This window comes from Eriocheir sinensis, unplaced genomic scaffold, assembly GCF_024679095.1.
Source record: "Eriocheir sinensis breed Jianghai 21 unplaced genomic scaffold, ASM2467909v1 Scaffold473, whole genome shotgun sequence".
Lineage (NCBI taxonomy): Eukaryota > Metazoa > Arthropoda > Malacostraca > Decapoda > Varunidae > Eriocheir > Eriocheir sinensis.
In genome coordinates, this window is record NW_026111802.1 from 154,333 (window position 1) to 226,421 (window position 72,089).

Below are 72,089 nucleotides of genomic sequence, written 5' to 3' on the forward strand. Positions count from 1 at the left end.
AAATAAACAAAATATCATGAAAAGAATGTGTATTTGTATGAAAATAAATAATAGATAATAAATTTGCATGAAATATATTATGCAAGATACACATTAAATAATGTAAATATGTATAAAAAAATATATATATACAAAAAACAAATAGAATAATGTAAAATCGTATCAAAATAAATACACCGAATATTAATAAAATAATGTAAATTTGTATGAAAATAAAGATGCAAAATTCCCATCAAATAGCGCATTTCTTATAAAAATATATATACCAAAATACACATAAAATATTAAAATTTGTATTGAAATAAATATACAAAATGCACATACAATAAGTTAAACTTCTATTGAAAGAGATATGCAAAAATACATATAAAACAATGTAAATTTGTTTCAAAATATATATACGAATACACATAAAATAACGTAGATTTCTATAAAAATATATATACAAAATAAACATAAAATTAGGTAAATACGTATAAAAAAATGTAAACAACATACACATAAAATAATATAAATTCGAAACAAAATAAATAAACAAAATACCAATAAAAGAATGTGTATTTGTTCTGTGTATTTTTGTATATAGTTTTATACAAATTTACGATATTTTATGTGTATTTTGAATATTTATATTTATACAAATACACATTCTTTTACTGGTATTTTGTTTATTTATTTTGATACGATTTTTATGTGTATTTTGTATTCATTTTTTTATACGTATTTACTTCATTTTATGTGTATTTTGTATATATTTTTATAGAAATCAACGTTATTTTATGTGTATTCGTATATATATTTTGAAACAAATTTACATTGTTTTATATGTATTTTGCATATCTATTTCAATTCAAATTTACCTTACAGTATGTTCATTTTTTATATTTATTTTAATTCAAATTTTAATATTTTATGTGTATTTTGGTATATATATTTTTATAAAAAATGCGTTATTTTATGGCTATTTCGCATCTTTATTTTCATACAAATTTACATTATTTAATTAATATTCTGTGTATTTATTTTCATACGATTTTACATTATTCTATTTGTGTTTTGTATATATATTTTTATACATATTTACATTATTTAATTAGTATTTTGTATATATATTTGATACAAATTTACGTTATTTTAAGTGTATATGTTTACATATTTTCATTCAAATTTCCGATATTTTATGCGTATTTTGTATATGTATTTCAATACAAATTTACCTAATTTTATGTGTATTTTGTATATTTATTTTCATACAAATTTAAATTATTTTTGTGTATTTTTTATATAGTTTTATACAAACTTAGGTTATTTTATGAGTATTTTGTATATCTTTTTCATACAAATACGCATTCTTTTATTGATATTTTGTTTATTTATTTTGACGAGAATTTAAATTATTTAATGTGTATTTTGTATATATATTTTTATACGTATTTACATCATTTCATGTGTATTTTGTATATATATTTCTATAGAAATCTACGTTATATTATGTGTATTCGTATATAGATTTTTAAACAAATTAACACTTTTATGTGTATTTTGCATATTTTTTCAATACAAATTTACCTTATTGTATATGCATTTTGTATATTAATTTTAATACAAATTTAATTATTCTATGTGTATTTTTGTATATGTATTTTTATAAAAATATGCTTTATTTTATGGGTATTTTGCATCTTTATTTTCATACAAATTTACGTTATTTTATTGATATTCTGCTCATTCATTTTGATACGATTTGACATTATTCTGTGTGTATTTTGTATATATTTTTCATACAAATTTACGTAATTTTATGTGTATTTGTTTATATATTTTGACACAAATTTACAATATTTTATGGGTATTTTGTATATATATTTCAAAAGAAATTTACCTAGTGTTATGTGTATTTTGAATATCTATTTTCATACAAAGTCAAATTATTTATATGTATTTTTGTATATATTTCAATACAAATTTTAGTTAGGTTATGTGTATTTTGTAAATCTATTTTCATTCAAATATATATTATTTTATTGGTATTTTGTTGATTTATATTGATACGAATTTACATTATTTTATATGTACTTTTTATATATATTTTTATTCGCATTTACATTATTTAATATTTATTTTGAATATATAATTTTATACAAATTCATGGTATTTTATGTGTATTTGTATATATATTTTCATATAAATTTACATTATTTTATGTGTATTTTGTACATATATTTCATTACAAATTTACCTTATTTTATGTTTATTTTGTACGTGTATTTTGTACATTTATATTTATACACGTTTACTCATACTAATTTATATTATTTTATTGGTATTTTGTTTATTTATTTTGATACGAATTACATGATTATATGTGTATTTTGTACACATTTTTTTATACGTATTTACATTATTTAATGTGTATTTTGTTTATATATTTTCATACAAATTTACGTTATTATATGTGTATTTGTATAAATATTTTGATACAAATTTACTTTACTTCATGTATTTTGTATATATATTTCAATTCAAATTTAGCTTATTTTGTGTGTATTTTGTATATATTTTCATACAAATTTAATTACTTCTGTGTATTTTTGTATATAGTTTTATATAAATTTACGTTATTTTATGTGTATTTTGTATATTTATATTCATACAAATACACATTCTTTTATTGGTATTTTGTTTATTTATTTTGATACGAGTTTTGTTTCGAATTTACATTATTTTATGTGTATTTTGTATACATTTTTTTATACGTATTTACTTCATTTTATGTGTATTTTGTATATATATTTTTATAGAAATCTACGTTATTTTATGTGTATTCGTATACATATTTTGAAACAAATTTACATTGCTTTATATGTATTTTGCGTATCTATTTCAATACAAATTTACCTTATTGTACATATAAAACAATGTAAATTTGTTTCAAAATATATGTACGAATACACATAAAATAACGTAGATTTCTATAAAAATATATATACAAAATACACATAAAATTAAGTAAATACGTATAAAAAAATGTAAACAAAATACACATAAAATAATGTAAATTCGAAACAAAATAAATAAACAAAATACCAATAAAAGAATGTGTATTTGTATAAATATAAATGTACAAAATACACATACAAAATAAACATAAAATAAGGTAAATTTGTAATGAAATATATGTACAAAATACACATAAAATAATGTAAATTTATATGAAAATATATATACAAATACACATAAAATACCATAAATTTGTTTAAAATTATATATTCAAAATAAGTATTAAATAATGTAAATATAAAAAATATATATATATATATATATATATATATATATATATATATATATATATATATATATATATATATATATATATATATATATATATAATAATGTAAATTGTATCAATATAAATCAACAAAATACCATAAAAAAATATATATTTGAATGAAAATATATTTAAATAATACACATAAAATAACTAAAATTTGTATTGAAATATATACATAAATACATAAAAATAATTTGAGTTTGCATGAAAATAGATATACAAAATACACATAAAATAATAACGTAAATTTTTATGAAAATGTATATATAAAATACACAAAATAATTTAAATACGTAGAAAAATATATATACAAAATACACATAAAATAATGTAAATTCGTAAAAAATTAAATACACAAAATTCCAATAAAAGAATGTATATTTGTAGGAAAATATATATACAAAAAACAAATAAAATAACTAAAATTTGTATAAAAATATATACAAAAATACACAAAAATAATTTTTTTTTTTTGAAAATATATATGCAAAATACACATAAAGTTAGGCAAATTTGTATTGAAATACATATACAATACTCACATAAAATAATGTAAATTTGTATGAAAATATATAAACAAATACATATAAAATAACGTAAATTTGGATAAAATATATATACAAAATATACATTAAATATTTTAAATATGTATAAAAATATATTATATAATATATATTTTTATTGATATTTGCGTTATTTATGTGTATTTTGTATATATTTTCTCATAGAAATTTACATTATTTTATTGATATTTTGTCTATTTATTTTGTTACGAATTACATGATTATTTGTGTATTTTGTACATTTTTTTATACATATTTACATTATTTAATGTGTATTTTGTTTATATATTTTTATACAAATTTACGTTATTATATGTGTATTTGTATAAGTATTTTGATACAAATTTACATTATTTTATGTATTTTGTATATATATTTCAATTCAAATTTAGCTTATTTTATGTGCATTTTGTATATCTATTTATTTTAATACAAAATCAAATATTTTATGTTTTTTCGTATATATATTTTTATAAAAAATGCGTTATTTTATGGGTATTTTGCATCTTAATTTTCATACAAATTTACATTATTTTATTAATATTTTCTGTATTTATTTTGATACGATTTTACATTATTTTATTTGTGTTTTGTATATATTTTTTTATACATATTTACATTATTTAATGTGTTTTTTGTATATAAATTTGATACAAATTTACGTTATTTTAAGCCTATATGTTTATATATTTTCATTCAAATTTACATTATCTTATGTGTATTTTGTATATGTATTTCAATACAAATTTACCTAATTTTATATGTTTTTTGTATATTTATTTTCATACAAGTTTAAATTATTTTTGTGTATTTTTGTTTATGGTTTTATACAAATTTAGGTTATTTTATGTGTATTTTGTATATCTATTTTCATACAAACACACATTCTTTTCATGATATTTTGTTTATTTATTTTGACACGAATTAACATTATTTAATGTGTATTTTGTATATATATTTTTATACGTATTTACATTATTTCAAGTGTATTTTGTATATATATTTCTATAGAAATCTGCGTTATTTTATGTGTATTCGTATATATATTTTGAAACAAATTTACATAGTATTATGTGTATTTTGCATATTTTTTCAATACAAATTTACCTTATTGTATGTGCATTTTGTATATTAATTTTAATACAAATTTGATTAATCTATGTGTATTTTTGTATATGTATTTTTATAAAAATATGCTTTATTTTATGGGTATTTTGCATCTTTATTTTCATACAAATTTACATTATTTTATTGATATTCTGTGTATTTATTTTGATATGATTTTTATTTTTATTTTTTATTTTGTATATATATTTGATATAAAATGTATTTGTTTTCATTTCATACAAATCTACATTATTTTAAGTGTTTTTTGTACATGTATTTAAATACAAATTTAACTAGTTATATGTGTATTTTGTATATCTATTTTGTATGTATATTTTCATAGAAATTTACTCTATTTTATGAGTATTCGTATATATATTTTGATACAAATTTACATTATTAATGTGTATTTTGCATATCTATTTCAATACAAATTTACTTTATTGTACGTGCATTTTGTATATTTATTTTAATACAAATTTAATTATTTTATATGTATTTTTTTATATATATTTTTATGCAAATATGCGTTATTATATGGATATTTTGCATCTTTATTTTCATACAAATTTACATTATTTTATTGATATTCTATTTATTTATTTTGATACGATTTAACATTATTCTATGTGTTTTTTGTATATATTTTTTTTATACATATTTACTTTATTTAATAATCATTTTATATATATATTTTATCCAAATTTATATTATTTTATGTATATTTGTTTATATATTTTCATACATATTTACATTATTTTATGTGTTTTTTATATATATATATATATATATATATATATATATATATATATATATATATATATATATATATATATATATATATATATATATATATATATATATATTTTTCTACGTATTTAAATTATTTTATGTGTATTTTGTATATACATTTTCAAAAAAAAATTACGTTATTTTATTGTGTGTATAAGTATATATTTTGATACAAATTTTATACAAATTCATGTTATTTAATGTGTATTTGTATATATATTTTCATACAAATTTATATTATTTTATGTGTATTTTTTCTTATATTTCATTACAAATTTACCTTATTTTATGTTTATTTTGTATATTTATTTCATTCAATTTTAAATTATTTTATGTGTATATTTGTATTTGTATTTAGGTTATTTTATGTGTATTTTGTATAAATATTTTCATCCAAAATTTCATTATTTGATTGGTATTTCTTAATGTAATTCGATACGACTTTAAATTATTTCATAGGTATTTTGTATACATATTTTTATCCTCATTTACATTATCTAATGTGTGTTTTGTATATATATTTTTATGCAAATTTATTTAATGTTCATTTTTGTACATATATTTTTAAAGAAATTTGCGTTATTTTATGTATATAGTTTTATATAAATTTACGTTATTTTATGTGCATTTTGTATATTTATATTTATACAAATACACATTCTATTATTGGTATATTGTTTATTTACATTTATACGGATTTACATTATTTTATGTGTATTTTGTATACATTTTTTTATACGTATTTACTTAATTTTATGTGTATTTTGTATATGTATTTTTATAGAAATCTACGTTATTTTATGTGTATTCGTATTTATATTTTGAAACAAATTTACATTATTTTATATGTATTTTGCATATCTATTTCAATACAAATTTACCTTATTGTATGTGCATTTTGTATATTTATTTTAATACAAGATCAAATATTTTATGTGTATTATGGTATCAATAATTTTATAAAAAATGCGTTATTTTATAGGTATTTTGCATCTTAATTTTCATTTTATATGTACTTTGTATATATATTTTTATACGCTTTTACATTATTAATATTTATTTTGAATATATATTTTTATACAAATTCATGGTATTTTATGTGTATTTGTATATATATTTTCATATAAATTTACATTATTTTATGTGTATTTTGTACATATATTTTATTACAAATCTACCTTATTTTATGTTTATTTTGTATGTGTATTTAGTATATTTATATTTATATTTATATTCGGTGTATTTATTTTGATACAATTTTACATTATTCTATTTTTTTTTGTATATACTTTTTTATACATATTTACATTATTTAATGTGTATCTTGCATATATATTTTATACAAATTTATTATCTATTATCTATTTTCATACAAATACACATTCTTTTCATGATATTTTGTTTATTTATTTTGACACGAATTTACATTATTTGATATGTATTTTGTATATATGTTTTTATACGTATTTACATAATTCCATATGTATTATGTATATATATTTCTAATGAAATCTTCTTTATTTTATGTGTATTCGTATATATATTTTGAAACAAATTTACATTGTTTTATATGTATTTTTGAATATCTCTTTCAATACAAATTTACCTTGCTGTATATGTATTTTGTATATTTATTTCAATACATATTTAAATATTTTATGTGTATTTTGGTATATATATTTTTATAAAAAATGCGATAATTTTTGGGAATTTTGCATCTTTATTTTCATACAAATTTACATTATTTTATTGATATTCTGTGTATTTATTTTGATACGATTTTACATTATTCTATTTTTTTTTTGTATATATTTTTTATCCCCATTTACATTATTTAATGTGTATCTTGCATATATATTTTATACAAATTTACGTTATTTTAAGTGTATTTGTTTATATATTTTCATTCAAATTTACATTATTTGATGTGTATTTTGTATATGTATTTCAATACAAATTTACCTAATTTTATGTGTATTTTGTATATTTCTTTTCAAACAAATTTAAATTATTTTTGTGTATTTTTGTATATAGTTTTATACAAATTAAAGTTATTTTATGTACGCATTTACATTATTTAGTGTGTGTTTTGTATATATATTTTTATGCAAATTTACTTCATTTTATGTGCATTTTTGTACATATATTTTTATAGAAATTTGCGTTATTTGTATATGTTTTCTCATACAAATTTACATTATTTTATTGCTATTTTGTTTATTTATTTTGATACGAATTACATTATATGAGTATTTTGTACATATTTTTTATACGTATTTACATTACTTAATGTGTATTTTGTTTATATATTTTTAAACAAATCTACGTTATTATATGTATTTGTATAAATATTTTGATACAGATTTATATTATTTTATGTATTTTCTATATACATTTCAATTAAAATTTAGCTTATTTTAGCTGTATTTTGTATATATATTTTCATACAAATTTAATAACTTCTGTGTATTTTTGTATATAGTTTTATACAAATTTACGATATTTTATGTGTATTTTGTATATTTATATTTATACAAATACACTTTCTTTTACTGGTATTTTGTTTATTTATTTTGATACGATTTTTATGTGTATTTTGTATTCATTTTTTTATACGTATTTACTTCATTTTATGTGTATTTTTTTATATATTTTTATAGAAATCAACGTTATTTTATGTGTATTCGTATATATATTTTGAGACAAATTTACGTTGTTTTATATGTATTTTGCATATCTATTTCAATACAAATTTACCTTACAGTATGTGCAATTTTTATATTTATTTTAATACAAATTTTAATATTTTATGTGTATTTTGGTATATATATTTTTATAAAAAATGCGTTATTTTATGGCTATTTTGCATCTTTATTTTATAAAATAATGTAAATTTGTATGAAAATAAAGATGCAAAATTCCCATCAAATAGCGCATTTCTTATAAAAATATATATACGAAAATAAATATAAAATATTTAAATTTGTATTGAAATAAATATACAAAATGCACATACAATAAGGTAAACTTGTATTGAAAGAGATATGCAAAAATACATATAAAACAATGTAAATTTGTTTCAAAATATATATACGAATACACATAAAATAAAGTAGATTTCTATAGGAATATATATACAAAATACATATGAAATTATGTAAATACGTATAAAAATATATATACAAAATACATAAATTCGTGTCAAAATAAATAAACAAAATATCATGAAAAGAATGTGTATTTGTATGAAAATAGATAATAGATAATAAATTTGTATAAAATATATATGCAAGATACACATTAAATAATGTAAATATGTATAAAAAAGTATATACAAAAAAAATAGAATAATGTAAAATCGTATCAAAATAAATACACCGAATATTAGTAAAATAATGTAAATTTGTATGAAAATAAAGATGCAAAATTCCCATAAAATAGCGCATTTCTTATAAAAATATATATACCAAAATACACATAAAATATTTAAATTTGTATTGAAATAAATATACAAAATGCACATACAATTAGGTAATTTTGTATTGAAAGAGATATGCAAAAATACATATAAAACAATGTAAATTTGTTTCAAAATATATATACGAATACAAATAAAAAAACGTAGATTTCTATAAAAATATAGATACAAAATACACATAAAATTAGGTAAATACGTATAAAAAAATGTATACAAAATACACATAAAATAATGTAAATTCGAATTAAAATAAATAAACAAAATACCAATAAAAGAATGTGCATTTGGATAAATATAAATATAGAAAATACACATACAAAATAAACATAAAATAAGGTAGATTTGTAATAAAATATATATACAAAATACACATAAAATAATGTATGTTAATGTGTATTCGCATATATATTTTGAAACAAATTTACATTATTTTATCTGTATTTTGCATATCTATTTCAATACAAATTTACCTTATTGTATGTGCATTTTGTATAATTATTTTGATACAAATTCAAATATTTTATGTGTATTTTGGTATCAATAAATTTATAAAAAATGCGTTATTTTATAGGTATTTTGCATCTTAATTTTTATACAAATTTACATTATTTTATTAATATTCTGTGTATATATTTTGCTACGATTTTACATTATTCTATTTGTGTTTTGTATATATTTTTTTATACATATTTACATTATTTAATGTGTATTTTGTATATATATTTCATACAAATTTACGTTATTATATGTATATTTGTTTATATATTTTCTTTCAAATTTACATTATTTTATGTGTATTTTGTACATGTATTTAAATACAAATTTAACTAATTATATGTGTATTTTGTATATCTATTTTCATACAAATTGAAATTTATTTTTTTGTTTTTTTGTATATATTTTTATGCAAATTTTCGTAATTTTATGTATATTTTGTATATTTATTTTCTTACAAATATACGTTCTTTTATCGGAATTTTGTTTATTTATTTTGATACGAATTTTCATTTTTTTAGGAGTATTTGATATATATATTTTTATACTTATTTATATAATTTTATATGTATTTTGAATATATATTTTCATAGAAATTTACTCTATATGTATATAAAAAAACACAAAAATAATTTAAATTTGTATGAAAATAAATATACAAAATACACATAAAATTAGGTAAATTTGTATTTAAATACATATACAAAATATACTTAAAATAATGTAAATTTGAATGAAATGATATAAACAAATACACTTAAAATAACGTTAATTTGTATAAAATATATATAAAAATACACATTAAATAATGAAAATATGTATAAAAAAATATATACAAAACACAAATAGTATAATATAAAATCGTATCAAAATATATACACAGAATATTAATAAAATAATGTACATTTGTATGAAAACTAAGATGCAAAATACCTATAAAATAACGCATTTTTTATAAAATTATATATACCAAAATACACATAAAATATTTGAATTTGTATTAAAATAAATATACAAAATGCACATACAATAAGTTAATTTGTATTGAAATTGATATGCAAAATACATATAAAACAATGTAAATCTATTTCAAAATATATATACGAATACACATAAAATAACGTAGATTTCTATAAATATATATATACAAAATACAAATAAAATTAAGTAAATACGAATCAAAAATGTATACAAAATACACATAAAATAATGTAAATTCGTATAAATATAAATAAACAAAATACCAATAAGAGAATGTGTATTTGTATAAATATAAATATACAAAATGCACATAAAATAACGTAAATTTGTATAAAACTATACAAAATACACAAAAATTAAATTTGAAAATGAAAATAAAATACAAAATAAGCTAAATTTGAATTGAAATATATAGAAAATACATAAAATAAAGTAAATTCGTTTAATATATTTTTAACAAATACACATATTATAACGTAAATTTGTAAGAAAATATATAAACAAAATACACATTAAGTAATGTAAATACGTATAATAAAAATATTTACAAAATACACAAATAATCAAGTCATTCGTATCAAAATAAATAAACAAAAAACTAATTAAATAATGTAAATTTGTATGGAAAACATATACAAAATACACATAAAATAACGTTTTAAGTTTCTATAAAAATATATGTACAAAAATGCACATAAAATTAGTTTGCATAAAAAAATATATACAAAACACACTTTAGATAATGTATATGAGTATAAAGATATGTATACAAAATACCTATGAAATAATCTAAATTCGTATCGAGTTAAATTAAGAAAATAACAATAAAATAATGTAATTTTGGATGAAAATATATATAGAAAACACACATAAAATAACCTAAATACAAATACAAATATACACATTAAATAATATAAAATTGAATGAAATAAATATACAAAATAAACATAAAATGAGGTAGATTTGTAATAAAACATATGTAAGAATACACATGAAATAATATAAATTTGTATGAAAATATATATACATATACACATAAAATAACAAATTTGTATAAAATTTGTTTCAAAATATATACGAATACACACAATAAAATAACGTAAATTTTTATGAAAATGTATATATAAAATACACATAAAATAATTTAAATACGTAGAAAAATATATATACAAAATACACATAAAATAATGTAAATTCGTAAAAAATAAATACACAAAATTCCAATAAAAGAATGTATATTTGTAGGAAAATATATATACAAAAAACAAGTAAAATAACTAAAATTCGTATAAAAATATGTACAAAAATACACAAAAATAATTTAAATTTGTTTGAAAATAGATATGCAAAATACACATAAAGTTAGGCAAATTTGTATTGAAATACATATACAAAACTCATATAAAATAATGTAAATTTGTATGAAAATATATAAACAAATACATATAAAATAACGTAAATTTGGATAAAATATATATACAAAATATACATTAAATATTTTAAATATGTATAAAAATATATTATATTATATATGTTTTTATTGATATTTGCGTTAATTATGTGTATTTTGTATATGTTTTCTCATAGAAATTTACATTATTTTATTGGTATTTTGTCTATTTATTTTTATACGAATTACATGATTATTTCTGTATTTTGTACATTTTTTTATACGTATTTACATTATTTAATGTGTATTTTGTTTATATATTTTTATACAAATTTACGTTATTATATGTGTATTTGTATAAGTGTATAAGTATTTTGATACAAATTTACATTATTTTATGTATTTTGTATATATATTTCAATTCAAATTTAGCTTATTTTATGTGTATTTTGTATATCTATTTATTTTAACACAAAATCAAATATTTTATGTTTTTCGTATCTATATTTTTATAAAAAATGCGTTATTTTATGGGTATTTTGCATCTTAATTTTCATACAAATTTACATTATTTTATTAATATTTTCTGTATTTATTTTGATACGATTTTACATTATTTTATTTGTGTTTTGTATATATTTTTTTATACATATTTACATGATTTAATGTGTTTATTGTATATATATTTGATACATATTTACGTTATTTTAAGTTATTTTATGTGTATTTGTTTATATATTTTGACACAAATTTACAATATTTTATGGGTATTTTGTATATATATTTCAAAAGAAATTTACCTAGTTTTATGTGTATTTTGAATATCTATTTTCATACAAACTCAAATTATTTATATGTATTTTTGTATATATTTCAATACAAATTTACAAATACAAATACAAATTTATTATTTTATTGGTATTTTGTTTATTTATTTTGATACGAATTTACATTATTTAATGTGTATTTTGTTTATATATTTTTATATAAAATTTACGTAATTATATGTGTATTTGTAAAAATATTTTGATACAAATTTACTTTATTTTATGTATTTTGTACATATATTTCAATTCAAATTGAGCTTACTTTGTGTGTATTTTGTATATCTATTTTCATACAAATTTAATTACTTCTGTGTATCTTTGTATATTGTTTTATATAAATTTACCTTATTTTATGTGCATTTTGTATATTTATATTTATACAAATATGCAAAATACATATAAAACAATGTAAATTTCTTTCAAAATATATATACGAATACACATAAAATAACGTAGATTTCTATAAAAATATATATACAAAATACACATAAAATGAAGTAAATACGTATAAGAAAATGTATACAAAATACACATAAAATAATGTAAATTCGTATCAAAATAAATAAACAAAATGCCAATAAAAGAAGGTGTACTTGTATAAATATAAATATACAAAATACACATAAAATAACGTAAAATTGTATAAAACTATATACAAAAATAAACAAAATAATTAAATTTGTATGAAAATAGATATACAAAAGACACATAAAATAAGCTAAATTAGAATTGAAATAAATATAGAAAATACATAAAATAATGCAAATTTGTATCAAAATATATATTCAAATACACATATAATAACGTAAATTTGTATAAAAATATATAAACAAAATACACATTAAATAATGTAAATACGTATAAAATATATACACCGAATATTAATAAAATAATGTAAATTTGTATGAAAATAAAGATGCAAAATTCCCATCAAATAGCGCATTTCTTATAAAAATATATATACCAAAAAACACATAAAATATTTAAATTTGTATTGAAATAAATATACAAAATGCACATACAATAAGGTAAACTTGTATTGAAAGAGATATGCAAAAATACATATAAAACAATGTAAATTTGTTTCAAAATATATATACGAATACACATAAAATAACGTAGATTTCTATAAAAATATATATACAAAATACACATAAAATTAAGTAAATACGTATAAAAATAGATATACAAAATACACATAGAATAATGTAAAATTGTTTCAAAATTTTTTTTAACAGAATATAAATAAAATAATGTAAATTTGTATGAAAATAGTAATGCAAAATACCCATAAAATAAAGCATATTTTTATAAAAATACATATACAAAAATACACATAGCATAATTAAATTTGTATTAAAATTAATATACAAAATGCATATACAATAAGGTAAATTTGTATTGAAAAAATATGCAAAATACACATAAAACAGTGTAAATTTATTTCAAAATCTATATACGAATACTCATAAATCAATGTAGATTTCTATAGAAATATATATACAAAATACACATCAAATAATGTAAACACGTATAAAAAAAAATATATATATATATATATATATATATATATATATATATATATATATATATATATATATATATATATATATATATATATATATATATATATATATATATATATAAAATACACATTAAATAATGTAAATTCGCGTCAAAATAAATAAACAAAATATCAATACAAGAATGTGTATTTGTATGAAAATAGATATACCATATACACATAAAATCACCAAAATTTGTATAAAACTATATTCAAAAATACACAAATTTTTTTTTAATTTGTATGAAAATAAATATACAAAATACACATAAAATTAGGTAAATTTGTATTGAAATACATTTACAAAATACACATAAAATAATGTAAATTTGAATGAAGATATATAAAGAAATACACTTAAAATAACGTAGATTTGTATAAAATATATAGAAAAAATACACATTAAATAATGTAAATATGTATAAAAAAATATATACAAAACACAAATAGAATAATATAAAATCGTATCAAAATAAATACACAGAATATTAATAAAATAATGTAAATTTGTATGAAAATTAAGATGCAAAATACCCATAAAATAACGCATTTTTTATAAAAATATATATACCAAGACACACGTAAAATATTTGAATTTGTATTAATTTACGTTATTTTAAGTGTATTTGTTTATATATTTTCATTCAATAGATATGCAAAATACATATAAAACAATGTAAATTTGTTTCAAAATATATATACGAATACACATAAAATAACGTAGATTTCTATAAATATATATATACAAAATACAAATAAAATTAAGTAAATACGAATCAAAAATGTATACAAAATACACATAAAATAATGTAAATTCGTATAAATATAAATAAACAAAATACCAATAAGAGAGTGTGTATTTGTATAAATACAAATTTAATTATTCTATGTGTATTTTTGTATATGTATTTTCATAAAAAAATGCTTTATTTTATGAGTATTTTGCATCTTTATTTTCATACAAATTTACATTATTTTATTGATATTCTGTGTATTTATTTTGATACGATTTTACATTATTCTATGTATATTTTGTATAAATATTTCATACAAATGAACGTTATTTTATGTGAATTGGTTTTCATTTCATACAAATTTACATTATTTTATGTGTATTTTGTACATGTATTTAAATGCAAATTTAACTAATTATATGTGTATTATGTATATCTATTTTCATACAAATCGAAATTAATTTTGTGTATTTTAGTATATATTTTTATTCAAATTTTCGTAATTTTATGTGTATTTTGTATATTTATTTTCCTACAAATATACGTTCTTTTATCGGAATTTTGTTTATTTATTTTCATACGAATTTTCATTATTTTAGGTGTATTTGATATATATATATATATTTTTTTATACTTATTTACATAATTTTATATGTATTTTGAATATATATTTTCATAGAAATTTACTCTATTTTATGTGTATTCGTATATATATTTTGATACAAATTTACATTATTTATGTGTATTTCGCATATCTATTTCAATACAAATTTTCTTTATTTGTATGTGCCTTTTGTATATTTATTTTGATACAAATTTAATTATTTTATGTGTATTTTTGTATATATATTTTTAAAAACAAATATGCGTTATTATATGGGTATTTTGCATCTTTATTTTCATACAAATTTACATTATTTTATTGATAGTCGGTTTATTTATTTTGATACGATTTTACGTTATTCTGTGTTTTTTGTATATATATTTTTAGACATATTTACATTATTTAATGTATATTTTGTACATTTATTTTATGGAAATTTACGTTATCTTATGTGTATTTGTTTATATTTTCATTCAAATTTACATTATTTTATGTGTATTTTGTATATGTATTTCAATAAAAATTTGCCTAATTTCATGTGTATTTTGCATATCTATTTTCAAACAAATTTAAATTATTTTTGTGTATTTTTGTATATATTTTTATACAAATTTTTGTTATTTTATTTGTATTTTGTATATATATTTTCCTACAAATATACATTCTTTTAGAGGAAATTTTGTTTATTTATTTTGATACGAATTTACATTATTTTATGTGTATTTTGTATATATATTTTTCTATGTACTTACATTATTTTATGTGTATTTTGTATATATATTTTCATAAAAAATTACGTAATTTTATTGTGTGTATTCGTATATATTTTGATAAAAAATTTCATTATTTTATGTGTTTTCTGCATATCTATTCAATAAAAATCTACCTTATTGTATGTGAATTTTGTATATTTATTTTAATACAAATTCAATTATTTTATGTGTATTTTTGTATTTTTTTTTTTTAAATATGAGTTATTTTATGGGTATTTTGCATCTTTAATTTTATAAATTTTTACATTACGTACATATCTTTTATACGTATTTACATTATTTAATGTGTATTTTGTTTATATATTTTTATACAAATTTACGTTATTATATGTGTATTTGAATATATTTTGATAAAAATTTACATTATTTTATGTATTTTCTATATTTATTTCAATTCAAATTTAGCTTATTTTATGTGTCTTTTGTATATCTATTTTCATACAAATTTTTATTTTTTTTTATTTTTGTATATAGTTTTATACAATTTTACGTTATTTTATGTGTATTTTGTATATTTATATTTATACAAGTAAACATTCTTTTATTGGCATTTAGTTTATTTATTTTGATACGAATTTACATTATTTTATGTGTATTTTGTATACATTTTCTTATATGTATTTACTTAATTTTATGTGTATTTTGTATATATATTTTTATAGAAATCTACGTTATTTTATGTGTATTCGTATATATATTTTGAAAGAAATTTACATTGTTTTATATGTATTTTGCATATCTATTTCAATACAAATTTACCTTATTGTATGTTCATTTTGTATATCTATTGTAATACAAATTTAAATATTTTATGTGTATTTTGGTATATATATTTTCATAAAAAATGCGTTGTTTTATTGGTATTTTGCATCTTTATTTTCATACAAATTTACATTATTTTATTAATATTCTGTGTATTTATTTTGATACTATTTTACATTATTCTATTTGTGTTTTGTATATATTTTTTATACATATTTACACTATTTATTGTAAATTTTGTATATATATTTCATATAAATTTACGTAATTTAAGTATATTTGTTTATATATTTTCATTCAAATTTACATTATTTTATGTGTATTTGGTATATGTATTTCAATACAAATTTACCTAATTTTATGTGTATTTTGTATATATATTTTATTGAAATATACAAATTTAAATAATTTTTGTGTATTTTGAATATAGTTTTATACAAACTTACTAAATATAATGATTATTTAGTATATCTATTTTCATACAAATACATTCATTTATTGATATTTTGTTTATTTATTTTGATGCAATTTACATTATTTAATGTGTATTATGTATATATATATTTTTATACGTATTTACTTCATTTCATGTGTATTTTGTATATATATTTATATTTTGAAACAAATATGCATTGTTTTATGTATTTTGTATATCTATTTCAATACAAATTTACCTTATTGTACGTGCATTTTGTATATTATTTTTAATACAAATTTAAATATTTTATGTGTATTTTGGTATATGTATTTTTTTAAATTTAACTTAATTTTATGGGTATTTTGCATCTTTATTAACATACGAATTTACATTATTTTATTGATATTCTGTGTATTTATTTTGATACGATTTTACATTATTCTATTTGTATTTTGTATATATATTTTATACAAATGTACGTTATTTTATGTGTATTTGTTTTCATTTCACACAAATTTACATTATTTGATGTGTTTTTTGAACATGAATTTAAATACAAATTTAACTAATTTTATATGTATTTTGTATACCTATTTTCATACAAATTGAAATTATTTTTGTGTATTTTTTTATACATTTTTTATTCAAATTTTCGTTATTTTATTTTATGTGTATTTTGTATATTTATTTTCCTACAAATATACATTCTTTTATCAGAATTTTGTTTATTTATTTTGATACGAATTTACATTATTTTAGTTGTATTTGGTATATATATTTTTATACTTATTTACATAATTTTATATGTATTTTGAATATATATTTTCATAGAAATTTATTCTATATGTATATACAAAAAAACACAAAAATAATTTAAATATGTATGAAAATAAATATACAAAATACACATAAAATTAGGAAAATTTGTATTTAAATACATATACAAAATACACTTAATATAATGTAAATTTGAATGAAATTATATAAACAAATACACTTAAAATAACGTTAATTTGTATAAAATATATATAAAAATACACATTAAATAATGAAAATATGTATAAAAAAATATATACAAAACACAAATAGTATAATGTAAAATCGTATCAAAATATATACACAGAATATTAATAAAATAATGTACATTTGTATGAAAACTAAGATGCAAAATACCTATAAAATAACGCATTTTTTATAAAATTATATATACCAAAATACACATAAAATATTTGAGTTTGTATTAAAATAAATATACAAAATGCACATACAATAAGGTAAATTTGTATTGAAATAGATATGCAAAATACATATAAAACAATGTAAATTTGTTTCAAAATATATATACGAATACACATAAAATAACGTAGATTTCTATAAATATATATATACAAAATACAATAAAATTAAGTACGAATCAAAATGTATACAAAATACACATAAAATAATGTAAATTGTATAAATATAAATAAACAAAATACCAATAAGAGAATGTGTATTTGTATAAATATAAATACAAAATGCACATAAAATTACGTAAATTTATAAAACTATATAAAATACACAGAAGTAATTAAATTTGTATTAAAATATATATATTTATAAAAATACACATTCTTTTTTTGGTATTTTGTTTATTTATTTTGATACTAATTTACATTATTTTATATGTATTTTGTATACATTTTTTATACGTATTTACTTAATTTTATGTGTATTTTGTATATATATTTTTATAGAAATCTACCTTATTTCATGTGTATTCGTATATATATTTGAAACAAATTTACATTGTTTTAAATATATTTTGCATATCTATTTTGTGTATTCTGTATTTATTTTGTTATACATAGAATAATGCAAAATCGTATCAAAATAAGTACACAGAATATCAATAAAATATTTAAATTTGTATGAAAATAAAGATGCAAAATACCCATAAAATAAAGCATATTTTTAAAAATACATATACAAAATACACACATAGAATAATTAAATTTGTATTTAAATTAATATACAAAATGCACATACAATAAGGTAAATTTATTGAAAAAAACGCAAAATACACATAAAGTGTAAATTTGTTTCAAATATATATACGAATACACATAAAATAACGTTGATTTCTATAGAATATATATACAAAATACACATGAAATGATGTAAATACGTATGAAAATATATATACAAAATACACATTAAATACTGTAAATTCGCGTCAAAATAAATAAACAAAATATCAATAAAAGAATGTGTATTTGTATGAAAATAGATATACAAAATACACATAAAATAATGTAAATTTTAATGAAAAGACATAAACAAATACACTTAAAATAACGTAAATTTGTATAAAAAAATATATACAAAACACATAGAATAATGTAAAATCATATCAAAATAAATACACAGAATATTAATAAAATAATGTAAATTTGTATGAAAATAAAGAGGCAAAATACCCATAAAATAAAGTTTTTTTTTATTTATAAAAATATATATACCAAAATACACATAAAAAAATTAAATTTGAATTAAAATAAATATATAAAAAACACATACAATAAGGTATATTTGTATTGAAATAGATATGCAAAATACATATAAAACAATGTAAATTTGTTTCAAAATATATATACGAATACACATAAAATAATAAATATATATACAAAATACACATATAATGAAGTAAATACGTATAAAAAAATGTATACAAAATACACATAAAATAATGTAAATTCGTATCAAAATAAATATACAAAATACCAATAAAAGAATGTGTATTTGTATAAATATAAATATACAAAATACACATAAAATAACGTAAATTTATAAACTATATACAAAATACACAGTAGTATTTAATTTATATGAAAAATATATACAAAATAAAATAAATTCAAATTCAATAAACAAAATTCAGATAAAAACGTATAATTTGTGAAAATAAATATAAAATACATAAAATAACGAAAATTTGTATGAAAATATATAAAAATAAATAAAACAATTAATTTGTATGAAAATAAATATACAAAATACACATGTATTTTGTATATATATTTTCATATAAAATTACATTATTTATGTATTTTGTACATATTTTATATAAATTTACCTTATTTATATGTATTTTGTATATTTATATTTATCCAAATACACATTCTTTTATTGGTATTTTGTTTCATTATTTTAAATCGAAATTACATGATTTTATGTGTATTTTGTATACATTTTTTTTATACGTATTTATTTAATTTTATGTGTATTTTGTATATATATTTTAATAGAAATCTACGTTTTTTTATTTGTATTCGTATATATATTTTGAAACAAATTTACATTGTTTTATATGTATTTTTGCATATCTCTTTCAATACAAATTTACCTTATTGTATGTGTATTTTGTATATTTATTTCAATACAAATTTAAATATTTTACGTGTATTTTGGTATATATATTTTTATAAGAAATGCGCTATTTTATGGGAATTTTGCATCTTTATTTTAATACAAATTTACATTATTTTATTAATATTCGGTGTATTTATTTTGATACTATTTTAAATTATTATATTTTTTTTTTTTATACTTTTTATACATATTTACATTATTTAATGTGTATCTTGTATATATTTTATACAAATTTATTATCTATTATCTATTTTCATACAAATACACATTCTTTATTGATATTTTGTTTATTTATTTTGACACGAATTTACATTATTTGATATGTATTTTCTATATATATTTTTATACGTATTTACATAATTTCATATGTATTTTGTATATATATTTCTATAGAAATCTACTTTATTTTATGTGTATTCGTATATATATTTTGAAACAAATTTACATTGTTTTATATGTATTTTTGAATATGTCTTTTAATACAAATTTACCTTATTGTATATGCATTTTGTATATTTATTTCAATACAAATTTAAATATTTTATGTGTATTTTGGTAAATATATTTTTATAAAAAATGCGATAATTTTTGGGAATTTTGCATCTTTATTTTCATACAAATTTTATTATTTTATTGATATTCTGTGTATTTATTTTGATACGATTTTACATTATTCTATTTGTTGTTTGCATATATTTTTTTATACACATTTTCATTATTTAATGTGTATCTTCCATCTATATTTTATTCAAATTTACGTTATTTTAAGTGTATTTGTTTATATATTTTCATTCAAATTTACATTATTTGATGTGTATTTTGTATATGTATTTCAATACAAATTTACCTAATTTCATGTGTATTTTGTATATTTCTTTTCAAACAAATTTAAATTATTTTTGTGTATTTTTGTATATAGTTTTATACAAATTTAGGTTATTTTATGTACGCATTTACATTATTTAGTGTGTGTTTTGTATATATATTTTTATGCAAATTTACTTTATTTTATGTGCATTTTTGTATATATATTTTTATAGAAATTTGCGTTATTTGTATATGTTTTCTCATACAAATTTACATTATTTTATTGCTATTTTGTTTATTTATTTTGATACGAATTACATGATTATATGTGTATTTTGTACATATTTTTTATAAGTATTTACATTACTTAATGTGTACTTTGTTTATATATTTTTAAACAAATCTACGTTATTATATGTATTTGTATAAATATTTTGATACAGATTGACATTATTTTATGTATTTTGTATGTACATTTCAATTCAAATTTAGCTTATTTTAGCTGTATTTTGTATATATATTTTCATACAAATTTAATTACTTCTGTGTATTTTTGTATATAGTTTTATACAAATTTACGATATTTTTTGTGTATTTTGTATATATATATATATATATTTATACAAATACACATTCTTTTACTGGTATTTTGTTTATTTATTTTGATACGATTTTTATGTGTATTTTGTATTCATTTTTTTATACGTATTTACTTCATTTTATGTGTATTTTGTATATATTTTATAGAAATCTACGTTATTTTATGTGTATTCGTATATATATTTTTAAACAAATTTACATTGTTTTATATGTATTTTTGAATATCTCTTTCAATACAAATTTACCTTACCATATATACCAAAATACACATAAAAAAAATTAACTTTGTATTAAAATAAATATATAAAAAACACATACAATAAGGTAAATTTGTATTGAAATAGATATGCAAAATACATATAAAACAATGTAAATTTGTTTCAAAATATATATACGAATACACATAAAATAACGTAGATTTCTATAAAAATATATATACAAAATACACATAAAATGAAGTAAATACGTATAAAAAAATGTATACAAAATACACATAAAATAATGTAAACTCGCATCAAAATAAATATACAAAATACCAATAAATGAATGTGTATTTGTATAAATATAAATATACAAAATACACATAAAATAACGTAAATTTATATAAAACTATATTAAAAAATACACAGAAGTATTTTAATTTGTATGAAAATAGATATACAAAATAAGGTAAATTCGTATCAAATTCAATAAACAAAATTCAGATAAAAGAACGTATATTTCTAGAAAAAATAAATATACAAAATACACATTAAATGACGAAAATTTGTATGAAAATATATAAAAAAAATAAACAAAAATAAATTCAATTTGTATGAAAATAAATAAAATTTGGTTAATTTGTATTGAAATACATATACAAAATACACAAAAAATAATGTAAATTTGAAAGAAAATATATAAACAAATACACATATAATAACGTAAATTTGTATGAAATATATGTACAAAATACACATTAAATAAAGTAAATATGTATAAAAAAATATATACAAAACACAAATAGAATAATGTAAAATCGTATCAAAATATATACACAGAATATTAATAAAATAATGCAAATTTGTATGAAAATTAAGATGCAAAATACCTATAAAATAACGCATTTTTTATAAAATTATTGATACCAAAATACACATAAAATATTTCAATTTGTATTAAAATAAATATACAAAATGCACATACAATAAGGTAGATTTGTATAGAAATAGATATGCAAAATACATATAAAATAATGTAAATTTGTTTCAAAATATATATACGAATACACATAAAATAACGTAGATTTCTATAAAAAATACATATACAAAATACACATAAAATTAAGTAAATACGTATAAAAAAATGTATACAAAATACACATAAAATAATGTAAATTCGTATAAATGTAAATAAACAATATACCAATAAAAGAATGTGTATTTGTATAAATATAAATATACAAAATGCACATAAAATAACGTAAATTTATATAAAACTATATACATAAAATAACGCAAATTTCTATAAAAAAAATATGCACAAAAATGAACATAAAATAAATTTGCATAAAAATATATATACAAAACACACATTAGATAATGTAAATGAGTATAAAAATATGTATAGAAAATACCTATGAAATAATCTAAATTCGTATCGAATTAAATTAAGAAAATACCAATAAAATAATGTAATTTTGGATGAAAATATATATACAAAAAACACATAAAATAACCTAAATACAAATACAAATATACACATAAAATATTGTATTTTGTATATACATTTCTATTCAAATTTAGCTTATTTTATCTGTATTTTGTATATCTATTTTCATACGAATTTAATTACTTCTGTGTATTTTTGTATATAGTTTTATACAAATTTACGTTATTTTATGTGTATTTTGTATATTTATATTTTTACAAATACACATTCTTTTATTGGTATTTTGTTTATTTATTTTGATACGAATTTACATTATTTTATGAGTATTTTGTATACATTTTCTTATACCTATTTACTTCATTTTATGTGTATTTTGTATATATATTTTTATACAAATCTACGTTATTTTATGTGTATTCGTATATATATTTTGAAACAAATTTACATTGTTTTATATGTATTTTGCATATCTATTTCAATACAGATTTACCTTATTGTATGTGTATTTTGTATATTTATTTTAATACAAATTCATTTTTTCATGTGTATTTTGGTATATATATTTTTAAAAAAAATGCGTTATTTAATGGGTATTTTGCATCTTTATTTTCATACAAATTTACATTGTTTTATTAATATTCTGTGTATTTATTTTGATACGATTTTACATTATTCTATTTGTTTTTGTATATATTTTTTTATACATATATTTACATTATTTAATGTGTATTTTGTATATTTTAAAACAATTTTACGTTATTTTATGCGCATCTGTTAAAATATTTTGATACAAATTTACATTATTTTATGTATTTTGTATATATATTTCAATACAAATTTAGTTTATTTTATGTATATTTTGTATATCTATTTTCATTCGTATCAAAATAAATAAACAAAATAGCAATAAAATAATGTAAATTTGTATGAGAAAACATATACAAATACATATAAAATAACGCTAATTTCTATAAAAATATATGTCCAAAAATTAACGTAAAATAAAGTAACTTTGGATAAAAATATATATACAAAACACACATCAAATAATGTAAATGCGTACGTAAAATAACCTAAATTTGTATAAAACTATATACAAAAATACACAAAAATAATTTAAATTTGTCTGAAAAGAAATATACAAAATACACATAAAATTAGGTTAATTTGTATTGAAATACATATACAAAATACACATAAAATAATGTAAATTTGCAAGAAAATATATAAACAAATACACATATAATAACGTAAATTTGTATGAAATATATATACAAAATACACATTAAATAGTGTAAATATGTATAAAAAAATATATACTAAACACAAATAGAATAATGTAAAATCGTATCAAAATATATACACAGAATATTAATAAAATAATGTAAATTTGTATGAAAATTAAGATGCAAAATACCTATAAAATAACGCATTTTTTAAAAAATTATTGATACCAAAATACACATAAAATATTTGAACTTGTATTAAAATGTATTTTGTATATATTTTTCATACAAATTTACATTATTTTATGTGTATTTGTTTATATATTTTGACACAAATTTACAATATTTTATGGGTATTTTGTATATATATTTCAAAAGAAATTTACCTAGTTTTATGTGTATTTTGGATATCTATTTTCAAACAAACTCAAATTATTTTTATGTATTTTTGTATATATTTCAATAAAATTTTTAGTTAGGTTATGTGTATTTTGTAAATCTATTTTCATTCAAATATATATTATTTTATTGGTATTTTCTTGATTTATATTGATACGAATTTACATTATTTTATATGTACTTTGTATATATATTTTTATACGCATTTACATTATTTAATATTTATTTTGAATCTATAATTTTATACAAATTCATGGTATTTTATGTGTATTTGTATATATATTTTCATATAAATTAACATTATTTTATGTGTATTTTGTACATATATTTCATTACAAATTTACCTTATTTTATGTTTATTTTGTATGTATATTTTGTACATTTATATTTATACAAATACACATTCTTTTATTGGTATTTTGTTTATTTATTTTGTATCGAATTTACATTATTTTATGTGTATTTTGTTTACATTTTTTTATACGAATATACTTAATTTTACGTGTATTTTGTATATATATTTTTATAGAAATCTACGTTATTTTATGTGTATTCGTACATATATTTTGAAACAAATTTACATTGTTTTATATGTACAATAAGGTAAATTTGTATTGAAATAGATATGCAAAATTCATATAAAGCAATGTAAATTTGTTTCAAAATATGTATACGAATACACATAAAATAACGTAGATTTCTATAAAAATATATATACAAAATACACATAAAATGAAGTAAATACGTATAAAAAAATGTATACAAAATACACATAAAATAATGTAAATTCGTATCAAAATAAATAAACACAATACCAATAAAACAATGTGTATTTGAATAAATATAAATATACAAAATACACATAAAATAACGTAAATTTATATAAAACTATATACAAAAATACACAGAAGTAATTAAATTTGTATGAAAATATATCCAAAATACACACAAAATAAGCTAAATTTGAATTGAAATATATATACAAAATACATGAAATAAAGTAAATTTGTATCAAAATATTTATACAAATACACATATAATAACGTAAATTTGTATGAAAATATATAAACAAAATACACATTAAATAATGTAAATACGTATCAAAAAATATGTACTAAATACACATTTAATCATGTAATTCGTATCAAAATAAATAAACAAAATACCAATAAAATAATATAAATTTGTATGAGTAAACGTTTATGTTGCATATTTTTTCAATACAAATTTACCTTTTTATATACGCATTTTGTATATTAATTTTAATACAAATTTAATTATTCGATGTGTATTTTTGTATATGTATTTTTATAAACATATGATTTATTTTTTGGGCATTTTGCATCTTTATTTTCATACAAATTTACATTATTTTATTGATATTCTGCTCATTCATTTTGATACGAATTGACATTATTCTATGTGTATTTTGTATATATTTTTCATACAAATTTACGTTATTTTATGTGTATTTGTTTATATATTTTGACACAAATTTACAATATTTTATGGGTATTTTGTATATACATTTCAAAAGAAATTTACCTAGTTTTATGTGTATTTTGTATATCTATTTTCATACAAACTCAAATTATTTCTATGTATTTTTGTATATATTTTAATACAAATTTTAATTATATTATGTGTATTTTGTAAATTTATTTTCATTCAAATATATATTATTTTATTGGTGTTTTGTTGATTTATATTGATACGAATTTACATTATTTTATATGTACTTTGTATATATTTTTTTATACGCTTTTACATTATTTAATATTTATTTTGAATATATATTTTTATACAAATTCATGGTATTTTATGTGTATTTGTATATATATTTTCATATAAATTTACATTCTTTTATGTGTATTTTGTACATATATTTTATTACAAATCTACCTTATTTTATGTTTATTTTGTATGTGTATTTTGTATATTTATATTTATCCAAATACACATTCTTTTATTGGTATTTTGTTTATTCATTTTAATTCGAATTTACATTATTTTATGTGTATTTTGTATACATTTTTTATACGTATTTACTTAATTTTTATGTGTATTTTGTATATATATTTTTATAGAAATCTACGTTTTTTTATTTGTATTCGTATATATATTTTGAAACAAATTTACATTGTTTTATATGTATTTTTGCATATCTCTTTCAATACAAATTTACCTTATTGTATGTGCATTTTGTATATTTATTTCAATGCAAATTTAAATATTTTATGTGTATTTTGGTATATATATTTTTATAAGATTACGAAAATTTGAATAAAAATATATACAAAAAAACAAAAAAATAAATTTCAATTTGTATGAAAATAGATATACAAAATACACATATAATTAGTTAAATTTGTATTTAAATACATGTACAAAATACACATAAAATAATGTAAATTTGTATGAAATGAAAACAAATTCGCATAAAATTCGCGTCAAAATAAATAAACAAAATATCAATAAAAGAATGTGTATTTGTATGAAAAAAGATATACAAAATACACATAAAATAACCTAAATTTGTATCAAACTATATACAAAAATACACAAAAATATTTTAAATTTGTATGAAAATAAATATACAAAATACACATAAAATTAGGTAAATTTGTATTGAAATACATACACAAAATACACATAAAATAATGTAAATTTGAATGAAAATACATAAACAAATACACTTGAAATAACGTAAATTTGTATATAAAAATATGTACAAAACACAAATAGAATAATGAAAAATCGTATCAAAATAAATACACAGAATATTAATAAAATAATGTAAATTTGTAAGAAATTAAAGAAGCAAAATACCCATAAAATAACGCATTTTTTTTATTTATAAAAATATATATACCAAAATACACATCAAAAAATTAAATTTGTATTAAAATAAATATACAAAAAACACATACAATAAGGTAAATTTGTATTGAAATAGATATGCAAAATACATATAAAACAATGTAAATTTGTTTCAAAATATATATACGAATACACATAAAATAACGTAGATTTCTGTAGAAATATATATACAAAATACATATGAAATTATGTAAATACGTATAAAAAAATGTATACAAAATATATATAATGTAATGTAAATTCGCATCAAAATAAATATATAAAATACCAATAAAAGAATGTGTATTTGTATAAATATAAATATACAAAATACACATAAAATAACGTAAATTTATATAAAACTATATACAAAAATACACAGAAGTATTTTAATTTGTATGAAAATAGATATACAAAATAAGGTAAATTCGTTTCAAATTCAATAAACAAAATTCAGGTAAAAGAACGTATATTTGTAGAAAAAATAGATATACAAAATACACATAAAATAACGAAAATTTGTATGAAAATATATAAAAAAATAAACAAAAATAATTTCAATTTGTATGAAAATAAATAAAATTAGGTTAATTTGTATTGAAATAGATATACAAAGTACACATAAAATAATGTAAATTTGAAAGAAAATATATAAACAAATACACATATAATAACGTAAATTTGTATGAAATATATGTACAAAATACACATTAAATAATGTAAATATGTATAAAAAAAATATATACAAAACAGAAATAGAATAATGTAAAATCGTATCAAAATATATACACAGAATATTAATAAAATAATGGAAATTTGTATGAAAATTAAGATGCAAAATACCTATAAAATAAAGCATTTTTTATAAAATTATTGATACCAAAATACACATAAAATATTTCAATTTGTATTAAAATAAATATACAAAATGCACATACAATAAGGTAAATTTGTATTGAAATAGATATGCAAAATACATATAAAACCATGTAAGTTTTTTTCAAAATATATATACGAATACACATAAAATAACGTAGATTTCTATGAATATAAATATACAAAATACACATAAAATGAAGTAAATACGTATAAAAAAAGGTATACAAAATACACATAAAATAATGTAAACTCGTATCAAAATAAATAAACAAAATAATAATAAAAGAATGTGTATTGTATAAATATAAATATACAAAAAACAAATAAAATAACGTAAATTTATATAAAACTATATGCAAAAATGCACAAAAGTAATTAAATTTGTGTGAAAATAGATATACAAAATACATGTGTATTTTGTATATTTATTTTCATACAAATTGAAATTATTTTTGTTTATTTTTTTATATATTTTCATACAAATTTTCGTTATTTTATGTGTATTTTGTATATTTATTTTTCTACAAATATACGTTCTTTTATCTGAATATTGTTTATTGAATTTGAAACGAATTTACCTTATTTTGTATATCTATTTTCATACAAATTAAAATACTTCTGTGTTTTTTTGTATATAGCTTTATATAAATTTACGTTATTTTATGTGTATTTTGTATATTTATATTTATACAAATACACATTCTTTTATTGGTATTTTGTATATTTATTTTGATACGAATTTACATTATTTTATGTGTATTTTGTATACATTTTTATACGTATTTATTTCATTTTATGTGTATTTTGTATATATATTTTTATAGAAATCTACGTTATTTTATGTGTATTCGTATACATATTTTGAAACAAATTTACATTGTTTTATATGTATTTTGCATATCTATTTCAATACAAATTTACCTTATTGTATGTGTTTTTTATATATTTATTTTAATACAAATAAAAAAAAATTATGTGTATTTTGGTATATACATTTTTATAAATAAAAATAATACGTTATTTTATGGTTATTTTGCCTCTTTATTTTCATACAAATTTACATTATTTTATTAATATTCTGTGTATTTATTTTGATACGATTTTACATTATTCTATTTGTGTTTTGTATATATTTTTTTTATACAAATATACGTTATTTTAAGTGTATTTGTTTATGTCTTTTCATTCAAATTTACATTATTTTATGTGTATTTTGTATATGTATTTCAATACAAATTTACCTAATTTTATGTGTATTTTGTATATTTATTTTCATACAAATTTAAAATATTTTTGTGTATTTTTGTATTTAGTTTGATACAAATTTAGGTTATTTTATGTGTATTTTGTATATCTATTTTCATACAAATACACATTCTTTTATTGATATTTTGTTTATTTATTTTGACGCGAATTTACAGTATTTAATGTGTATTTTGTATATATATTTTTATACGTATTTACATCATTTCATGTGTATTTTCTATATAAATTCCTATAGAAATCAACGTTATTTTATGTGTATTCGTATATATATTTTTAAACAAATTTACACAGTTTTATGTGTATTTTTCGTTTTTTTTCAATACAAATTTACCTTATTGTATGTGCATTTTGTATATTAATTTTAATACAAATCTAATTATTCTAAGTGTATTTTTGTATATATATTTAAAAAAAAATATGCTTTATTTTATGGGTATTTTGCATCTTTATTTTCATACAAATTTAAATTATTTTATTGATATTCTGTGTACTTATTTTGATACGATTTTATATTATTCTATGTATAACAAAAATAAATACAGAATACACAAAAATAGATATGCAAAATACATATAAACAATGTAAATTTGTTTCAAAATATATAAATGTATGTACAAAATACACATAAGATAATGTAAATTTGTACGTTCTTTTATCGGAATTTTTTTTATTGATTTTGATACGAATTTTCATTATTTTAGGTGTATTTGATATATATATATATATATATATATATATATATATATATATATATATATATATATATAAATATATATATATATATATATATATATATATATATATATATATATATATATATATATATATATATATATATGTATATATATTTATATTTATATACTTATTTACATAATTTCATATGTATTTTTAATATATATTTTTATAGAAATCTACTCTATTTTATGTGTATTGGTATATATATTTTGATACAAATTTACATTATTTATGTGTATTTCGCATATCTGTTTCAATACAAATTTTCTTTATTGTATGTGCCTTTTGTATATTTATTTTGATACAAATTTAATTATTTTATGTGTATTTTTGTATATATATTTTTAAACAAATATGCGTTATTATATGGGTATTTTGCATCTTTATTTTCATACAAATTTACATTATTTTATTGATAGTCTGTTTATTTATTATGATACGATTTTACGTTATTCTGTGTATTTTGTATACATATTTTTAGACATATTTACATTATTTAATGTATATTTTGTACATATATTTTATGGAAATTTACGTTATCTTATGTGTATTTGTTTATATAGTTTCATACAAATTTACATTATTTTATGTGTATTTTGCATATGTATTTCCATAAAAATTTGCCTAATTTCATGTGTATTTTGCATATCTATTTTCAAACAAATTAAAAAAAATTTTGTGTATTTTTGTATATATTTTTATACAAATTTTGTTATTTTATTTGTATTTTGTATATATATTTTCCTACAAATATACATTCTTTTAGAGGAAATTTTGTTTATTTATTTTGATACGAATTTACATTATTTTATGTGTATTTTGTATATATATTTTTCTATGTATTTACATTATTTAATGTGTATTTTGTATATATATTTTCATAAAATTTACGTTATTTTATTGTGTGTATTCGTATATATTTTGATACAAATTTACTGTATTTTATGTTTTTTGCATATCTATTTCAATAAAAATCTACCTTATTGTATGTGTATTTTGTATATTTATTTTAATTCAAATTTAATTATTTTATGTGTATTTTTGTATATATATTTTTTTTAATATGAGTTATTTTATGGGTATATTGCATCTTTTATTTTATAAATTTTTACATTACATACATATCTTTTATACGTATTTACATTATTTAATGTGTATTTTGTTTATATATTTTTATACAAATTTACGTTATTATATGTGTATTTGAATATATATTTTGATACAACTTTACATTATTTTATGTATTTTCTATATTTATTTCAATTCAAATTTAGCTTATTTTATGTGTCTTTTATATATCTATTTTCATACAAATTTATTTTTTATTTTATTTTTGTATATAGTTTTATACAATTTTACGTTATTTTATGTGGATTTTGTATATTTATATTTATACAAGTGCACATTCTTTTATTGGCATTTAGTTTATTTATTTTGATACGAATTTACATTATTTTATGTGTATTTTGTATACATTTTCTTATACGTATTTACTTCATGTTAAGTGTATTTTGTATATATATTTTTATAGAAATCTACGTTATTTTATGTGTTTTCGTATATATATTTTGAAAGAAATTTACATTGTTTTATATGTATTTTGCATATCTCTTTCAATACAAATTTACCTTATTGTATGTTCATTTTGTATATCTATTGTAATACAAATTTAAATATTTTATGTGTATTTTGGTATATATATTTTCATAAAAAATTCGTTGTTTTATTGGTATTTTGCATCTTTATTTTCATACAAATTTACATTATTTTATTAATATTCTGTGTATTTATTTTGATACTATTTTACATTATTCTATTTGTCTTTTGTATATATTTTTTTATACATATTTACATTATTTAATGTGTATTTTATATATATATTTCATAGAAATTTACGTTTTTTTAAGTGTATTTGTTTATATATTTTCATTCAAATTTACATTATTTTATGTATATTTTGTATATGTATTTCAATACAAATTTACCTAATTTTATGTGTATTTTGTATACAATTAGGTAAATTTATATTGAAATAGATATGCAAAATACATATAAAACAATGTAAAATTTGTTTCAAAATATATATACGAATACACATAAAATAACGTAGATTTCTACAAAAATATATATACAAAATACACATAAAATGAAGTAAATACGTATAAAAAAATGTATACAAAATACACATAAAATAATGTAAATTCGTATCAAAACAAATAAACAAAATACCAATAAAAAAATGTGTATTTGTATAAAAATAAATATACAAAATACACATAAAATATCGTAAATTTATATAAAACTATATACAAAAATACACAAAAGTAGTTAAATTTGTATGAAAATAGATATACAAAATACACATAAAATAAACTAAATTTGTGTATTTTTGTATATACTTTTATATCAATTTACGTTATTTTATGTGTATTTTGTATATTTATATTTATACAAATACATTTTCTTTTATTAGTATTTTGTTTATTTATTTCGATACGAGTTTACATTATTTTATGTGTAATTTGTACACATTTTTTTATACGTATTTACTTCATTTTATGTGTATTTTGTATATATATCTTTATAAAATATGCGTTATTTTAGGTGTATTCGTATATATATTTTGAAACAAATTTACATTGTTTCATATGTATTTTGCATATCTATTTCAATACAAATTTACCTTATTGTGTGTGCATTTCGTATATTTATTTTAATACAAACTCAAATATTTTATGTGTGTTTTGGTATATATATTTTTATAAAAAATGCGCTATTTTGGGGGTATTTTGGATCTTAATTTTCATACAAATTTACATTATTTTATTAATATTCTGTTTATTTATTTTGATACGATTTTACATTATTCTATTTGTGTTTTGTATATATTTTTGTATACATATTTACATTATTTAATGTGATTTTATATATATATTTTATACAAATTTACGTTAATTTAAGTGTATTTGTATATATATTTTAATTCAAATTTACACTATTTGATGTGTATTTTGTAAATGTATTTAAAAACATTGTTTATATATTTTCATATAGATTTACATTATTTTATGAGTGTTTTGTATATGTATTTCAATCCAAATTTGCCTAATTTTATGTGTATTTTGCCTATCTATTTTCAAACAAATTTAAATTATTTTTGCGTATTTTTGTATAAATTTTTATACAAATTTTAGTTATTTTATTTGTATTTTGTATATATATTTTCCTACATATATACATTCTATTATTGCAATTTTGTTTATTTATTTTGATACGAATTTCCATTACTTTATGTGTATTTTGTATATATATGTTTCTACGTATTTACATTATTTTATGTGTATTTTGGATATATATTTTCATAAAAATTTACGTTATTTTATTGTGTGCTCTCGTATATATTTTGATACAAATTTTATACAAATTCATGTTATTTGAATACATATTTTCATACAAATTTAAATTATTTTATGTGTATTTTTACATATATTTCATTACAAATTTACCTTATTTTATGTTTGTTTCATATATTCATTTCATGCAATTTTAAATTATTTTATGTGTATATTTTTATTTGTATTTAGGTTATTTTATTTGTATTTTCTATATACATTTTCATCCAAAACTACATTATTTTATTGGTATTTTGTTAATTTAATTCGATACGAATTTAGATTATTTCAAAGGTATTTTTTATACATTTTTTTTATACGCATTAACATTATTTAATGTGTGTTTTGTATATATATTTTGCTGCAAATTTACTTTATTTGATGTGCATTTTTGTACATATATTTTTTAAGAAATTAGCGTTATTTTATATGTATTTTGTATATGTTTTCTCATACAAATTTACATTATATTAATAAGGTAAATTTGTAATGAAAAAAATATAAAAATACACGTAAAATAATATAAATTTTTATGAAAATATATATACAAATACACATAAAATAACATGAATTTGTATAAAATTTGTATCAAAATAAATAGGAATACACACAATAAAATAATGTAAATTTTTATTAAAATATATATACAAAATACACATAAAATAATGTAAATACGTAGAAAAATATATATACAAAATACACATAAAATAATGTAAACTCGTATCAAAATAAATAAACAAAACTATAATAAAAGATTGTATATTTGTAGGAAAATATATATACAAAATACAAATAAAATAACTAAAATTTGTATAAAAATAAATACAAAAATACACAAAAAGAATTTAAATTTGTATGAAAATATTTAAACAGATACACATAAAATAACGTAAATTTGGATAAAATATATAAACAAAATATACATTAAATAATGTAAATATGTATAAAAATATATAGACAAAATACACATAGAATAATGTTAAATCGTATCAAAATAAATAAACAGAATATCAATAAAATAATTTAAATTTGTATGAAAATAAAGATGCAAAATACCCTTATAATAACGCATATATGCATAAAAATATATATACAAAAATACACATGAAATAATTAAATTTGTATTGAAATAAATATACAAAATACATATACAATAAAGTAAATTTGTATTGAAATACATATGCAAAATACACATCAATAATGTAAATTTGTATCAAAATATATATACGAATACACATAAAATAGAGTAAATTTATATGAAAATATACATACAAAATACATATAAAATGATGTAAATAGTATAAAGATATATATACCAAATACACCTAAAACAATGTAAATTCGTATCAAAATAAACAAACAAAACTCCGATAAAAGAACGTATATTTGTAGGAAAATAAATATACAAAATACACATAAAATAACGAAAATTTGTATAAAAATATATACAAAAAAAACAAAAATAATTTTAATTTTTATGAAAATTGATATACAAAATACACATATAATTAGTTAAATTTGTACAAATTTGTACATGTACAAAATACACATAAAATAATGTAAAATCGTATCAAAATAAATACACAAAATATCAATAAAATAATGTAAATTTGTATGAAAATAAAGATGCAAAATATCAATAAAATAAAGCATATTTTTATAAAAATACATATACATAAATACACATTCAATAATTAAATTTGTAGTAAAATTAATATACAAAATTCACATAGAATATGGTAAATTTTTATTAAAAAAATATGCAAAATACACATAAAACAATGTAAATTTGTTTCAAAATATGTATACGAATACACATAAAATAACGCAGATTTCTATAGAAATATATATACAAAATACACTTGAGATGCTGTAAATACGTAAAAAAATATATATACAAAATAGACATTAAATAATGTAAATTCGTGTCAAAATAAATAAACAAAATATCAATAAAAGAATGTGTATTTGTATGAAAATAGATATACAAAATACACATAAAATAACGTAAATTTGTATAAAACTATATACAAAAATAAACAAAAATAATTTAAATTTGTTTGAAAATAAGTATACAAAATACACATAAAATTTGGTAAATTTGTATTGAAATACATTTACAAAATACACATAAAATAATGTAAATTTGAATGAAAATACATAAACAAATACACTTAAAATAACGTAAATTTGTATAAAATATATATACAATATAGACATTAAGTAATGTAAATATGTATAAAAAAAATATATACAAAACCAAAATAGTTACGTTATGTTAAGTTATTTGTTTATATATTTTCATTCAAATTTACATTATTTGATGTGTATTTTGTATATGTATTTCAATACAAATTTACCTAATTTTATATGTATTTTGTATATTTCTTTTCAAACAAGTTTAAAATATTTTTGTGTATTTTTGTATATAGTTTTATACAAATTTAGGTTATTTTATGTACGCATTTACATTATTTAGTGTGTGTTTTGTATATATATTTTTATGCAAATTTACTTTATTTTATGTGCATTTTTGTACATATATTTTTATAGAAATTTGCGTTATTTGTATGTTTTCTCATACAAATTTACATTATTTTATTGCTATTTTGTTTATTTATTTTGATACGAATTACATGATTATATGTGTATTTTGTACATATTTTTTATACGTATTTACATTATTTAATGTGTATTTTGTTTATATATTTTTAAACAAATCTTCGTTATTATATGTATTTGTATAAATATTTTGATACAGATTTACATTATTTTATGTATTTTGTATGTACATTTCAATTCAAATTTAGCTTATTTTAGCTGTATTTTGTATATATATTTTCATACAAATTTAATTATTTCTGTGTATTTTTGTATATAGTTTTATACAAATTTACGATATTTTTTGTGTATTTTGTATATTTATATTTATACAAATACACATTCTTTTACTGGTATTTTGTTTATTTATTTTGATACGATTTTTATGTGTATTTTGTATTCATTTTTTTATACGTATTTACTTCATTTTATGTGTATTTTGTATATATTTTTATAGAAATCTACGTTATTTTATGTGTATTCGTATATATATTTTGAAACAAATTTACATTGTTTTATATGTATTTTGCATATCTATTTCAATACAAATTTACCTTATAGTATGTGCATTTTTTATAATTATTTTAATACAAATTTTAATATTTTATGTGTATTTTGGTATATATATTTTGATAAAAAATGCGTTATTTTATGGCTATTTTGCATCTTTATTTTCATACAAATTTACATTATTTTATTAATATTCTGTGTATTTATTTTTGATACGATTTTACATTATTCTATTTGTGTTTTGTATATATTTTTTTATACATATTTACATTATTTAATGTGTATTTTGTATATATATTTGATACAAATTTACGTTATTTTAAGTGTTTATGTTTATATATTTTCATTCAAATTTCTATTATTTTATGTGTATTTTGTATATGTATTTCAATACAAATTTACCTAATTTTATGTGTATTTTTGTATATTTATTTTCATACAAATTTAAATTATTTTTGTGTATTTTCGTATATAGTTTTATACAAAGTTAGGTTATTTTATGAGTATTTTGTATATCTATTTTCATACAAATACACATTCTTTTATTGATATTTTGTTTATTTATTTTGACGAGAATTTAAATTATTTAATGTGTATTTTGTATATATATATTTTTATACGTATTTACGTCATTTCATGTGTATTTTGTATATATATTTCTATAGAAATCTACGTTATTTTATGTGTATTTGTATATAAATTTTTAAACAAATTTACACTTTTATGTGCATTTTGTATATTTTTTCAATACAAATTTACCTTATTGTACGTGCATTTTGTATATTAATTTTAATACAAATTTAATTATTCTATGTGTATTTTTGTATATGTATTTTTAAAAAAATATGCTTTATTTTATGGGTATTTTGCATCTTTATTTTCATACAAAATTACATTATTTTATTGATATTCTGTATATTTATTTTGATACGATTTTACATTATTCTATGTATATTTTGTATATCTATTTTATACAAATGTACGTTATTTTATGTGAATTTGTTTTCATTTCATACAAATTTACATTATTTTATGTGTATTTTGTACATGTATTTAAATACAAATTTAACTAATTATATGTGTATTTTGTATATCTATTTTGATACAAATTGAAATTTATTTTTTTGTTTTTTTGTATATATTTTTATTCAAATTTTCGTAATTTTATGTGTATTTTGTATATTTATTTTCCTACAAATATACGTTCTTTTATCGGAATTTTGTTTATTTATTTTGATATATATATTTTTATACTTATTTACATAATTTTATATGTATTTTGAATATATATTTTCATAGAAATTTACTCTATATGTTTATACAAAAAAACACAAAAATAATTTAAATTTGTATGAAAATAAATATACAAAATACACATAAAATACATATACAAAATACACTTAAAATAATGTAAATTTGAATGAAATTATATAAACAAATACACTTAAAATAACGTTAATTTGTATAAAATATATATAAAAAATACACATTAAATAATGAAAATATGTATAAAAAAATATATACAAAACACAAATAGTATAATATAAAATCGTATCAAAATATATACACAGAATATTAATAAAATAATGTACATTTGTATGAAAACTAAGATGCAAAATACCTATAAAATAACGCATTTTTTATAAAATTATATATACCAAAATACACATAAAATATTTGAATTTGTATTAAAATAAATATACGAAATGCACATACAATAAGGTATTGAAATAGATATGCAAAATACATATAAAACAATGTAAATTTGTTTCAAAATATATATACGAATACACATAAAATAACGTAGATTTCTATAAATATATATATACAAAATACAAATAAAATTAAGTAAATACGAATCAAAAATGTATACAAAATACACATAAAATAATGTAAATTCGTATAAATATAAATAAACAAAATACCAATAAGAGAGTGTGTATTTGTATAAATATAAATATACAAAATGCACATAAAATAACGTAAATTTGCATAAAACTATATACAAAAATACACAGAAGTAATTAAATTTGTATGAAAATAGATATACAAAATACACACAAAATAAGCTAAATTTGAATTGAAATATATATACAAAATACATAAAATAAAGTAAATTCGTTTCAAAATATTTTTAACAAATACACATATAATAACGTAAATTTGTAAAAAAATATATAAACAAAATACACATTAAGTAATGTAAATACATATAAAAAAAATTTACAAAATACATAAATAATCAAGTCATTCGTATCAAAATAAATAAACAAAAAACTAATTAAATAATGTAAATTTGTATGAGAAAACATATACAAAATACACATAAAATAACGTTTTAAGTTTCTATAAAAATATATGTACAAAAATGCACATAAAATTAGTTTGCATAAAAAAAATATATACAAAACACACATTAGATAATGTAAATGAGTATAAAAATTTGTATACAAAATACCTATGAAATAATCTAAATTCGTATGGAGTTAAATTAAGAAAATAACAATAAAATAATGTAATTTTGGATGAAAATATATATAGAAAACACACATAAAATAACCTAAATACAAATACAAATATACACATTAAATAATTTAAAATTGAATGAAATAAATATACAAAATAAACATAAAATAAGGTAAATTTGTAATAAAATATAAGTAAGAATACACATAAAATAATATAAATTTGTATGAAAATATATATACAAATACACATAAAATAACATGAATTTGTATAAAATTTGTTTCAAAATATATACGAATACACACAATAAAATAACGTAAATTTTTATGAAAATGTATATATAAAATACACATAAAATAATTTAAATACGTAGAAAAATATATATACAAAATACACATAAAATAATGTAAATTCGTAAAAAATTAAATACACAAAATTCCAATAAGAGAATGTATATTTGTAGGAAAATATATATACAAAAAACAAATAAAATAACTAAAATTTGTATAAAAATATACAAAATACACAAATATAATTTAAATTTGTTTGAAAATAGATATGCAAAATACACATAAAGTTAGGCAAATTTGTATTGAAATACATATACAAAACTCACATAAAATAATGTAAATTTGTATGAAAATATATAAACAAATACTTATAAAATAACGTAAATTTGGATAAAATATATATACAAAATATACATTAAATATTTTAAATATATATAAAAATATATTATAATATATATATTTTTATTGATATTTGCGTTATTCATGTGTATTTTGTATATGTTTTCTCATAGAAATTTACATTATTTTATTGGTATTTTGTCTATTTATTTTGATACGAATTACATCATTATTTGTGTATTTTGTACATTTTTTTTATACGTATTTACATTATTTAATATGTATTTTGTTTATATATTTTTATACAAATTTACGTTATTATATGTGTATTTGTATAAGTATTTTGATACAAATTTACATTATTTTATGTATTTTGGATATATATTTCAATTCAAATTTAGCTTATTTTATGTGTATTTTGTATATCTATTTATTATAATACAAAATCAAATATTTTATGTTTTTTCGTATATATATTTTTATAAAAAATGCGTTATTTTATGGGTATTTTGCATCTTAATTTTCATACAAATTTACATTATTTTATTAATATTTTCTGTATTTATTTTGATACGATTTTACATTATTTTATGTGTATTTTGTATATGTATTTCAGTACAAATTTACCTAATTTTATATGTTTTTTGTATATTTATTTTCATACAAGTTTAAATTATTTGTGTCTATTTTTGTATATAGTTTTATACAAATTTAGGTTATTTTATGTGTATTTTGTATATCCCTTTTCATACAAATACACATTCTTTTCATGATATTTTGTTTATTTATTTTGACACGAATTAGCATTATTTAATGTGTATTTTGTATATATATTTTTATACGTATTTACATTATTTCAAGTGTATTTTGTATATATATTTCTTTAGAAATCTGCGTTATTTTATGTGTATTCGTATATATATTTTGAAAGAAATTTACCTTTTTTTATGTGTATTTTGCATATTTTTTCAATACAAATTTACCTTATTGTATGTGCATTTTGTATATTAATTTTAATACAAATTTGATTAATCTATGTGTATTTTTGTATATGTATTTTTATTTTATGGGTATTTTGCATCTTTATTTTCATACAAATTTATATTATTTTATTGATATTCTGTGTATTTATTTTGATATGATTTTACATTATTCTATGTGTATTTTGTATATATGTTTTATATAAAATGTATTTGTTTTCCATTCATACAAATCTACATTATTTTATGTGTTTTTTTGTACATGTATTTAAATACAAATTTAACTAATTATATGTGTATTTTGTATATCTATTTTGTATGTATATTTTCATAGAAATTTACTCTATTTTATGAGTATTCGTATATATATTTTGATACAAATTTACATTATTAATGTGTATTTTGCATATCTATTTCAATACAAATTTACTTTATTGTACGTGCATTTTGTTTATTTATTTTAATACAAATTTGATTATTTTATATGTATTTTTGTATATATATTTTTATGCAAATATGCGTTATTATATGGATATTTTGCATCTTTATTTTCATACAAATTTACATTAGTTTATTGATATTCTCTTTATTTATTTTGATACGATTTAACATTATTCAGTGTTTTTTTAATACATTTTTTTATATACATATTTACTTTATTTAATGTTCATTTTGTATATATATTTTATCGAAATTTACATTATTTTATGTGTATTTGTTTATATATTTTCATACATATTTACATTATTTTATGTGTATTTTGTATATACATTTTCATAAAAAAATTACGTTATTTTATTGTGTGTATAAGTATATATTTTGGTACAAATTTTATACAAATTCATGTTATTTAATGTGTATTTGTATATATATTTTCATACAAATTTATACTATTTTATGTATATTTTTTCATATATTTCATTAGAAATTTACCTTTTTTTATGTTTATTTTGTATATTTATTTCATTCAATTTTAAAATTTTTTATGTGTATATTTGTATTTGTATTTAGGTTATTTTATGTGTATTTTGTATATATATTTTCATCCAAAATTACATTATTTTATTGGTATTTCTTAATTTAATTCGATACGAATTTAGATTATTTCATAGGTATTTTCTATACATATTTTTATACTCATTTACATTATCTAATGTGTGTTTTGTATATATATTTTTATGCAAATTTATTTAATATTCATTTTTGTACATATATTTTTATAGAAATTTGCGTTATTTTATGTATATAGTTTTATATAAATTTACGTTATTTTATGTGCATTTTGTATATTTATATTTATACAAATACACATTCTTTTATTGGTATATTGTTTATTTACATTTATACGAATTTACATTATTTTATGTGTATTTTGTATACATTTTTTTTATACGTATTTACTTAATTTTATGTGTATTTTGTATATGTATTTTTATAGAAATCTACGTTATTTTATGTGTATTCGTATATATATTTTGAAACAAATTTACATTATTTTATATGTATTTTGCATATCTATTTCAATACAAATTTACCTTATTGTATGTGCATTTTGTATATTTATTTTAATACAAGTTCAAATATTTTATGTGTATTTTGGTATCAATAATTTTATAAAAAATGCGTTATTTTATAGGTATTTTGCATCTTAATTTTCATACAAATTTACATTATTTTATTAATATTCTGTGTATATATTTTGATACGATTTTACATTATTCTATTTGTGTTTTGTATATATTTTTTTATACATATTTACATTATTTAATGTGTATTTTGTATATATATTTCATACAAATTTACTTTAATATATGTGTATTTGTTTATATATATTTTTTCAAATTTACATTATTTTATGTGTATTTTGTATATGTATTTCTATACAAATTAACCTAATTTTATGTGTATTTTGTATATTTCTTTTCAGACAAATTAAAATTATTTTTGTGTATTTTTGTATATAGTTTTATACAAATATAGGTTATTTTACGTACGCATTTACATTATTTAATGTGTGTTTTGTATATATATTTTTATCCAAAGTTACTTTATTTTATGTTCATTTTTGGACATATATTTTTATAGAAATTAGCGTTATTTTATATATATTTGTATATGTTTTCTCATACAAATTTACATTATTTTATTGATATTTTGTTTATTTAGTTTGATACGAATTACATGATTATATGTGTATTTTGTACATATTTACATTACTTAATGTGTATTTTGTTTATATATTTTTAAACAAATTTACGTTATTATATGTATTTTTATAAATATTTTGATACAAATTTACATTATTTTATGTATTTTGTATATACATTTCAATTCAAATTTAGCTTATTTTATCTGTATTTTGTATATCTATTTTCATTCGAATTTAATTACTTTTGTGTATTTTTGTATATAGTTTTATACAAACTTACGTTATTTTATGTGTATTTTGTATATTTATATTTATACTAATACACATTCTTTTATTGGTATTTTGTTTATTTATTTTGATACGAATTTACATTATTTTATGTGTATTTTGTATACATTTTCTTATACGTATTTACTTCATTTTATGTGTATTTTGTATATATATTTTTATACAAATTACGTTATTTTATGTGTATTCGTATTTATATTTTGAAACAAATTTACATTGTTTTATATGTATTTTGCATATCTATTTCAATACAGATTTACCTTATTGTATGTGTATTTTGTATATTTATTTTATTACAAATTAATTTTTTCATGTGTATTTTTGTATATATATTTTTATAAAAAATGCGTTATTTAATGGGTATTTTGCATCTTTATTTTCATACAAATTTATATTGTTTTATTAATATTCTGTGTATTTATTTTGATACGATTTTACATTATTCTATTTGTGTTTTGTATATATTTTTTATGCATATTTACATTATTTAATGTGTATTTTGTATATTTTAAAACAAATTTACGTTATTTTATGCGCATCTGTTAAAATATTTTGATACAAATTTACATTATTTTATGTATTTTGTATATATTTCAATACAAATTTAGTTTATTTTATGTATATTTTGTATATCTATTTTCATTCGTATCAAAATAAATAAACAAAATAGCAATAAAATAATGTAAATTTGTATGAGAAAACATATACAAATACACATAAAATAACGTAAATTTCTAAAAAAATATATATACAAAAATGCACATAAAATAAAGTAAATTTGCATAAAAATATATATACAAAACACACATTAAATAATGTAAATGCGTACATAAAATAACCTAAATTTGTATAAAACTATATACAAAAATACACAAAAATATTTAAAATTTGTATGAAAAGAAATATACAAAATACACATAAAATTAGGTAAATTTGTATTAAAATACATATACAAAAATACACATAAAATAATGTAAATTTGAATGAAAATAAATAAACAAATACACTTAAAATAACGTAAATTTGTATAAAATATATATGCAAGATACACATTAAATAATGTAAATGTGTATAAAAAAATATATACAAAAAAGAAATAGAATAATGTAAAATCCTATCAATATAAACACTCAGAATATCAATAAAATAATGTAAATTTGTATGAAAAGAAAGATGCAAAATTCCCATAAAATAGCGCATTTTTTATAAAAATATATATACCAAAATACACATAAAATATTTAAATTTATATTGAAACAAATATGCAAAATGCATATACAGTAAGGTAAATATGTATTGAAAGAGATATTTAAAAATATATATAAAACAAAGTAAATTTGTTTCAAAATATATATAGGAATACACATAAAATAACGTAGATTTCTATAGAAATATATATACAAAATACACATGAAATTATGTAAATATGTATAAAAATATATATACTAAATACATATCTACGTAAATTCGTGTCAGAATAAATAAACAAAATATCATGAAAAGAATGTGTATTTGTATGAAAATAAATAATAGATAATAAATTTGTATAAAATATATATGCAAGATACACATTAAATAATGTAAATATGTATAAAAAAAATATATACAAAAAACAAATAGAATAATGTGAAATCGTATCAAAATAAATACACCGAATATTAATAAAATAATGTAAATTTGTATGAAAATAAAGATGCAAAATTCCCATCAAATAGCGCATTTCTTATAAAATTATATATACCAAAATACACATAAAATATTTAAATTTGTATTGAAATAAATATATAAAATGCACATACAATAAGGTAAACTTGTATTGAAAGAGATATGCAAAAATACATATAAAACAATGTAAATTTGTTTCAAAATATATATACGAATACACATAAAATAACGTAGATTTCTATAAAAATACATATACAAAATACACATAAAATTAAGTAAATACGTATAAAAATAGATATACAAAATACACATAGAATAATGTAAAATTGTTTAAAAAAAAATAAACAGAATATAAATAAAATAATGTAAATTTGTATGAAAATAAAAATACAAAATACCCATAAAATAAAGCATATTTTTATAAAAATACTTATACAAAAATACACATAGCATAATTAATTTTGTATTAAAATTAATATACAAAATGCATATACAATAAGGTAAATTTGTATTGAAAAAATATGCAAAATAAACATAAAACAGTGTAAATTTATTTCAAAATATATATACGAATACTCATAAATCAACGTAGATTTCTATAGAAATATATATACAAAATACACATCAAATGATGTAAACACGTATAAAAATATATATATATATATAAAATACACATTAAATAATGTAAATTCGCGTCAAAATAAATAAACAAAATATCAATAAAAGAATGTGTATTTGTATGAAAATAGATATACAATATACACATAAAATCACCTAAATTTGTATAAAACTATATACAAAAATACACAAAAATAATTTTAATTTGTATGAAAATAAATATACAAAATACACATAAAATTAGGTAAATTTGTATTGAAATACATTTACAAAATGCACATAAAATAATGTAAATTTTAATGAAAATATATAAACAAATACACTTAAAATAACGTATATTTGTATAAAATATATATAAAAAATACACATTAAATAATGTAAATATGTATAACAAAATATATACAAAATAAAAATAGAATAATAGAAAATCGTATCAAAATAAATACACAGAATATTAATAAAATAATGTAAATTTGTATGAAAATTAAGATGCAAAATACACATACAATATACAAATAAAATAAATATACAAAAAACACATACAATGAAGTAAATTTGTATTGAAATAGATATGCAAAATACATATAAAACAATGTAAATTTGTTTCAATATATATATACGAATACACATAAAATAACGTAGATTTCTAAAAAAATACATATACAAAATACACATAATATTAAGTAAATACGTATAAAAAAATGTATACAAAATACACATAAAATAATGTAAATTTGTTTAAATGTAAATAAACAATGTACCAATAAAAGAATGTGTAATTGTATAAATATAAATATACAAAATGCACATAAAATAACGTAAATTTATATAAAACTATATACATAAAATAACGCAAATTTCTATAAAAATATATGTACAAAAATGAAAATAAAATAAATTTGCATAAAAATATATATACAAAACACACTTTAGATAATGTAAATGAGTATAAAAAGATGTATACAAAATACCTATGAAATAATCTAAATTCGTATCGAATTAAATTAAGAAAATACCAATAAAATAATGTAATTTTGGATGAAAATATATATACAAAATACACATAAAATAACCTAAATACAAATACAAATATACACATAAAATAATTTAAAATTGAATGAAATAAATATACAAAATAAACATAAAATAAGGTAACCTAAAGATAACCTAAGATAACCTAAATACAAATACAAAAATACACATTAAATAATTTAAAATTGAATGAAATAAATATACAAAATAAACATAAAATAAGGTAAATTTGTAATAAAATATATGTAAGAATACACATAAAATAATATAAATTTGTATGAAAATATATATACAAATACACATAAAATAACATGAATTTGTATAAAATTTGTTTCAAAATATATACGAATACACACAATAAAATAACGTAAATTTTTATGAAAATGTATATATAAAATACACATAAAATAATTTAAATACGTAGAAAAATATATATACAAAATACACATAAAATAATGTAAATTCATAAAAAATTAAATACACAAAATTCCAATAAAAGAATGTATATTTGTAGGAAAATATATACAAAAAACAAATAAAATAACTAAAATTTGTATAAAAATATATACAAAAATACACAAAAATAATTTAAATTTGTTTGAAAATAGATATGCAAAATACACATAAAGTTAGGCAAATTTGTATTGAAATACATATACAAAACTCACATAAAATAATGTAAATTTGTATGAAAATATATAAACAAATACATATAAAATAACGTAAATTTGGATAAAATATATATACAAAATATACATTAAATATTTTAAATATGTATAAAAATATATTATATATTATATATATTTTTATTGATATTTGCGTTATTTATGTGTATTTTGTATATGTTTTCTCACAGAAATTTACATTATTTATTATATCAAAATATTTATACAAATACATATAATTACGTAGATTTGTTTAAAAATATATAAACAAAATACACATTAAGTAATGTAAATACGCATAAAAAATATGTACAAAATACACATATAATCATGTAATTCGTATCAAAATAAATAAACAAAATAGCAATAAAATAATGTAAATTTGTATGAGAAAACATATACAAATAACGCAAATTTCTATAAAAATATATGTACAAAATGCACATAAAATAAAGTAAATTTGCATAAAAATATATATACAAAACACATACTAAATAATGTAAATGCGTACATAAAATAACCTAAATTTGTATAAAACTATATACAAAAATACACAAAAATAATTTAAATTTGTTTGAAAAGAAATATACAAAATACACATAAAATTAGATAAAATTGTATTGAAATACATATACAAAATACACATCAAATAATGTAAATTTGAATGAAAATATATAAACAAATACACTTAAAATAACGTAAATTTGTATAAAATATATATGCAAGATACACATTAAATAATGTAAATGTGTATAAAAAAATATATACAAAAAACAAATAGAATAATGTAAAATCGTATCAAAATAAATACACAGAATATCAATAAAATAATGTAAATTTGTATGAAAATAAAGATGCAAAATTCCCAAATATTATCGCATTTTTTATAAAAATATATATACCAAAATACACATAAAATATTTAAATTTGTATTGAAATAAATATACAAAATGCATATACAGTAAGGTAAATTTGTATTGAAAGAGATATTCAAAAATACATATAAAACAATGTAAATTTGTTTCAAAATATATATACGAATACACATAAAATAAAGTAGATTTCTATAGAAATATATATACAAAATACATATGAAATTATGTAAATACGTATAAAAATATATATACAAAATACATATCAAATAATGTAAATTCGTGTCAAAATAGATAAACAAAATATCATGAAAAGAATGTGTATTTGTATGAAAATAGATAATAGATAATAAATTTGTATAAAATATATATGCAAGATACACATTAAATAATGTAAATATGTATAAAAAAGTATATACAAAAAAAAATAGAATAATGTAAAATCGTATCAAAATAAATACACCGAATATTAATAAAATAATGTAAATTTGTATGAAAATAAAGATGCAAAATTCCCATAAAATAGCGCATTTCTTATAAAAATATATATACCAAAATACACATAAAATATTTTAATTTGTATTGAAATAAATATACAAAATGCACATACAATTAGGTAAATTTGTATTGAAAGAGATATGCAAAAATACATATAAAACAATGTAAATTTGTTTCAAAATATATATACGAATACAAATAAAAAAACGTAGATTTCTATAAAAATATAGATACAAAATACACATAAAATTAGGTAAATACGTATAAAAAAATGTATACAAAATACACATAAAATAATGTAAATTCGAATTAAAATAAATAAACAAAATACCAATAAAAGAATGTGTATTTGGATAAATATAAATATACAAAATACACATACAAAATAAACATAAAATAAGGTAGATTTGTAATAAAATATATGTACAAAATACACATAAAATAATGTATGTTAATGTGTATTCGCATATATATTTTGAAACAAATTTACATTATTTTATATGTATTTTGCATATCTATTTCAATACAAATTTACCTTATTGTATGTGCATTTTGTATATTTATTTTGATACAAGTTCAAATATTTTATGTGTATTTTCGTATCAATAATTTTATAAAAAATGCGTTATTTTATAGGTATTTTGCATCTTAATTTTCATACAAATTTACATTATTTTATTAATATTGTGTATATATTTTGATACGATTTTACATTATTCTATTTGTGTTTTGTATATATTTTTTTATACATATTTACATTATTTAATGTGTATTTTGTATATATATTTCATACAAATTTACGTTATTATATGTGTATTTTTTTATATATTATCTTTCAAATTTAGATTATTTTATGTGTATTTTGTAAATGTAAACTATTTTTGTGTATATTTGTATATAGTTTTATACAAATTTAGGTTATTTTATGTACGCATTTACATTATTTAATGTGTGTTTTGTATATATATTTTTATCCAAAGTTACTTTATTTTACGAATATGTGCACATAAAATAACGTAAATTTGTATAGAACTATATACAAAAATACACAGAAGTAATTAAATTTGTATGAAAATAGATATACAAAATACACACAAAATAAGCTAAATTTGAATTGAAGTATATATACAAAATACATAAAATAAAGTAAATTCGTTTCAAAATATTTTTAACAAATACACATATAATAACGTAAATTTGTAAAAAAATATATAAACAAAATACACATTAAGTAATGTAAATACGTATAAAAAAATATTAACAAAATACACAAATAATCAAGTCATTCGTATCAAAATAAATAAACAAAAAACTAATTAAGTAAAGTAAATATGTTTGAGAAAACATATACAAAATACACATAAAATAACGTTTTAATATTTAAATACAAATTTAATTTATTACAATATTATATATACAATATTATTACAAAATATACATAAAATAACGAAAATTTGTATAAAAATTTATACAAAAAAAAACACAAAAATAATTTCAATTTGTTTGAAAATAGATATACAAAATACACATATAATTAGTTAAATTTGTCTTTAAATACATGTACAAAATACATATAAAATAATGTAAATTTTAATGAAATGAAAACATATAAACATAAAATAACGTACATTTGTATAAAATATATATACAAAATACACATAGAATAGTGTAAAATCGTATCAAAATAAGTACACAGAATATCAATAAAATAATTTAAATTTGTATGAAAACAAAGATGCAAAATACCCATAAAATAAAGCATATTTTTTTAAAAAATACATTTACAAAAATACACATAGAATAATTAAGTTTGTATTAAAATTAATATACAAAATGCACATACAATAAGGTAAATTTGTATTGAAAAAATACGCAAAATACACATAAAACAGTGTAAATTTGTTTCAAAATATATATACGAATACACATAAAATAACGTTGATTTCTATAGGAATATATATACAAAATACACATGAAATGATGTAAATACGTATAAAAATATATATATACAAAATACACATTAAATAATTTAAATTCGCGTCAAAATAAATAAACAAAATATCAATAAAAGAATGTGTATTTGTATGAAAATAGATATACAAAATACACATAAAATAACCTAAATTTGTATCAAGCTATATACAAAAATACACAAAAATATTTTAAATTTGTATGAAAATAAATATACAAAATACACATAAAATTAGGTAAATTTGTATTGAAATACATATACAAAATACACATAAAATAATGTAAATTTGTATGAAATTAAAACAAATTCACATAAAATAACGTACATTTGTATAAAATATATATACAAAATATACATAGAATAATGTAAAATCGTATCAAAATAAATACACAGAATATCAATAAAATAATGTAAATTTGCATAAAAATATATATACAAAACACATTAAATAATGTACATGCGTATAAAAATATGTATACAAAATACCAATGAAATTATCTAAATTTGTATCGAATCAAATTAACAAAATACCAAAAAAATAATGGAATTTTGGAAGAAAATATATATAGAAAATACACATAAAATAATCTAAATACAAATACAAATATACACTTAAAATAATTTAAAATTGAATGAACTAAATATACAAAATAAACATAAATAAGGTAAATTTGTAATGAAATATATGTACAAAATACACATAAAATAATATAAATTTGCATGAAAATATAAATACAAATACACATAAAATAACTTGAATTAGTATAAAAATATATATTCAAAATAAACATTAAATAATGTATAAAAATATATATACACAATAAAGTAAATTTGTATTGAAATAGATATGCAAAATACACATAAATAATGTAAATTTGTATCAAAATATATATACGAATACACCTAAAATAGAGTACATTTCTATAAAAATATACATACACAATACATATCAAATGATGTAAATAAGTATAAAAATATATATATCAAATACACCTAAAATAATGTAAATTCGTATCAAAATAAATAAACAAAATTCCGATAAAAACGTATATTTGTAGGAAAATAAATACCGAAAATACACATAAAATAACGAAAATTTGTATAAAAATATATACAAAAAAAAATAATAATAATATCAATTTGTATGAAAATAGATATACAAAATACACATTTAATTAGTTAAATTTGTATTTAAATACATGTACAAAATACACGTAAAATCATGTAAATTTGTATGAAATGAAAACAAATACACATAAAATAACGTACATTTGTATAAAATATATATACTAAATACACATAGAATAATTTAAAATCGTATCTAAAAAAGTACACAGAATATCAATAAAATAATTTAAATTTGTATGAAAATAAAGATGCAAAATACCCATAAAATAAAGCATATTTTTTTAAAAAATACATATACAAAAATACACATAGAATAATTAAATTTGTATTAAAATTAATATACAAAATGCATATACAATAAGGTTAATTTGTATTGAAAAAATACGCAAAATACACCTAAAACAGTGTAAATTTGTTTCAGAAAATATATACGAATACACATAAAATAACGTTGATTTCTATAGGAATATATATACAAAATACACATGAGATGATGTAAATACGTATAAAAATATATATACAAAATACACATTAAATAATGTAAATTCGCGCCAAAATAAATAAACAAAATATCAATAAAAGAAAGTGTATTTGTATGAAATAGATATACAAAATACACATAAAATAACCTAAATTTGCATCAAACTATATACAAAAATATACAAAAATATTTTAAATTTGTATGAAAATAAATATACAAAATACACTTAAAATTAGGTAAATTTGTATTGAAATACATATACAAAACACAAATAGAATAATGTAAAATCGTATCAAAATAAATACACAGAATATTAATAAAATAATGTAAATTTGTATGAAAATAAAGAGGCAAAATACCGATAAAATAACACATTTTTTTTATTTATAAAAATATATATATAAAAATACTCATAAAAAAATTAAATTTGTATTAATATAAATATATAAAAAACCCATACAATAAGGTAAATTTGTATTGAAATAGATATGCAAAATACATATAAAACAATGTAAATTTGTTTCAAAATATATATACGAATGCACATAAAATAACGTAGATTTCTATAAAAATATATATACAAAATACACATAAAATGAATGAAATACGTATAAAAAAATGCATACAAAATACACATAAAATAATATAAATTTGTATCAAAATAAATATACTAAATACCAATAAAAGAATGTGTATTTGTAATACACATATAATTAGTTAAATTTGTATTTTAATACATGTACAAAATACACATAAAATTATGTAAATGTGTATGAAATGAAAACAAATACACATAAAATAACGTACATTTGTATAAAATATATATACAAAATACATATAGAATAATGTAAAACCGTATCAAAATAGGTACAGAGAATATCAATAAAATAATTTAAATTTGTATGAAAACAAAGATGCAAAATACCCATAAAATAAAGCATATTTAAAAAAAAAATACAAATACAAAAATACACATAGAATAATTAAATTTGTATTAAAATTAATATACAAAATGCACATACAATAAGGTAAATTTGTATTGAAAAAATACGCAAAATACACATAAAACAGTGTAAATTTGTTTCAAAATATATATACGAATACACATAAAATAACGTTGATTTCTATAGGAATATATATACAAAATACACATGAAATGATGTAAATACGTATAAAAATATATATACAAAATACACATTAAATAATATAAATTCGCGTCAAAATAAATAAACAAAATATCAATAAAAGAATGTGTATTTGTATGAAAATGGATATTCAAAATACACATAAAATAACCTAAGTTTGTATCAAACTATATACAAAAATACACAAAAATATTTTAAATTTGTATGAAAATAAATATACAAAATACACATAAAATTAGGTAAATTTGTATTGAAATACATATACAAAATACACATAAAATAATGTAAATTTGAATGAAAATACATAAATAAATACACTTAAAATAACGTAAATTTGTATAAAAAAAATATATATAAAACACAAATAGAATAATGTAAAATCGTATCAAAATAAATACACAGAATATTAATAAAATAATGTAAATTTGTATGAAAATAAAGAGGCAAAATACCCATAAAATAACGCATTTTTTTTTTAAATATGTATACCAAAATACACATAAAAAAATTAAATTTGTATTAAAATAAATATATAAAAAACACATACAATAAGGTAAATTTGTATTGAAATAGATATGCAAAATACATATAAAACAATATAAATTTGTTTTATAATATGTATACGAATACACATAAAATAACGTAGATTTCTATAAAAATATATATACAAAATACACATAAAATGAAGTAAATACGTATAAAAAAATGTATACAAAATACACATAAAATAATGTAAATTCGTATAAAAAAATAAACAAAATACAAATAAAAGAATGTGTATTTGTATAAATATAAATATACAAAATACACATAAAATAACGTAAATTTATATAAAACTATATACAAAAATACACAGAAGTAATTAAATCTGTATGAAAATAGATATACAAAATAAGGTAAACTCGTATCAAAATCAATAAACAAAATTCAGATAAAAGAACGTATATTTGTAGAAAAATAAGTATACAAAATACACATAAAATAACGAGAATTTGTATAAAAATATATACAAAAATAAACAAAAATAATTTTAATTTGTATGAAAATAGATATACAAAATACACATATAATTAGTTAAATTTGTCTTTAAATACATGTACAAAATACACATAAAATAATGTAAATTTGTAAGAAATTAAAACAAATACACATAAAATAACGTACATTTGTATAAAATATATATAAAAAATACACACAGAATAATGTAAAATCGTATAAAAATAAATACACAGAATATCAATAAAATAACGTAAATTTGTATGAAAATAAAGGTGCAAAATACCCATTAAATTTAGCATATTTTTATAAAAATATATATACAAAAATACACATTCAATAATTAAATTTGTATTAAAAGTAATATACAAAATGCACATACAATAAGGTAATTATTTTTTTAAAATATGCAAAATACACATAAGACAATGTAAATTTGTTTCAAAATATATATACGAATACACATAAAATAACGTAAATTTCTATAGAAATATATATACAAAATGCACTTGAGATGCTGTAAATACGTATAAAAATATATATACAAAATAGAAATTAAATAATGTAAATTCGTGTCAAAATAAATAAACAAAATATCAATAAAAGAATGTGTATTTGTATGAAAATACATATACAAAATACACATAAAATAACGTAAATTTGTATAAAACTATGTAAATTTGTATGAAAATATATAAACAAATACACATAAAATAACGTAAATTTGAGTAAAATATATATACAAAATATACATTAAATAATGTAAATATGTATAAAAATATATATACAAAATACTTATAGAATAATGTTAAATCGTATCAAAATAAATAAAGAGAATATCAATTAAATAATGTAAATTTGTATGAAAATAAAGATGCAAAATACCCATATAATAACGCATATTTGCATAAAAATATATATACAAAAATACACATGAAATAATTAAATTTATATTGAAATAAATATACAATAAAGTAAATCTGTATTGAAATAGATATGTAAAATACACATCAATTATGTAAATTTGTATCAAAATATATATACGAATACACATAAAATAGAGTAAATTTCTATGAAAATATACATACAAAATACACATAAACTTATGTAAATAGTAAAAAATATATATACCAAATACACCTAAAATAATGTAAATTCGTATCAAAATAAATAAACAAAATTCCGATGAAAGAACGTATAATTGTAGGAAAATAAATATACAAAATATACATAAATTAACGAAAATTTGTATAAAAATTTATACAAAAAAAAATAATAATAATTTCAATTTGTTTGAAAATAGATATACAAAATACACATATAATTAGTTAAATTTGTCTTTAAATACATGTACAAAATACATATAAAATAATGTAAGTTTTTATGTGCATTTTTGGGCATATTTTTATAGAAACTTAAAACGTTATTTTATGTGTATTTTGTATATGTTTTCTCATACAAATTTACATTATTTAATTAGTTTTTTGTTTATTTATTTTGATACGAATGACTTGATTATTTGTGTATTTTGTAAATATTTTTTTATACGTATTTACATTATTTAATGTGTATTTTGTTTATATATTTTCATACAAATTTACGTTATTATATGTGTATTTGTATAAATATTTTGATACGAATTTACTTTATTTTATGTATTTTGTATATATATTTCAATTCAAATTTAGCTTATTTTGTGTGTATTTTGTATATCTATTTTCATACAAATTTAGTTACTTCTCTGTATTTTTGTATATAGTTTTATATAAATTTACGTTATTTTATGTGTCTTTTGTATATTTATATTTATACAAATACACATTTTTTTATTGGTATTTTGTTTATTTATATTTATGAATTTACATTATTTTATGTATTTGTATACATTTTTGATTCGTATTTACCTCATTTTGTGTGTATTTTGTATAGATATTTTTATAGAATTCTACGTTATTTTATGTGTTTTCTTATATATATTTTGAAACAAATTTACATTGTTTTATATGTATTTTGCATATCTATTTCAATACAAATTTACCTTATTGTATGTGCATTTTGTATATTTATTATAATAGAAATTTAAATATTTTATGTGTATTTTGGTATATATATTTTTATAAAAAATGCGTTATTTAATGGGTATTTTACATCTTAGTTTTCATACAAATTTACATTATTTATTAATATTCTGTGTATATATTTTGATACGATTTTATATTATTCTATTTGTGTTTTGTATATATTTTTATACATATTTTCATTATTTAATGTGTATTTTTTATATATATTTTATACAAATTAACGTTATTTTAAGTGTATCTGTTTAAATATTTTCATTCAAATTTACATTATTTTAAATGTTTTGTATATTTATTTAAATACAAATTTATCTAATTTTATGTTTATTTTGTATATCTATTTTCATACAAATTTAAATTATTTTGCGTATTTTTGTATATACATATAAGTAAATTTCTATGAAAATATATATTCAAAATACATATAAACTTATGTAAATAAGTATAAAATATATATATCAAATACACCTAAAATAATGAAAATTCGTATCAAAATAAATAAAAAAATTCCGAAAAAATAACGTATATTTGGAAAAAAAATAATATACAAAATAATACATAAAAAAAATTTGAATAAAAATATATACTAAAATGCACAAAATTAATTTCGATTTGTATGAATATAGATATACATAATACACATATAATTAGTTAAATTTGCATTTAAATACATGTACAAAATACACATAAAATAATGTAAATTTGTATGAAATGCATAAAATAACGTTCATTTGTATGAAATATATATACAAAATATACATAGAATAATGTTAAATCATCAAAAATAAATACACAAGAATATCAAAAAAATAATAAATTTGTATGAAAATAAAGAAAATAAAATAAATAAAAATAAATATTTTTTATGAAATACATATACAAAATACACATAGAATAATTAAATTTGTATTCTTTTATATGTATTTGTATATATATTTTATACGCATTTACATTATTTAATATTTATTTTGAATATATAATTTTATACAAATTTATCATATTGTATGTGTATTTGTATATATCTTTTCATATAAATTTAATTATTTGATGTGAATATTTGTTTATATAATTTACCTTATTTTATGTTTATTTTAATGTGTATTTTGTACATTTATATTTATACAAATTTACATTATTTTATTGATATTTTGTTTATTTATTTTGATTCAATTTACATTATTTTATGTGTATTTTGTATATATTTTATACGTATTTACATTATTTTATGTATTTTCTATATATATTTTATACAAACATACGTTACTTTATGAGTATTTGTTTATTTATTTTCATAAAAATTTAAATTATTTTATATGTATTTTGCATTTTTATTTTCATACAAATTTACCTTATTTTATGTGCATTTTGTATATTTATTTCAATACAAATTTAAATATTTTATGTGTATTTTGTATATATTTTATAAGAAATGCGCTATTTGACATTTACACTATATACATTCTTTTATTGAAATTTAATTTATTTATTTTGATACGAATTTACTTTATTTTAATTGTTTTTTTATATCTATTTTTTATACGTATTTACATCATTTTATGTATATTTTGCATATCTATTTCAATACAAATTTATTATGTATTTTGTATATTTATTTTAATAGAAATTTACATTCTTTTCATGATATTTTGTATATTTATTTTGACACGATTTATACAAATATACGTTATTTTATGTTTATTTTGTATGTATTTTGCATCTTTATTTTCATAGAAATTTACATTATTTTATTGATATTCTGTTCATTTATTTTGATACGATTTTACATTATTCTATGTGTATTTTGTATATATATATTTTTTTTATACATTTTTCCTTAATTTAATGTGTATTTTGTATATATATTTTATACAAATTTACGTTACGTTACGTTACGTGTATTTGTTGACACAAATTTACAATATCTTATGAGTATTTTGTATGTATATTTCAAACGAAATTTATCTAGTTTTATGTGTATTTTGTATATCTATTTTCATACAAATTGAAATTATTTCTGGGTATTTTTTATATATTTTTATGCAAATTTTAATTATGTTATGTTTATTTTGTAAATTTATTTGCATTCAAGTTTATATTATTTTAATGGTATTTTGTTCATTTATTTTGGTAAGAATTTACATTATTTTATATGTACTTTGTATATATATTTTTATACATTATTTAATGTTTATTTTCAATATATATTTTTATACTAATTCATGTTATTTTATGTGTATTTGTATATATATTTTCATACAAATTTATATTATTTTATGTGTATTTTGTATATATATTTCATTACAAATTTACCTTATTTATGTATATTTTGTATATTTATTTCATTCAATTTTAAATTATTTTATGTGTATATTTGTATTTGTATTTAGGTTATTTTATATGTATTTTCTAAATATATTTTCATCCAAAATTCCATTATTTTTTTGGTATTTTGCTAATTTGATTCGATACGAATTTAGATTATTTAATTGGTATTTTGTATACATATTTTTATTCGCATGTACATTATTTAATGTGTGTTTTGTATATATATTTTTATGCAAATTTACTTTATTTTATGTGCATTTTTGTACATATATTTTTATAGAAATTTGCGTTATTTTATGTGTATTTTGTATATGTTTTCTCATACAAATTTATATTATTTTATTGGTATTTTGTTTATTTATTTTGATACGAATTACATTATTATATGTGTATTTTGTACAAATTTCTTATACGTATTTACATTATTTAATGAGTATTTTGTTATTATATTTTTATACAAATCCACTTTATTATATGTGTATTTTTATAAATATTTTGATACAAATTTACATTATTTTATGTACTTTGTATATATATTTCAATTCAAATTTAGCTTATTTTATGTGTATTTTGTATATCCATTTTCATACAAATTTAGTTACTTTTGTGTATTTTTGTGTATAGTTTTATACAAATTTACGTTATTTAATGTGTATTTTGTATTTTTATATTTATACAAATACACATTCTTGTATTGGTATTTTGTTTATTTATTTTGATACAAATTTACATTATTTTATGTGTATTTTGTATACATTTTTTTCTACGTATTTACTTAATTTTATGTGTATTTTGTATATATATTTTTATAGAAATCTACCTTATTTTATGTGTATTCGTATATATATTTTGAAACAAATTTACATTGTTTATATGTATTTTGCATATCTATTTTTGTGAATTCTGTATTTTTTTTTATAAATATTTACATTATTTAGTGTTTATTTTGTATATATATTTTATCCAAATTTACGTTATTTTATGTGTATTTGTTTATATATTTTCAAACAAACTTACTTTATTTGATGTGTATTTTGTATATGTATTTCAATACAAATTTTCCTAATTTTATGTGTATTTTGCATATCTATTTTCAAAAAAATTAATTTATTTTTGTGTATTTTTGTAAATATTATCATACAAATTTTATTTCTTTTATCTGTATTTTGTATATATATCTTCCTACAAATATACATTCTTTTATTAGAATTTTGTTCATTTATTTTGATACGAATTTACATTATTTTATGTGTATTTTGTATATTTAATGTTCTACGTATTTAAATTATTTTATGTGTATTTTGTATATACATTTTCATAAAAAATTACGTTATTTTATTGTGTGTATTCGTATATATTTTGATACTAATTTTATACAAATTCATGTTATTTTATTTGAATTTGTATATATATTTTTATACAAATTTATATTATTTTATGTGTATTTTTACATTCATTTCATTATTAATTTACCTTTTTTTATGTTTATTTTGTATATTTATTTCATTAAATTTTAAATTATTTTATGGGTATATTTGTAACTGTATATAGGTTATTTTATATTTGTTTTCTATATATATTTTCATTCAAAATTACAATATTTTATTGGTATTTTCTTAATTTAATTCGATACGAATTTAGATTATTTCATAGGTATTTTGTATACATATTTTTATACTCATTTACATTATCTAACGTGTGTTTTGTATATATATTTTTATGCAAATTTATTTTATGTTCATTTCTGTACATATATTTTTATAAAATTTTACGTTATTTTATGTGTATTTTGTATATGTTTTCTCATACAACTTTACATTATTTTATTGGTATTTTGTTTATTTTATTTTATTTTATTATTATTTGTTTATTTTGTGTATTTTGTATATATTTTTTATACGTATTTACATTATTTAATGTGTATTTTGTTTATATATTTTTATACATATTTACGTTATTATATGTGTATTTCTATAAATATTTTGATACAAATTTGCTTTATTTTATGTATTTTGTATATATATATATATATATATATATATATATATATATATATATATATATATATATATATATATATATATATATATATATATATATATATATAGATATATATATATATATATATATATCAATTCATATTTAGCTTATTTTGTGTGTATTTTATATATCTATTTCCATACAAATTTAATTACTTCTGTGTATTTTTGTATATAGTATTATATAAATTTACGTTATTTTATTCGTATTTTTTATATTTATATTTATACAAATACACATTCTTTTATAGGTATTTTGTTTATTTATTCTGATACGAATTTACATTATTTTATGTGTATTTTGAATACATTTTTTATACGTATTTACTTCATTTTATGTGTATTTTTTAAAAATATTTTCATAAAAATCTACGTTATTTTATGTGTATTCGTATAAATATTTTGAAACAAATTTACATTGTTTTATATGTATTTTGCATATCTATTTCAATACAAATTTAAATTAGTGTACGTTTATTTTGTATGTTTATTTTAATACAAAATTAAATTTTCTGTGTATTTTGGTATATCTATTTTTTTCTTAAATGGGCTATTTTATGGGTATTTTTCTTCTTTATTTTCAAACAAATTTACATTATTTTATTAATATTCTGTGTATTTATTTTGATACGATTTTACATTATTCTATTTGTGTTTTGTATATATTTTTTTATTAATATTTACATTATTTAATTTGTAATTTATATATATATTTTATTCAAATTTACGTTACTTTAAGTGTATTTGTTTATGTATTTTCATTCAAATTTACATTATTATATGTGTATTTTGTATACGTATTTCAACACAAATTTACCTAATTTTATGTGTATTTTGTTTATTTATTTTCATACAAGTTTAAATTATTTTTGTGTATTTTTGTATATATTTTTATACAAATTTAGGTTATTTCATGTTTATTTTGTATATCTATTTTCATACAAATACTCATTCTTTTATCGATATTTTGTTTATTTATTTTTACGCGAGTTTACATTATTTAATGTGTATTTTGTATATATATTTTTATACGTATTTACATCATTTCATGTGTATTTTGTATATATATTTTTATAGAAATCTACGTTATTTTATGTGTTCGTATATATATTTTGAAACAAATTTACACTGTTTTATGTGTATTTTGCATAATTTTTCAATACAAATTTACCTTATTGTATGTGCATTTTGTATATTAATTTTAATACAAATTTAATTGTTCTATGTGTATTTTTGTATATGTATTTTTATAAAAATATACTTTATTTAATGGGTATTTTGCATCTTTATTTTCATACAAATTTACATTATTTTAGTAATACTCTGTGTATTTATTTTGATACGATTTTACATTATTTTACAAATGTATGTTATTTTATGTGTATTTGTTTTCATTTCATACAAATTTACATTATTTTATGTGTATTTTGTACATGTATTTAAATACAAATTTAACTAATTATATGTGTACTTTGTATATATATTTTCATACAAATTGAAATTATTTTTTTTTTTGTATATATTTTTATACAAATTTTCGCTATTTTATGTGTATTTTGTACATTTATTTTCCTTCAAATATACTTTCTTTTATCGGAATTTTGTTTATTTATTTTGATACGAGTTTACATTATTTTAGGGGTATTTGGTATATATATTTTTATATTTATTTACATAGTTTTTTATGTATTTTGTATGCCTATTTTCATAGAAATTTACTCTATTTTATGTGTATTCGTATATATCTTTTGATACAAATTTACATTATTTATGTGTATTTTGCATATCTATTTTAATACAAATTTACTTTATTGCATGTGCATTTTGTATATTTATTTTAATACAAATTAAATTATTTGATGTGTATTTTTTTATATATATTTTTATGCAGATATGCGTTATTATATGGGTATTTTTCATCTTTATTTTCATACAAATTTACATTACTTTATTGATATTCTGTTTATTTATTTTGATACGATTTAACATTATTCTATGTGTATTTTGTATATATATTTTTTATACATTATATTATTTAATGTTTATTTTGTATATATATTTTTTCCAAATTTACGTTGTTTTATGTGTATTTGTTAATATATTTTCATACAAATTTACATTATTTTATATGTATTTTGTTTATGTATTTTAATAAAGATTTGCCTAATTTTATGCGTATTTTGCATATCTATTTTCAAACTAATTTAAACTATTTTCGTGTATTTTTGTATATATTTTTATACAAATTTCAGATATTTTATTTGTACTTTGTATATATATATATATATATATATATATATATATATATATATATATATATATATATATATATATATATATATATATATATATATATATATATATATATATATATATATATATATATATATATATATATATATATATATATATATATATATTTACATTATTTTATGTGTATTTTGTATATATACTTTTCTACGTATTTAAATTATTTTATATGTATTTTGTTTATACATTTTCATAAAAATTTACGTTATTTTCTTGTGTGTATTCGTATATATTTTGATACAAATTTTATACAAATTCATGTTATTTTATGTGTATTTGTATAAATATTTTCATACAAATTTAGATGTGTATTTTGTATACATTTTTTTATACGTATTTACTTAATTTTATGGGTATTTTTTATATATATATTTTTTTACAAATCTACGTTATTTTCTGTATTCGTATATATATTTTTAAACAAATTTACATAGTTTTATATGTATTTTGCATATCTATTTCAATACAAATTTACCTTAATGAATGTGCATTTTGTATATTTATTTTAATACAAATTTAAATATTTTATGTGTATTTTGGTATATATATATATATATATATATATATATATATATATATATATATATATATATATATATATATATATATATATATATATATATATATATATATATATATATATATATATATATATTCTAAAAAGAGCGTTATTTTATGGGTATTTTGCATCTTTATTTTCTTACAATATTACATTATTTTATTAATATTCTGAGTATTTATTTTGATACGATTTTACCCTATTCTATTAGTGTTTTGTATATATTTTTTTCATTTATATTTGCATTATTTAATGTGTATTTTGTATATATATTTTATACAAATTTACGTTATTTAAAGTGTATTTGTTTATACAAATTTGTATATATTTTCATTCAAATTTACATGATTTTATGTGTATTTTGTATATGTATTTTAATACAAATTTACCTAATTTTATGTGTATTTTGTATATTTATTTTCGTATAAATTTAAATTATTTTTGTGTATTTTTGTATGTATTTTTTATATTTATTTCTATGGAAATTACGTTTTTTTATGTGTATTCGTATATATATTTTGAAATAAATTTACCTTGTTTTATGTGTGTTTTGCATATCTATTTCAATACAAATTTACCATATTGTTTGTTCATTTTGTATATTAATTTTAATATAAATTTAATTATTCTATATGTATTTTTGTATATGTATTTTTATTAAAGTATGCTTTATTTTCTGGGTATTTTGCATCTTTATTTTCATACAAATTTACATTATTTTATTGACATTCTGTGTATTTATTTTGATACAATTTTACATTATTCCATGTGTATTTTGTATATATATTTTATAAAAATGTAAGCTAAATTTGAATTGAAATATATATACAAAATACATAAAATAATGTAAATTTGAATAAAAATATTTTTACAAATACACATATAATAATGTAATTTTTTTTTAAATATATGAACAAAATACACATTAAATAATGTAAATACGCATAAAATAATATGTACAAAATACACATATAATCATGAAACTCGTATCAAAATAAATAAACAAAATACCAATAAAATAATGTAAATTTGTGTGAGAAAACATATACTAAATACACATAAAATAACGCAAATTTCTATAAAAAAATATGAACAAAAATGCACATAAAATAGATTTGCATAAAAAAATATATACAAAACACACATTAGATAATGTAAATGAGTAAAAAAATATGTATACAAAATACCTATGAAATAATCTAAATTCGTATCGAATTAAATTAAGAAAATACCAATAAAATAATGAAATTTTGGATGAAAATATATATAGAAAATACATATAAAATAACCTAAATACAAATACAAATATACACATAAAATAATTTAAAATTAAATGAAATAAATATAAAAAATAAACATAAAATAAGGTAAATTTGTAATGAAATATATGTAAAAATACACATAAAATAATATAAATTAGTATGAAAATATATATACAAATACACATAAAATAACATGAATTTGTATGTGAAAAATATATATACAAAATACACATAAAATAATGTAAATACGTAGAAAAATATATATACAAAATACACATAAAATAATGTAAATATGTAAGGAAAATATATACAAAATACACCTAGAATAATGTAAAATTGTATCAATATAAATGTACAGAATATCAATAAAGTAATGTAAAAATGAAAACAAAGATGTAAAATACCCATAAAATTACTCATTTAAAAAAAATATATATATACAAAAATACCCATCAAATAATTAAATTTGTATTAAAATAATTATACAAAATACACATACAATAAGATAAGTTTTTATTGAAATAGATATGCTAAATACACATAAAATAATATAAATTTGTATCAAAACATATACGAATACACTAAATAAAATAACGTAAATTTTTATGAAAATATATATACAAAATACACATAAAATAATGTAAATACGTAGAAAAATACATATTTAAAATACACATAAAATAATGTAAATTCGTATCAAAATGAATAAACAAAATTCCAATAAAAGAATGTATATTTGTAGGAAAATATATATACAAAATACAAATAGAATAGCTAAAATTTGTATAAAAATATATACAAAAATACACAAAAATAATATAAATTTGTTTGAAAATAGATATGCAAACTACACATAAAATTAGGCAAATTTTAATTGAAATACATATAATATCTATTTTCATACAAATTTAATTATTTTTGTTTATTTTTGTATATAGTTTTTTACAATTTTACGTTATTTTATGTGTATTTTGTATATTTATATTTATACAAGTACACATTCTTTTATTGGCATTTTGTTTATTTATTTTGATACGAATTTACATTATTTTATGTGTATTTTTTATACATTTTCTTATATGTATTTACTTTATTTTATGTGTATTTTGTATATATATTTTTATAGAATTCTACGTTAATTTATGTGTATTCGTATATATATTTTGAAACAAATTTACATTGTTTTATATGTATTTTGCATATCTATTTCAATACAAATTTACCTTATTGTATGTGCATTTTGTATATTTATTGTAATACAAATTTAAATATTTTATGTGTTTTTTGGTATATATATTTTCATAAAAAATGCGTTGTTTTATGGGTATTTTGCATCTTTATTTTCATACAAATTTACATTATTTTATTAATATTCTGTGTATTTATTTTGATACTATTTAACATTATTCTATTTGTCTTTTGTATTTATTTTTTAATACATATTTACATTATTTAATGTGTATTTTGTATATATATTTCAAACAAATTTACGTTATTTTAAGTGTATTTGTTTATATATTTCTATTCAAATTTACATTATTTTATGTGTATTTTGTATATGTATTTCAATACAAATTTACCTAATTTTATGTGTATTTTGTATATTAATTTTCATACAAATTTAAATTATTTTTTGTGTATTTTTGTATAGAGTTTTATACAAATTTACTTTATTTTATGTATATTTTGTATATTTATATATATTTCAAAGCAAATTTATGTTATTTTATGCGTATTTGTTTAATTATTTTGATAAAAATATACATTATTTTATGTATTTTTTATATATATTTCAATACAAATTTATTTTATTTTATACATATTTTGTATATATATTTTCATACAAATTTAAATTACTTTTGTGTATTTTTGTATAGAGTTTTATACAAATTTACGTTATTTTATGTATATTTTGTATATTTATTTTAATACAAATTCACATTCTTCTATTGGTATTTTGTTTATTTATTTTGGTACGAATTTACATTATTTTATGTGTATTTTGTATATATATTTTTATACGTATTTACATCATAATATGTGTATTTTTTATATATATTTTTATAGAAATTTACGTTTTTTTATGTTTATTCGTATATATATTTTGCAACAAATTTACATTGTTTGATGTGTGTTTTGCATATCTATTTCAATACAAATTTACCATATTGTATGTGTATTTTGTATATTTATTTTGATACAAATTTAAATATTTGATATGTATTTTTGTATATATATTTTCATAAAAATATGCTTTTTATATGATTATTTTGCATATTTATTTTCTTACAATTTTACATTATTTTATTGATATTCTGTGCATTTATTTTGATACGATTTAACATTGTTCTATGTGTATTTTGTATATATTTTATTTTACATATTTATATTATTTAATGTGCATTTTCTATATATATTTTATACTTATATACTTTACTTTATATCTATTTGTTTGTATATTTTCATACAAATTTACATTATTTTATGTGTATTTTTTATACGTATTTCAATACAAATTTATCTGATTTTATGTGTATTTTGTATTTGTATTTTCATACAAATTGAAATTATTTTTGTGTATTTTTGTATGTATTTTTATACAAATGTTAGTTATTTTATATATTATTTTGTATATTTATTTTCCCACATATATACATTCTTTTATTGAAATTTAGTTTATTGAATTTCATACGAATTTACATTATTTTAGGTGTATATTGTATATATATTTTTATTCGTATTTACATCATTTTATGTCTATTTTTTTATATGTTTTCATAGAAATTTACGCTATTTTATGTGTTTTCGTATACTTATTTTAATACAAATTTAGATTATTTGATGTGTATTTTGCATATCTATTTCAATACAAATTTATCTTATTGTATGTGCATTTTGCATATGTTTTAATACAAATTTAATTATTTTATGTGTATTTTTGTATATATATTTTTATACAAATATGCGTTATTTTATGGGTATTTTGCATCTTTATTTTCATAGAAATTAATATTATTTTATTGATATTCTGTTCATTTATTTTGATATGATTTTACATTACTCTATGCGTATTTTGTATATATATTTTTATACACTTTTCCATTATTTAATGTGTATTTTGTATATATATTTTATACAAATTCAATATTTTTTGTTTATTTGTTGATATATTTTGACACTAATTTACAATATTTTATATATATATATATATATATAGATATATATATATATATATATATATATATATATATATATATATCTATATATATATATATATATATATATATATATATATATATATATATATATATATATATATATATATATATATATATATATATATATATATATATATATATATATATATATATATATATATATATATATATATATAAAGAAATATACCCCATTTTTTTGTGTATTTTGTATATCTATTTTCATATACATTCAAAATATTCCTGGGTATTTTTGTATATATTTTAATACAAATTTTACTTATGTTATGTGTATTTTGTAAATTTATTTTCATTCAAATATATATTATTTTATTGGTATTTTGTTGATTTATTTTGATACGAATTTACATTATTTTATATGTACTTTGTATATATATTTTTATACGCATTTACATTATTTAATGTTTATTTTGAAAATATATTTTTATACAAATTCATGTTATTTTATGTGTATTTGTATATATATTTTCATACAAATTTACATTATTTTATGTGTATTTTGTACATATATTTCATTACAAATTTACCTTATTTTATGTTTATTTTGTGTATTAATTTCATTCAATTTTAAATTATTTTATGTGTATATTTGTATTTGTATTTAGGTTATTTTATGTGTATTTTCTATATATATTTTCATCCAAAATTTCATTATTTTATTGGTATTTTGTTAATTTAATTCGATACGAATTTAGATTAATTGATAGGTATTTAGTATACATATTATATACGCATTTACATTATTTAATGTGTGTTTTGTATATATATTTTTATGCAAATTTACTTTATTTTATGTGCATTTTTGTACATATATTTTTAAAGAAATTTGCGTTATTTTATGTGTATTTTGTATATGTTTTCTCATACAAAATTACATTATTTCATTGGTATTATGTGTATTTATGTATATGTATTTTTATAAAAATATGCTTTATTTTATGGGTATTTTGCATCTTTATTTTCATACAAATTTACATTATTTTATTGATATTTTGTGTATTTATTTTGAAACGATTTTGTATATATATTTAATACAAATGTACGTTATTTTATGTGTATTTGTTTTCATTTCATACAAATTTTCATTATTTTATGTGTATTTTGTACATGTATTTAAAGACAAATTTAACTAATTATATGTGTATTTTATATATCAATTTTCATAAAAATTGAAATTATTATTATTATTTTTTTTTGTATATATTTTTATACAAATTTACGTTATTTTATGTGTATTTTGTATGTTTATTTTCCTACAAATATACGTTCTTTTACCGAAATTTTGTTTGTTTATTTTGATACGAATTTACATTATTTTAGGTGTATTTCGTATATATATTTTTATACTATTTACATCATTTTATATGTATTTTGTATGTATATTTTCATAGAAATTTACTCTATTTTATGTGTATTCGTATATATATTTGGATACAATTTACATTATTGATGTGTATTTTGCATATGTATTTCAATACAAATTTACTTTATTGTATATGCATTTTGTATATTTATTTCAATACAAATTTAACTATTTCATGTTTATTTTTGTATATATATTTTATGCATATATGCGTTTTTATATGGGTATTTTGCATCTTTATTTTCATACAAATTTAAATTATTCTATTGATATTCTGTTTATTTATTTTGATACGATGTAACATTATTCTGTGTATTTTGTATGTATATTTTTATACATATTTACATTATTTAATGTATATTTTGTATATATGTATTTGTTTATATATTTTCATACAAATTTACATTATTTTATGTGTATTTTGTATATGTACTTAAATACAAATTTGCCTAACTTTATGTGTATTTTGTATTTCTATTTTCAAACAATTTTAAATTATTTTTTGTGTGTTTTTGTATTTATTTTTATACAAATTTTAGTTATTTTATTTGTATTTTGTATATATATTTTCCTACAAATATACATTCTTTTATTATAATTTTGTTCATTTATTTTGATACGAGTTTACATTATTTTATGTTAATTTTGTATATATATATTTTTCTACGTATTTTTCTACGTATTTCTACGTATTTACAAATACAAATATACACATAAAATAGATATTTAATGTGTATTTTCTATATATATTTCATACAAATTTACGTTATTTTAAGTGTATTTGTTTATATATTTTCATTCAAATTTACATTATTTTATGTGTATTTTGTATATGTATTTCAATAGAAATTTACCTAATTTTATGTGTATTTTGTATATATATTTTTATACAAATTAAAATTATTTTTTGTGTATTTTTGTATAGAGTTTTATACAAATTTACAATATTTTATGTGTATTTTGTATATCTATTTTCATACAAATACACATTCTTTTATTGATATTTTGTTTCTTTATTTTGATGCGAATTTACATTATTAAATGTTTATGTGTATATATATTTTTATACGTATTTACGCCATTTCATGTGTATTTTGTATATATATTTCTATAGAAATATACGTTATTTTATGTGTATTCGTATATGTATTTTGAAACAAATATACATTGTTTTATGTG